General features: G+C 42.1%; 1 protein-coding gene across 1 annotated transcript; it reads right to left on the bottom strand.

The window, feature by feature from the left end:
- Window positions 1–16173: 16173 nt before the first annotated feature.
- LOC134582617 (serine/threonine-protein kinase N2-like) lies at window positions 16174–35550 on the bottom strand. The gene is made up of 17 exons (XM_063439282.1): window positions 35538–35550; window positions 33032–33159; window positions 32134–32293; window positions 31382–31410; window positions 31072–31300; window positions 29436–29545; window positions 28477–28620; window positions 27846–27921; window positions 26217–27048; window positions 25939–26070; window positions 23811–23996; window positions 22055–22117; window positions 21351–21427; window positions 19055–19197; window positions 17892–17996; window positions 17288–17368; window positions 16174–16377 (listed from the first exon to the last, which is right to left on the bottom strand). The coding sequence occupies exons 1-17, from the start codon at window positions 35548–35550 to the stop codon at window positions 16174–16176; spliced, it is 2712 nt and encodes a 903-aa protein (XP_063295352.1).
- Window positions 35551–72089: the final 36539 nt, after the last annotated feature.

Genomic DNA, 72089 nt, shown 5'->3' on the forward strand with positions numbered 1-72089 from the left:
ATTCGTAAGCGGAAACAGGCATAACATTCAAAGCATGGCATACGAATATACTGCACAATTTTTTTAAGTTTTGTTGAGAAAAAGCGTTTTTACAAGTATGACATTTGAGTATTGGCACATTTTTAAGATGAACCACAAAGTTTCCACAATAGTCATAGCAGCTTGCATCGACATATATCAGCATATAATGGAGTTTAAACAGTGGCATGCATAGTCACACAAGTTTCTCTCTATATTTATGCAGGGTACAACAGTTATCGGTTATTGTCTAGCTAAACAAAACATCCAACTTAACCTTTACGATAAGGCACTGTAATATTGTAACACGCTTGGTATGAGTTAGGTTTTATATTTGAGGAACCAACAGAGTAGTATGTGTGGCTTGGAAATATAATTTGAGATTAATGCTAGACAGTGCTGCTCGGTTGTCTCGAGTGTGTTAGGGAGGGGGATGAACAAGGGACGTATATTTCCTACGCTTCATGGAGGGAGAGGGGGGACAGGTTGTCATTAGCTGGAGAACATAAGGCAAACAAGCATCAAACTTAACCATGTCCCTAGTCAATAAGGCAATCGGGTCCGGCATATCGGGTACTTCTGGCGTGACCTGTGCAGCAGAAGGTACATTCGCGATCAGCCGACACCCATCAACGGGAAGTGCAGAGACCTTGGTAGGTGAGTTGCAAAGTCCCACAACGCCGTCCGAGAGATCTGCCATCGGTGTGGAGGCTTGCACATGTAAGCACTAGTCAGCTGTATTGTCCCTGATCCGGGCTGTAACGCAGGTTTGGTGTTAGCTGGGTGTGTGCCGGTTGGCCGTTCGCCCCTGCTCGTCAGTCTTGCCTTAGTGGAGCCGGCGGTGCGGTGAGCGGGAGATGACTTTGGGCTTCCGTTTTGATTGTGGTGCCATGTTGGTTGTGGGCATCTGTGGCCCTGAAGGGTGGTGGACGGTCCGCCGGAGCTTCCCGTGGGTGGCTGTGGTGCCTTTGCATGGCTTCCAACAGGCCGCTTCGTGCGGGTAATGCCCTTTTGTCGCTTCATCTGCTGAGTTCCAGCGCCCTGCACGCTCCTCCGCATCGGCAGCGCTGTGCATGGGTGTCCCGGCTGCTTTTTAGGGGGTGCGCTATGATTCTTTGCCGGTGAAGAAGGCATCGGTCTGGGATGTGAGCGCCTTGCCTCCATTCGTTCCCAGAAGCGCAGGTAGACAGCATCAAATTTAGCCTTGAAGGCAGTCGCCCATTCCTCAGCGGTTTGCTGCTGCAGGTCAGTAACCCCACCGTCGGCCATCTTGGCTGGGCCTCGTGGGCCAGACTGTGTGGTGTGGCGCTGAGTTGCGTCCCAAAGGTGGGTGCTCGCCATATGCTGGTGGACCGGGATAACCCCCACCTGTCCAGAGGGGGGGGGAACTGGGACCCTTCCATACCGAGGTCCTCACCCGTGGTGGGGGGAGAGCGGCCGCCTCTCCCGCTCCCACCGGTTGGGTAGGCCTCCTTCGCTTGTCCGGTATCTTTTGCTCATTTCGCCGCTTGAAGGGTATCATTGCCCTCCGCTTGATGTTCCCTGTCTATTGCTGGATCTTTTGACCCGATTAGTCTCCGTTTTGGACGGGAAAGGTGGCTTTATTTTCGGATTTGTGCCGGAGCTCCTGAGGTTGTCAACCACTCGGCTCTGCGGTCAGGCCCCGCCCTCGCAGTGCCTTGTTTTTGTAGGTAAAAGGAGTCAAAAAACCAAAAATAGTTGTTGGTTAAAATTATATTACTACCCCAATAACATCAACACTCATTTGAAAGAAAAATCCAAATTTTACCCTTCCTACTGCAAATCTGCACCCCTCATGTTCGAAAAACTTGTGTTAAAAGACTTTGAAAAAATTAAATATAACAAATATGACTCACACAACCTCACCCATGCCGAGCGCAACACACTGAAACAACTACAAGAAGACAAAGATATTGTCATAAAGCCGGCAGATAAAGGAGGTGGGATCGTTATCCTATCTAGCAAGATGTACATAGATGAGGCACATAGACAACTACACGATAAGGAAACATATAACCAACTACCCTCTGACCCCACCCCTACCATCCAAATTACCCTATCCACTTTTTTACAAAAAGGCTTGGATTCTGTCATCCTAACCAAAAACAAATACAACTATCTTAATATCAAATACCCTAAACTCCCTGTCATATATTTTTTTACCAAAGATACATAAAAATATTAATAACCCCCCTGGCAGACCCATTGTGTAAGGGATAAATTCCCTACTCTGCAATCTGTCAGAATACATTGACATACTCCTCCAACCATCCGTTAAATTAATGCGCTCTTACCTAAAAGACTATGTCACTACTACGTTTTTTAGACAAATTCAAATGGCAAACTAATTAAATTTTAGCTACTTGTGATGTCCAATCCCTATACACGATTATACCCCACCATATAGGATGCCAGGCAATCAGAGACATTTTAACTAAAGAAAACAGAATCCCCCCAGCCCAAATAGATTTTATTTTAGAGAGTATTAATATCATTTTAACCAACAACTATTTTTGGTTTTTTGACTCCTTTTACCTACAAAAACAAGGCAATGCGATGGGTACAAGGTTTGCGCCAAGCTACGCCAACCTCTTTATGGCCGACTGGGAATCCACGGCCATATGGGGAAGGCATGCTTGGTGTACGAACCTTGTAACATATTTTAGATATATAGACGATTCGTTTTTTATCTGGGATGGCACAGAAGCTCTTTTTACTCTTTTATCCACCACCTCAACATCAACAATAGAGGCATTACCCTAACCCACGAAACAAGTAAGGAATCTATACATTTTTTAGACCTCAACATCTTCATTACAGACAACACCATCTACACCAAAACATTCTTTAAAAAGGTCTGCGTCAACACAGCTATCGAAAGATCTAGCTGCCATTACAAACCTTGGTCGTCTCAGAAGGAATTGCTCCCAAATAGAAGATTTTAACAAACAATCAAATTATCTAAAAGAAAAATGTATTGAGAAAAATTACTCACCAACCCGCCTCAACACCACTATAAATACCATCACCAAAAAAGATAGAGCCTCCTAACTTACAATACCCAACCCACCACCAACCCCATGCCCCTTTCTGTTGTTTTCAATTTGAATAACAAAAGTGGCCATGTCAAAAAAAATTATCAAAAAACATTGGCACCTCTTAAAAGAAGACAAAGTACTTAAAAATATTATACCTGACAAACCTAATGTTGTCTTTAGAGGTGCCCCAAACTTCAAATCCATTTTAACCACCAATTTACAAAAGAAACCAAACCTACTTTTAATTATTTTATGCCCAATGCCAGTGGCTTTTATAAATGTAAAAGATGCATCGTATGCAAAAACACAGACCCCTCCGTCCCTTCCAAAACCACCAGTTTTAAATCTAATATCACTAACAAAACCTATAAAATTAAAGATTTTATCAGTTGCGATACCAAAAATGGCATCTACTTGTTGGAGTCCCCTTGTGGTCTCCAGTATGTAGGCATGACCAGAAGAAGTCTTAAAGTGAGACTGAGTGAACACTGTAGAAATATCAAATAAGGCTACCTGAATCACTCAGTCTCCAAACACTTTTATACACATAATAACGACATAAGACACCTTAAATGCATCGGCATAAAAAAATGTATAATACCATGGAGAGGTGGTAACATTAAGAACATATTAGGTACCCTATCTGGTTTAAATGTTGATTTTGACCTGTTCAATTTTATTTAAATTCCTATATACAACCCTTATCTACATGCTTTTATTCTTTATGTTTGGACCTAACCAACCCTCATAATAATAATTTTTAATTTTTCATCTATGCCTTTCCATTTATGTATCTTGTATTCTGTGTTATTTTTTATCTTATCTATTATTTTCATTTAACATCTGTAATTTATTATTACTCTGGGGTATAATTTAACACCTATTTAAATCATTATGTTTGTGATTATATTACCCCCTTTTCATGCATACTCCATTTACATATATCTCTGTATCTCTGTACCTTTAAACCATCTACTTATGTGTTATTTATTTTTTCGATATGTGACGTATTTTTTTTATTTATATTTGTTTTTTTATGAACTTTATAAAACAACTTTTTTTTTTTTACTTTTAAAAAACAACTTTCTCACCCTCGTTTTTACATTTAAATAATTTAAATGGACTCATCACCTTTATAACATCACTCCCATACTTTTGAATCCTAATTTTTAAAAGTGTTTTTAAAAATTGTCTCTGATTGGCCAATTACAATTTTGGCGCAATTTTCTAATTAACATAGCCCTATTTAAACAACCCCTGCCAGGTTACTACTTTTATCCCATTCTGAAGAAGCCACTTATGGTGAAACGCGTTTATGGGTATTAATTCTGTATTTTATTGTGTATTTTAGATCAATAAAAGTTTTTTGGCTACTTTATTGTACCAATCCTCTTTTTATTGCACTCTCTATGCACTTTAAACTTTTTTTTTACCTATTCCTGGCATTTTAACCTCTCCTGGTTACTTTTACTTCCACTGGCAATTTTAAAGTTCCAGTACTCCAAGAAATCCTAGGTGGGGATCATACCACCAGCGCCTATCCATAGAGCAGTACCTCTGCTCTATCTTTGTATTATTTTATTTCCTCTACTCTCTTAACCTATCACAATTGAGAGCACTATTGCTGCTTTTTATTCTTCTATATTGGAGCCTTGGATCAACAGACGGTGCTGACGGACGTATCGCCGCTACATATCCTATAAGCGGGGATTATACCGCTGTACGCTATCCACACCAGAGCTGGCCATAGCTCCCTCAAATGTGAGTTTTTTACCTCTACTTATCTGCACACTGAACCACATCAAAATTGAGAGCACTATTGTCGCTTTCTGTCTTTCTTTTCCGAGTTCTGGACTACCAGAAGTTCTGGACTACCCCCTCCCTACATATCCCATAAGTGGGGATTATACCGCTGTACGCAAACCACACCAGAGCTGGCCATAGCTCTCTTGAATGTGAGTTCTCTACATTTTGTTACCTATTACACCCTGAACTTTCCTACTATACCATTAGTCGCCTCTACCTCTCTTGTATTTACATATACCGAACGGTCTACACTAGACGCATCCACAGAGGAACTCTATCAAGTATCCTAGACCATCTATTGGCACCCTAGCAATACTTTACTTGACTATCTACCCTTATTTGGCGCAGCCCTTCCATATCTTTTTCTAATAGACAATCACAGTCTGCTTAAACTAATAACACACAAAGAATTACATGTTGCCATGTTTTTATTGAACACACCATGTAAACATTCACAGTGCAGGTGGAAAAAGTATGTGAACCCCTAGAGTAATGACATCTCCAAGAGCTAATTGGAGTGAGATGTCAGCCAACTGGAGTCCAATCAATGAGATGAGATTGAAGGCGTTGGTTACAGCTGCCCTGCCCTATAAAAAACACACACCAGTTCTGGGTTTGCTTTTCACAAGAAGCATTGCCTGATGTGAATGATGCCTCGCACAAAATACCTACGATTAAGAATTGTTGACTTGCATAAAGCTGGAAAGGGTTATAAAAGTATCTCCAAAAGCCTTGCTGTTCATCAGTCCACGGTAAGACAAATTGTCCATAAATGGAGAAAGTTCAGCACTGATGCTACTTTCCCTAGGAGTGGCTGTCCTGTAAAGATGACTGCAAGAGCACAGTGCAGACTGCTCAATGAGGTGAAGAAGAATCCTAGAGTGTCAGCTAAAGACTTACAAAAGTCACTGGCAAATGCTAACATCCCTGTTAGCAAATCTACAATACGTAAAACACTAAACAAGAATGGATTTCATGGGAGGATACCACAGAGGAAGCCACTGCAAACAAAACATTGCTGCATGTTTACAGTTTGCACAAGAGCACCTGGATGTTCCACAGCAGTACTGGCAAAATATTCTGTGGACAGATGAAACCAAAGTTGAGTTGTTTGGAAGAAACACACAACACTATGTGTGGCGAAAAAGAGGCAGAGCACAACAACATCAAAACCTCATCCCCCCAGCATACAGAGAGCCCGCGCGGGAGGAAGCATGGAGTCAGAGTGGGAACTCTGACTCCCATCAGGCTGAGCCACCACAGGACCCCAGAATTATGTACGGGGCGGGGCCTGACCGGGGAGCCGAGCAGACACGCTTTTCGTGAGCTCCCGAGACTGGACCCGATTTTCGGCGGAAAACCCACCCAATCTGGACCCTCAGCACACCTAAACTGGCACTGAGACAACTGGGGTACGGAGGGGCACATTTCAGACCCATTAACCCGCTGGGAATCCGGGCTGAGACTTTGGGGCCTACATCGCATGGTGGTGGGGAGAGACGGCCGCTCTCCCAGCCTACCAAATTAAGCAGCACCCGCAGCATCGGGCCCTTCTACCCCCCCCCCCTGGGACCATTGGGGGTTATCCTGGTCCATTTAAGCAAACACCTTAAGCTAAACTCGGCTGCAGCAGGAGTACACTGTTGAATGCACGAGACACTGCGACAAGCAGACGCACCTAAAATGGCGACTACAGGCCATGCGGCAGAGCACGCTCCCACTCAACCTCTACATGAGCGACTGGACGCATTGTTCCGCCGATTCTAGGAGAAGCTGTACAGCCGGACGGCACCTTTGACCCCGCAACACGGAGAGAAGGTGAGGCGGCCTCAGACAGAGAGACAGGGCGGGCTGACCCCGAGGAAAGCCCCTGTGCACGACAGACGGGCCAACCATCCAGGCAGGGGAACAGAAGGAGATCCCCTCCTATACACCGGCCACACCGCAGGAGAGCCGCCCGCCGCTGGCGGCGGTTTACCACCTGGGCCCTCCGTAGCGCCCGTCATGGGAATGACCCGGCCCCGAGTGGCAACCGAGTCCGTGGCCACATGGTGCGTACCCCACTTGCTGCCAGGAAAGAGGGAGAAGCCCCCCACCGCAATCACCTCCACTCCCTGATGACCCATCTGAAATCTCTGCCGGAATCCAGGACCAGAGAGATCCCGAACGGCCGACACGCGCCCGACCGCACTAAAAGAGCCTTCAGAACGGGCATGGGGTGAGGCAAGTTGGACTTATACAGGCCCCGGCCCACAACCAACAACCCAGCCTAAACCGCAGAGACTTACTTTATGCCGAACTGAATTAAAGAATTTCTTGCATGCCTCCTTTAGTGGTAATCAGACCAAGCCGCATGTATCACAAACCACATACCTACCAAGGGAACACACTCACCTGTCACAATCAGCAATTTGCAGGCACCACACAGACAGGTAACGCACCAGCTGGAACCCGAGAATGCCCTGCTCAGCAAACTCGGATAGTGTAACTCCACTCACAAGAACAGCGGTAAAGCCGCAGCATGCTCACACATAGTATAACACACATGCATTACTCTTTTTGTCACGCATTGTCGCAACCTGATCTAACGAATGCTTGTGCTCCATCACCTAGGCAGCGATTTAATTTAATTTAATTATCATAACGTAATAGCTAGTTATGCCCTTCTTCTTGTTACTAAGCCTGTTGTACAGTGTTAGCGAGCTTTAATCTATGCTATATCATAACAGTTACTCGCCTGTTGCTGTTGAGAACAGATGTTATTAAGCCATGTCTATCACATTGAATGTTCATCACCTTGACCTTTTTACTTTTTTATGTACTCTCTCTTAAGCGACAACTGTTTAAGCGACAACTGTTTAAGCGACAACTGTTTAAGCGACAAATGTCTAAGCGACAAATGTCTAAGCGACAAATGTCTATCATTCTAATTTTTTATTTTTTATTTTATTAACCACGCTTGTATAAACCTGTTTACATGACGTTCTAAAAAAACAAAAAATAGGGCAGTCTTTCTCAGAGGTGTATTGTCCACCACCTTGTTATACTAACCTGTGTTACCCCACAATGCTTCCTCTTTCTCTTCTGTACCCCATGACGCATATGCCATAATAAAAGAAAGATTTACAAAACCTCATCCCAACTGTGAAGTATGGTGGTGGGGGCATCATGGTTTGGGGCTGCTTTGCTGCGTCAGGGCCTGGACGGATTGCTATCATCGAAGGAAAAATGAATTCCCAAGTTTATCAAGACATTTTGCAGAAGAACTTAAGGCCATCTTTCTTCCAGCTGAAGCTCAACAGAAGATGGGTGTTGCAAAAAGACAATGACCCAAAGCATAGAAGTAAATCAACAACAGAATGGCTTAAACAGAAGATAATACACCTTCTGAAGTGGCCCAGTCAGAGTCCTGACCTCAACCCGATTGAGATGCTGTGGCAGGACCTCAAGAAACCAATTCACACCAGACATCCCAAGAATATTGCTGAACTGAAACAGTTCTGTAAAGAAGAATGGTCAATAATTACTCCTGACCGTTGTGCATGTCTGATCTGCAACTACAGGAAACGTTTGGTTGAAGTTATTGCTGCCAAAGGAGGTTCAACCAGTTATTAAATCCAAGGGTTCACATACTTTTTCCACCTGCTCTGCAAATGTTTACATGGTGTGTTCAATAAAAACATGGCAACATGTCATTCTTTGTGTGTTATTAGTTTAAGCAGACTGTGATTGTCTATTGTTGTGACTTAGATGATGATCAGAGAAAAGACTAAAGTGGAACAGTAGCACCACTACAGCTGAAACAGTAGGGCGTCTATTCCACTAGATGATATCTCAAAATTTAAAGTAAAAATAATTGTGGGATATACCCTTTATTTAGCCGCTTACGGACAAAACAAACACACAGTGATGGTGAAGCACTCGTGTAAACTAGAAGTGAATTAAAAACTGGGTGGATGCAATATTGGATATTGCCCAGTAGCAGTAAAGGTAGTAGAGAGGGATATCTGACAAAGCTCTTGACAAAGGCGTGTGAGCACGCCGAAACGCGCGTCGAGCGTTTTGCCGTATTTTGTTTTTAATACTGGCGGATGCATTTGGCTAACTTTATAATGGGGGAAGTCTGCTAGTGTTTTGGATTGGGTGACTGGGCTTCGACCAGAGTGATAAGCAATCTCTCAATCAGCAACAGCAATATCCAGTCCTGGCAGTGCATTGAAATAGGGGGCTTTGCAGTTTATGCCTTTATATATATAGTTAGACGACCTTTGAGGCAGTCTATACCTCCTTAGTCAGTTAGACAGTGGGGATTATTTAACGCTAGGCTGCCTCGAAGCAGCAGTCTATTTAAATCGAATATACTCATGAGTCAGACCGGAGGGTGATGATATCATAGTTAGCTGGAATACTTGTTTGCACAATTTAGCGGCAGGCTGCCTCGAAGCAGCAGTCTAACTAAGTGTATATAAGAACTGGACCGGCTGTGTTACATACTTTCCACCGATGTACATATGTATATATACTTATATTGCCAATGCTATCGCTGACCTCATTGGGGGAGACTGTATATAGATGTGCTTCATATAAGTTTTCCAGGCATACCCTGTAGTATCAGCTGCTCAGCAGGGTTCACAAACTGTGTTTCGATCTAAACAACTATAAAGGCTAGTGGGGACTAGGTTACTCCTCTATCATCCGGAGGCTACTAGACAAAATACTAAGTCTGCCTCTGAGATATTTTATACCTGGCCAAATTCGATACAAAGGCTCCTATTTTGTATCCATTAGAGATATATACAGATTAATGGATTCTGACTTCTGTCCCCATTGACTGAACAGTTCCGTACGTACTACCATACTGTTGTATACTTAGAGTAGCATTTCTGGACGGACACGTCCACACAGGGATTCTGTGTGTCCGTTCTCAACTATATGCATCTCTAAACAGAGTCTAAAAATAGGAACTGCAATTCTAAGTTTAAAAAGCCAAGATATTTACTAAACCCTATGTGCATGTAAGGGTGAGGGGGTTATAAATATCTGACTGAATATAGATTATACTGTATACCGCATTTACTTAATACTATATCTCAGATATCCCTCTCTACTACCTTTACTGCTACTGGGCAATATCCAATATTGCATCCACCCAGTTTTTAATTCACTTCTAGTTTACACGAGTGCTTCACCATCACTGTGTGTTTGTTTTGTCCGTAAGCGGCTAAATAAAGGGTATATCCCACAATTATTTTTACTTTAAATTTTGAGATATCATCTAGTGGAATAGACGCCCTACTGTTTCAGCTGTAGTGGTGCTACTGTTCCACTTTAGTCTTTACTCTCTCCTAGTGTTTGGGGTTCATGCCCCTTGATATCTCTGTAACCCCTCAGGAATCTAGGTGTGGATTTGACCCCCTCCATAGTATTCCTCTCTTTTCTCTAGATGATGATCAGATCACATTTTATGACCAATTTGTGCAGAAATCCATATCGTTCCAAAGGGTTCACATACTTTTTCTTGCAACTGTAGGCATTTTTTAATAGTCCTTAAGAAATTTCCTGTATAGAAATGAAATGTTGATCTTTTTATTGACTTATTTACATGAAATAAAGGAATACAAAGATGGCCTATCCTATTAAAATATATATTTTTCAGAGGAAAATGCTATTATTTTAATATCTTACTAAGTAAAACTCCCTTAAAATCGAAAAATAGATCCAATTTATTCCTTACTAGGGAAATATTCAGTGAGTATAAATGTCAAACTTTGTTCATTAATAAATAAAAAATAAAAATAGCGTCTGTACCATTTGATCAGGACAGTAGATAGAACGATACCTATTGCGCACTAAAACTGTAACAACGTAACCAGAACCTTTTCTACAACACTCGCCATCTTCTCCCATTACAGCCATCATCTCCACAGACATATCAACCCTAGAACCAGCAGCCACCAAATCCATCTTATTCTGTATTTCTAATGTATGCCAATACCCATCACTCTAAGCTTCTCAGACAGGTTATTCACTAAATTGAGAATTGTCAGAATTAAAGTCAATTAAAATGTTCACTTTAAAGTAGCTGAACTCAAAACAAAGCCGAAATGCAAAGTTTTTCCAGTTGAGTTATTTTTTTTTGTTGTCAATCTTTGTTTTTATTGAGACGTATGATGGTTCAGTACAGAAAGTAAAGTAATGGGTTAATGCATGTAAAACATACAGTTTGCATAAGTGATGTACACAATAGTTGCATGTATTCCCAAGAATAGCGGCCTCTCTTTTTTTTTTTTTTTTTATATTTTAACAGTAGAGTTGTCATTACAGGTTAAACAAACTAAGCAATTAAAACAATGAAGGTGTGCTGAACGAAGTTGAATGTGACCTCGTTGGTAGAACAGTAGCACTATTACTAGCAGCAACACTACCAGAAGTATCATTATTACAGGCTAAGCAAGCTAGACAATGACGGTTCGGTTAACTGAGTGGAATGTGACCTCGCTGGTAGGACAGTAATATTATTGCTAGTGGTGTCGTCACCATTAGTATCATTATTACAGACTAAAGCAAGCTAATCAAGCTAAACAATAAGGGTCCGTTTAATTAAGTTGAATGCGATCTCGTTTGTATAACATTAGTATTATTACTAACAGCATCATTACCAGACTTTGAGCTATGCGGAGGCTAAAGATTAAGTGGCTAGGAGGCAGAGAAGGAAAAACAGGGGGAGCATGCAGACATTATATACTGTGTATGATTTGCTGGGCACATGCTTAGATGTGAAGTGGTTAACATCACCCCTTAGGCCCTTATAGCTGCACCTAGAGGACAGTAGTAGGGCTGAAGCGTTAAGACAGGAACATTTTATATTGTACAGGCTAACCCTTGCTGAATCCTGCCTATCACAAGGGGTCATGAGAGGGACAACAGAATCAGCAAAATTAAGGTTTCGCCGTTTAGTGTGGGCTGAAGTATATTCACACTGAACTAATCACAATTAGAAAATGTATGCAGAAGTCCCAATATACACAGAAATTGCTTAGGTTAATTATGTCCCGCTTGGTGCTGCATGTTGCCCAGTGTAACATGCCCGCTACGTCCCGGTGAGCATAGGTCCTGCTAGCTGCGCCCCGTGGTGTGTGTGGTTAGTCAACCATGCTGATCAAAGTAGCTTACATAGATGTTTCGACCGGCTGTTTCAAAGGTACCACAGGGTACCGGCTGCAGGGTACCACAAGCAATTAGAACTGAAAGAGACAAAGCAACAATACCTAAATCGGACTCCAGATGCTTAAGAAGTATAAATATACACAGTCCTGTAAAAATACCCTGTGGTATTACACTTTGTATAAGTGAATAATAGGTTTCAACTCTCATCTCTGATTATTAAACGGTTAATTGAAATTGCTGCCTTTTCCTGGTCTTCATTAGCTAACACCCCCGTTTCAGTTTTTAGGCCGCCATTCGACAAACGAACATGTGGCGGCGACCATTTTAATTCAGCTGAAGTTTTACCTTCTCCAGACTTCAATGCATTCGACAATTTGAATGCCGTTCGACAATTCGAACACCATTCAACAGTTCATTCGACAATTCGAATGGTTGGCGTTCGTCTGTTTGAACTGACTTTAACATGGAAAATAGACCGGTGTTCTATCATTTCACTATAACTTGTCAGAATTCTATACCGGAAGTGACGTTTCCCAGCTGGAGGAGGAGGAGGAGGCGTAGAAGGTCAGGTAGGTGAAATTTTCAGCCACAGTACGGGGAGAAGAGGCCACCCATTGCGCATGTGAAAAACCAAGCAGTCGTCCACCGGGACACACTGTGCCTGGACCAACAAGAGGGGGTGTGCGGTAGGGGATGTAACGGGCCAGTGTGCACGCCGGCTAAGTACTCCCGTCATGCACACAGAGCGGGATACACCGCACGTGCGCACCAGCGTCCAGGGAGAGCCGAGCATTTATCCAATCTCCCTGCCCCACACTGCAGACGCGCCTACCCAGCAAGGACAGCCTCGCGCACAGACACCGCACATGCGCAGAATGGGGGTAGGGAGGTCTGATGGTCCCTTTCACTGTCAAATCTCTATACCCCATACTGCGCACGCGCGCACAAAATCAGCTGTGGCTTGCCTGCGGACACCGCGCGTGCGCACTTAGGGGTATAGATATCTGATGGCCATTTGTGCTTCTGAGAAATCTCCTACCCCTTAGTGCGCATGCGCTGTGTCCGATCCTCAAGTGCATCCTGACATCTATCAGGTCAGTCTCGCTCCCAACACTCAGCCATCCGGGGGAGGGGGGTCTGTGCAGTATGGGGGGGGGGGGGGGGTTGTGCAGTGTGAGGTGGTCTGTGTAGTATGGGGGGGTCTGTGCAGTATGGGGGGGTCTATGCAGTATTGGGGTGGTCTGTGTAGTATGGGGAGGGTTTGTGCTGTATGGGGGGGTCTGTGCAGTATGGGGTGGTCTGTGCAGTATGGGGGGGTTGTGCAGTATTGGGGGGTCTGTGTAGTATGGAGGGGTTGTGCGGTATGGCAGGGTTTGTGCAGTGTGGGGTGGTCTGTGCAGTGTGAGGTGGTCTTCTAATTCTAAAATTATGGGGGGTGGTCTGTGCTGTATATTGGGGGGTCTGTGCTGTATATTGTGGGGTCTGTGCTGTATATTGGGGCGGTCTGTGCTGTATAATGGGGCGGTCTGTGCTGTATATTGGGGGTGTCTGTGCTGTATACTGGGGGGGTCTGTGCAGTATATTGGGGGGGGTCTGTGCAGTACATGGTGGGCTTTGTATTAGGGGGCTGTGCGTTAGATGTAGGAGGCAGTCTATTAGGGTGCTGTGCGTTAGTTGTGGGGATGGGTGGTTGTGTGTTAGATGTAGGGGGGGGGGCAGTGTACTAAATAGGGGGCTGTGCAGTATGTGGGGCCTGTGTGTTAGATGTGTACAGCCCTAATTTGACTACAAAACATTTATTTCAGAGATCTCAGACGCCATGGCCTGCTTTTTGCTACAAAAGCCCAGTCATCTAGTCACTCAGCAGGGGTGGATGAGAAACTGCACCCCAGCCAGAGGGACTGTCCCACATCTGCAACCAAATCCGTCTGTCACTGAATTCTGTAATCTCCGTGTCTTTGTGCATTATGTATGTATAGTACTCCCAATTCTTATATTTAATACGGTGTGTCTCTCACAATCTTTGTGTCTGTCTGCTGTAAATATGTGGCACGCAAGTCTGCATGCACTGTGTCTGTTATGCCATTTTACTCTAACCATTATATTTTTGTGTATGTCACAACTTTGACAAGCATGTTCTCCTATGGGGCACGAAGTACATAAAGAGGAATTAAGAAGCCCATGTTTGAGGCTCGCTTCCAGGGTGGATTATTGAAGTGGCACCTGTCATGTGATAAGTTTCTCCTGTTTGCATGGCGATATCAACATTGTGCACTGTGATCAGAGGTAGGTAACCTTAGGCAGTCCAGATGCTGTAAATTACATCTTTGCCAGCATTATGGGAGGTGTATTCCAAAACATCTGGAATACTGAATGCGTATGAGGTATGAAGTTCGTTGCCTCACTGCGTGCCTCGTCGTTCTCCTACTATCCAGCCTTGTTAAAAACACAATATGACAAATAACATTTTCTATTTCGGGTAGTATGAGAGAGAATTCAGTAGCACAACTCTTTTGCTCAGACGTTGAAAGCCTATGATCTTCCCATCTGGCCCACTTGGGTAGGTAACCTTGTGTGCCACAGATAGCCAAATCTGACCTACTGCGTTGTCAAATGGCCAAGCAACAGTGTTCCTGGACAACGTAACGTTTTTGTCATGATGATTATTATTATTGTTAGAGGTACATAATAGAGAGAAGAAAAAGGTATGGGTCCCTTGATAATGGACCATCCAACTAAAAGGGCCTAAGCCTAATTATAATTACAGAAAGTTGTTCCCAAAGGATGTTGGATAGCCTTGATTAATTAAAGAGCTTACGTTTAATATAAGTTTACAAAAAAAAAAAAACAACAATTAAAAATGTAGGAACAACATATTGAAACAAGAACTTAAAGACAATGCCCTCTCATATTTCCAGTGCTAAATGATATAGGGAAAATCATTTATTAGTTGCTAGGGTATTAGTAGAGTGGCATGTCCACTAAAAGTATTAAAGTAGGAGCAAATTTGTCTCTACACAGGAGGTAGTTAATATAAGTCTACCTGTATCCACAGAGAACCACAAAATGTTGCAACTAGTGTTAACCTCTTGTGCCTCAGTGGCAACACTATATCGATAGTAGTGTTATAGAGGAGAGCTCAATATTATACAGTGAATGGAAGTATGAAAAGTGTAATTCAATCTGGATCGTGCACACAGCATGCACGTTTACCCCCGAGTTACCCAGACACCCTGAAGGATATGACTCCCGACTACACTCTAATGGAACTATGACATGCTGAAAAATATATAGCCGATGTGTAGTTATAAGGTACAAAATCCTACAGGTAGTAACCCAAAATCTGGAGGAGAAAACCACAAACCAAAGGGCGCACAGAGGGTTTGGAGGGGGTTAGAGGTGCACAGAGGGCTGGGAAAGGGGAAAAAGACACACAAAGTGTGTGGGGACGCGTCTCCGAAAAGGGGTTTCAGACGCTCGACAACCATGTACCACTGCCTGCGTTAGGGAGACAAAATGGCCATTCACTAGAGCACGTGTGTTCAGTTAAACAAATCGCAGCCACCAAGGGAAAGCACTTGAGCTAATTAGTTCTTTGAAGTTAACAAGCCAGGGGATGGTTGGGGGGTAAAAAAGAGAGAGACTCGTCATTATTCAGGAAACAGGGGGTGGGGGGAGATGGATAACCGAATGGAGAGGGGAACAAGTCAATTCAAGAACGGATTGCTGCCCAATAATTTCCACCCCTTGACAAAGTGCCATTTTAATGGTATAATCAATGTTATTCACTTCACCAGTCAGTGGTTTAATTGTTGTGGCTGATTAGTGTATAGTGAAATTGATCCAATTTTTGATTACTGTTCGCAATGTATGAGACTCATACAAACACCCTTTCCAGGAAGGCATGTTCCCTTTTAACATTTGCTGACTTTTTTCTATTTTCTTTCTAACTTTTTTTCCTCTATCTTTATTTCTATTAATCAATTGATCTTCATGCCATCTATTATGCACATTATCCACAATTATATACTGAATCAATTGGAAATAATAATACTTTTATTGGAATAAATAACAATGCTAATATGATGATTCCAGCGAAGTCCATCCATGTCTATCTCCAGCTTTAAATCCTATCGGAAACCCAGTCAAAATCTTTGAATAGCTCCAGCTCTACATCAGATAGTGACTCAGACTCGCCTGGCGGTGTCAGAATGGGGGCGCATGATGTGTACATTCTATTAAAGTAGCGGACGTCGTCTGGTCCCTCGATGGATGGTACGAATGGCGGCCTGACACTCTTAAACAATAATGCGAACCAGTCTATTTGCTGTTAAAAATTCAAAAAGTTTAAGGGAAAAGGATGAGGAAGATAAGTAGTGTGTACTCTTATACAATCAGTAAACTAAGAATATAGAATAATAGATATGAAAATAGGGGTGGCTTTTCCATAGGGACAAGGAGATGCTGGGTATAATTTTCCTATGATCCCTGAATGATTAAATATAAAATACCGTATTTATCGGCGTATAACACGCACCTTATTTTCAGAAGGAAATTCCAGGAAATTTCCCCCCCTTCATCCCATAGTGTCCCCCCCCCCTCCCATAGTGTTCCCCCCTCATCCCATAGTGTCCCCCCCCCTTTCCATAGTATTCTCCCCCCCTCCCATAGTATTCTCCACCCCCTCCCATAGTGTTCCCCCCCTCATCCCATAGTGTTCCCTCCCCTTTCCATAGTATTCTTCCCCCCCTCCCATAGTGTCCCCCCCCCTTTCCATATTATTCCCCCCCCCCCTCCCATAGTATCCCCTAGTGCACTTTCCCTCTTGTCCCATATTTACTTACCTGTCTTGAAGCGTGGGCCGGCTTCACAGCGTGCACCGCGGTACTGGAACTTCAATTTCAGGTACCGGTTTCCGGCGGGACTGAAAGGAAGTGTGCACACAATGTGCACACTTCCTTTCAGTCCCGCCGGAATCCGGAACCTGAAATTGAAGTTCCAGTACCGCGGTGCGCGCTGAACACCGGCCCACGCTTCAAGACAGGTAAGTAATTATGGGATATCGGCGTATAACACGCACCCACGATTTTCCCCCTATTTTCAGGGAGAAAAAGTGCGTGTTATACGCCGATAAATACGGTACATGAACTCCAGAAATATTTTATATTTGGTTAAAAATCTCAACTAAAACCTAATATTGATTTAGCTGCTAGAATGTGTCTTTCTATTTGACATACTTTAAAAAAAGGGTGGCTCTTCAGATCCCAGGCATCATTCTCGCTGGCTCCTAGACGGACTTTGGGATCTTTATGCAAAAGCTGTAAAAGAAAATTTAGAAAAAATGAAAATGTTATTTTAACTGAAAAAAACTGAGAATTAAAGGCATTTTCTTGCAGGTTCTGTAAAATCTTCTTTTATGAGCTCAGGCTGTATACGTTAGTACAGAGCTCAATGAACAGAAGGCACCATATCGCCATGGCATCGTGTTCTGGTGCCCGGACATAGCTCTGCCCTGATCGATGGTATTAGTCATGCTTATTATTTCATTCACCACATGGAATTCTAACCGGTTTTATTCTGTAACTAGATCCATGTGTTTGTGACTGCTTGTTGTTCTCTGTTACAATCTAACACACCGAATATTCACACAGGACCAGCTGTGTTTCCAGAGCCTTACAAATCAAACTGCCTGAGCCCACATTCACACACAATGGAATCATTATAGCATGATAAGCCATAAGAGTAGTACTGCTTAGAAGCAGGAACTTTAATCCTGGAGGGTCCAAGAACGAGCTAACTCAATCTATCTAAATTAGAAAGCACTATGTGTTGGCAACTTACACTTCTTAATATTGATCGTGCTTCTGCAGTCAGGAACCTCGGATAGTTCGGCGTTGAATAGACAATATTATACCTCACCTCTCTTCTGTTACCTGAGAAGGGATACTAATAGAAAAACTACAGTTAGAAAAAGTGCAGGGTTGGCATGGGATCTACGGTGGGTAATGTCTAATGTAAATGGTTTGCCAAAGCAGAACCAATAAATATAATATAAATAAACTGAGAGAGTATTATAGGGTTAAAATTAAACAAAGTGGACAGCACACTTGTGTGATATGAATCTAGAAAAAAAACATTCACCACAATAGTTAACATTCTAGTGGTGTGTGCGGATAAATAAATAAGGACATGGGCATGTCGGGGGACACAGAGAGGGGAGGAAGGTCAACAAAGCACTGGAGCCAGTGTTCGTACAAGCCCTGTCAGGGAGAGCGGGGAAGCAGGGCAAGAGCACAAGCAAGAGTGTTTGCTGAGAAAGTCACCCACCGATCGTCCAGACACCAGGTGAACCTGCAAGACAGTTGACTCCAGGGATATTTCCATCCCACATATGTTGAATTACCTGAGCCAGTTCCATATAGGCTCATTAAGTGTAATGCAACAATAACATTATTTTTTATATTTATTTTATGTTCAAACTGTATTACACTATTTGGAGTATTTCCCCTTACAGAGACATTTGGTATATCATATACATGGTATATTCCTTAATGTTTTACCCTTACACACCACTAGTGCTCACTATTGTGCTAAATGTTTATTTCATAGATTGATATCACACAAGTGCGTTGTCCACTTAGTTTAGTTTTTATGTCTGAATATATTTGTAAAATTTACTGATTGTTTTCACTGTGGAGATTAGCAGCACTTATCGTTACATCTACACAGCGCCTGTTTGTACCATACATCTGTTTTTTGTTTTTTTTTTCTATAGGGTTAAAATAAGTTTGGATAAAGTGAAGAGGGAGTTATTGGGTTCTGATATTTAGATACACAGTATAATGAGCTGTAGTAGTTATGGTGCTCAGGTTTCCCTTTAACCCCTACCAGTCTACAGTTTGAAATGCTATCACTATTATCAATGGACTGTTTGACATCACACAAGGTATTTTTGGTTTATAAACGAGGAATCCTACAAATTGGTAAAAATGAGCTATTCTTACCATTCCACACAGCATTATATAAATAACTGCACCGAGACTCCACCAGTCAATAGATGTTGTGTATGGTTTACCGCAAACCATTTCCGGTGCCATGTAATGCAGGGTGCCACAATATGTTCTGTCTTGTTCTCCATATCCCATCCCTCAGAAAAAGAGAAAAGATAAATGTGCATCGGTAAATATACTGATAGATGTTGACACTTCCTTTCAGTCCCGCCGGAAACCGGAACCTGAAATTCAAGTTCCAGTACCGCGGTGAGCCCTGTGCTGCCGGCCAACGCTACAAGACAGATCTGAGACTTTAACTTATAACAAAAGACTAAGACAACATCAGATGGTACAACATCAGATTCCCAGTAGACAGGAATAAGCCCTATGAAGTATTGGTAATTTTAAATATTTTAGAGTGCTCTCACCATTTTATATTTCACTTTGTTTCACTTGTATATGTGTTGAGTGGTGCACATAGGTGATAGCAGCACCAGATTTTCACTTTTCCCAACACTCTGTTTCTATTGTATGATACCGATAGATGTTGCTGATATACAGTATATGTTATAAGTGATATTAGAATATTGCTGCAAGGAGTTGGTGCATTGCAGCTGCAGATTCTCTCTGTAATTTTGTATAAAGTTTTACATGGTGTTTACGAATCTGTGGCTGACAAGCCAACCAATCAGAGTGCTCTAATGAGAATTCAATGTGTGGGAAAGCCTTTATAAAGGCAATTCCCACTTTAAAGCTTCATATTGCACTAGCCCTCGCAGGACAAAGAAAGATTTATTTAAGTTGTGTCAGGTTTATAATTTTGTGGGCAGGTTTTTGCAATTGGGATTTGTAAGTGTTACATTGCAGGATGATGGATACTAAAGTAGCCTTTTTGGGGCTGAAGATAAGATTTACAAGAAAAAAAGACTTCAGAAGAGAAGTATAATTTATTTTCTTTCAAAGATATTAGTTTTAATGCCTCCCTCCCAATTTTATTATAATGAAAGGGGTTGGTAGGTGTAATTCATTGTAAAAGAGGGAATTGGGGACCCAATAGTGACAATCAATTTTGGGGGAGGGTTGGACAATGGCATGTTCAACCCCCATTGTTTAAAGGGACACTATAGTCACCAGAACAACTACAGCTTATTGAATTTGTTCTGGTGAATAGAATCAATACCTTAAGGCTTTTTGCTGTAAATACTGTCTTTTCAGAGAAAATGCAGTGTTTGCATTACAGACTAATGATAACTTCACTGACCTCTCCTCCGATAGCTGTTAGAGATCATTTCTAGGTCATGGCTGCCTAAAATGCATCCAAACATTCAGTGTCTTCTCCCTCTACATGCAGACACTAAGCTTTCCTCATAGAAATGCATGGGTTCAATTAATCTCAATGAGGAGATGCTGATTGGCCAGGGCTGTGTTTGAATTGTGCTGGCTCTGCCCCAGATCTGCCTCCTTGACAGTCTCAACCAATCCTATTGTGAAGCATTGTGATTGGCTCTGGCAACAACTTCTGATGATGCCAGCAGGCAGCTTGCTAGTCTGAGACAAACAGCATATGCACAGCTACAGCTTCAGGCTTGAATACAAGTAAGATTGTGCTATATTTAGGGAGGCATGAGGGGCCCAGGGGGGCTAGATGGTGGTTTTAACACTATAGGGTCAGGAATACATGTTTGTGTTCCTGATCCTTTAGCGCTCCTTTAAATATTTAGAGCCCCTACCCAGCACTAATGAATGTGGTGGGGACATTAGGTTCTCCCAGTATAAAATGAGTAGCCTTCCACCAACTGTCGACCTGCATTATTGATTTTTAGCCCCCCACCAAATGCCTACAGGTGGGGATACAAGGGACTATGTGCTCCCAATTATTTACTATGGACATTGGCTGCCCAGTCGCTAGTTTTAAACAGTCCCTATGGCAGTTAAGGGAAGGGGGAGGTTTTAAACTTCCTTATAGTCATATGGGGATCTTAATGGTCCCCACAGGGTTTTTATTTATATATTTTGACCAACTGCAACATAATTAACCCTTGCAGTTGCCAAGGCTTTAACTATTTTCATTCTGGTTTCTATAAATGCCTAGGGGAAAGAATTTTGGAAAATTTCGCTGCATTTCTGACAAATTTCAGTCAGATGGGTTTGCCCCATTAAGTACGAAGCCAATCGGACTTTAGTGAGTAACGGTTTGTGTTTCATACATACTTTTAATTCGGTTTGCAGTTGGATGTTATCTGAAGGTAAAGTAAAATTCTGCAACTTTGTGAGAAATGACTTTTGTTTAATATAAACTAATTTTTACCTTGTTTACTAAGACCAAAGTCTGTAATTTTGGCAAATCCATCTATGTCAATTACAATGTTTTCCAATTTGAGATCTCTGGATTTAAAATACAGAAAAATAGTTTTTATTTTTTTCAATATCACTAGAGGCACTTGAATTACATGGTTTTTTTTTTAGCCTTTTTAAAGATTAGATTTAAAGACTTAACTATTATAAGACAAACAGTTAACATAATAACATAACTAATCAATCAAACCACAGACACAGCATTTTGATCACAATACATTAAAATAACACAGATAATATTTATGGGGACACTATGTATGTATACATTTGTTATACACCTACCCTTAGAAGGGTGACTTGATGCTGTCTTTACAAAAGTGTGTCCAATTCAGGTACATATACACATAAAAAATACAGAAGATATAAAATCTTTTACCTGAATTGGACGTACTACACGCAATTTTGTTAAGACAGCATCAAGTCACCCTTCTAAGGGTAGGTGTATAACAAATTTATTGAATGATCCACTCCTAAGGTGAACTGCTGTTAGCGTTTTTCCCTTTCTATTTTACTATACAAATTTGTGGTGGGTGAAAGGGACTCCCACCAGAGTGTTGTAGCGTTTTGCAATTTACCATAATCACTACCTAAGCGCCTGCAACACACAGCTCTTTGTTCACTATGTATGTTCAACTTTATTTTTTCCTGTACACTTACCTGTGAACAATATCGTTTTGATGCAAGAAATCCAGGCCGAGCACACAACACGCCGCATAAAACCTGTAGAAAAGAGAATAAGTTAGTTTCATTTTAGGGAAGGAAATGAAGTTTTTGTACCATTGAAAATTTTGATTCCACCAATCATGTGTCAATCTGTGCTCAGATATATTTCCTGCAATGTCTTGTATCTTCTGTATTAACAGTCAGCTTAAAGGACCACTCTAGTGCCAGGAAAACATACTCGTTTTCCTGGCACTAGAGTGCCCTGAGGGTGCCCCCACCCTCAGGGACCCACTCCCGCCGGGCTCTGGGGGGAGGAAGGGGTTAAACTTACCTCTTTCTCCAGCGCCGGGCGGGGAGCTCTACTCCTCCTCCTCTTCTTCCTCGCGACGTCATCGCGCTCGCATTCAGCCGGTCGCATAGGAAAGCATTCATAATGCTTTCCTATGGACGCTTGCGTGCTCTCACTGTGATTTTCACAGTGAGAAGCACGCAAGCGCCTCTAGCGGCTGTCAGTGAGACAGCCACTAGAGGCTCTGGAGGCTGGCTTAACCCTCAGAATAAACATAGCAGTTTCTCTGAAACTGCTATGTTTATAAAAAAAAGGGTAAAAGCTAGCTGGACCTAGCACCCAGACCACTTTATTAAGCTGAAGTGGTCTGGGTGCCTAGAGTGGTCCTTTAATCTGTTTTTGATTTTGTTTTCAAATTTCTAGTCCACCTTAAAGGAACACTATAGGGTCAGGAACACAACCCTGTATTCCTGACCCTATAGTGTTAAATCCACCATCTAGCCCCATGGTCTCTCTAAATAGAGTAACATCATACTTGTATTCAAGTCTGCAGCTGCCTCTGACCCTGATCTGCCTGCTTGGCTGACATAGTTTTCCCATAGGATTGGCTGAGACTGTCAAAGAGGCAGATCAGGGCCAGCACAAGCCAATCACAGCCCTGGTCAATCAGCATCTCTTCATAGAGATGCATTGAATCAATGCATCTCTATGAGGAAAGTTCATTGTCTCCATGCAGAGGCACTGTACACTGTACAGCACTTTCCCATGAAGCACTTCCAGCTGCCATCTTAGGAGTGGCCAGTGAAGTTATCACTAGGCTGTAATGTAAACACTGCATTTTCCATGAAAAGACCGTGTTTACTGCAAAAAGCCTGAAGGGAATGATTCTACTCACCAGAACAGATACAATAATCTGCAGTTGTTCTGGTGACTATAGTGTCCCTTTATTACATTTGGTTAGGATGTCTAGCTTGGTGTCACGAGTCCATGAATATTGGCTGGTTTTCTGATCTCTGCAGTTTGGTGCAGTACCTCATACTGCCAACACCTTTCTGTGGTGCTGTTGCAGGCTGCTGTCCTCAGACTGAAGAGATCTGACTGTCCCCAGCAGGCCTTTCCTTAGGATGATGTTCTCCCTATTTAGTGTAGCCCAGCCCTTTCTGTGTCAATTCATTGGATTTGTTCTGGAGTTGCTCCCTGTGTCCTGCTCCTGGAGATCCTGTGTCCAGAAGGTCAGAGACCCAGAGGCCTCCAGTTTCCTCAATTTCCCTTTTCTCTTGTTTTGCATTTGTGTTACCCACTTGTTTTCGTGTAGCTAACATACTTGTTATCTTTCCTCATTGCTTTGTATTTATATGGGTATTAATTTCCTACTTACAGTGATTGCTGCTGCAGTCAGCACCCTTTACCAACCAAACTGCGACAATCCGTTTCCATAATCCCAAAACTATTGTTACTTACACAGCTCTGGTTGTGGAAAATGGCTGAAAGTTGTTGTTCCTAATATCGGTCATTAAGTCCCCACCAGCGGCATACTCCATTAAAAAACAAAAATGACCCTGAGTCTGGAAACTTGCCAACATGTTAACAAGGAAAGGATGCTGTACTTCGCTCACAGTCTGTAGGATTTCCTTTTCACATATAAGCCTTGGAAATAAAAATGGAATAATTCAACTAATCACTTTTTTTTTTTGCTGTGCAAATAATAACATTCATACTTGTAGTGCCACGACAACATTTACAAGCCTAGCAATAAGAAATTGTATAAAGCTTCAGCATGGCATGTAGAGTAAACGCACATTTTTAGAATATAGTAATAACAAGCTAGAGTCATGTCTGGGTATATATTAAGATAGAGGCTTGCTAACGAGTAGCTTGTCCAGACACGGTGACAACTGATGAAGTAACATAGGGTAAGAATGCTAAATCACATGCTAAGCCATTACCCAGAGGAGTACTACTGCATCTAAAAGCTCTACCAGAGTGTCTCATCCACGCAACATAAATTATACGAAAAAAAAATACAAAAAAAATGTAAGACTAAAGTAAAGTCAATGATAAAATTTTTTGACTGAACAGCTGAAGGCAGAATGGGAGTTGGAGTCCTTCAGGAATCCCAGCAAAGCTCATACAGGAGGTGTAATGGCTATATGCTGTAGTGAGTCCCATGTTTAGCCAATTCCCAGTCTCTGGATATAAAGAATAGCTGTAATAGAACGGTGAGGCAAGGCAACTCCATAGCCCCAGGCCTTTGTGTAGGCCTGGATCCCTGATCCACGGGCTTGAGAAATGACAAAGTTGAAGTCCTTCCCATCTAAGGGACAGCAGAAGAGTGGTATGGTTTATCGCTGATTGCTGGTGTGGTTGATGCAAGGTGAGTAAGCCCTTATTGACCTTCAGCCCAGGAGTATCGTGGAAACGAGGAGCAGTTGCTTGCGGTTGAGTAATGCCCACAGGGTCCTGTCACCATCTCGCGTCTGTCGCCTCTGATCTCGAGATCGGGAATTCAGCCGGGACAGTTTTTCTCGGGCTGTTAGCTTAGGCCAGAAGTCGTTAAAGATAGCTTCCAATATTATCATAGAGTGCTCAACGGGGTCACTCCAGGGCTACTCTGTCATATTTACAGCATGCCCCTGATGGGAGAGTACCTCCACCATCCTGCATTCAGAGTTGCGTTCCAATACACTGCTGTACGATTCCAGACAGGTGACAGGTAGCGCAGTGGGGACCGGGATAACCCCCACCAGCCCAGGGGGGACACAGTAGGTCTTTGCAAGAGAGTTGTGCTTCACAGGTCAGAAGACTGGCCGCCTCTCCTGCCTGGTGCCTTCACTAAGCCTCATCGGCTCCGCCGGAGATAAAGGCATCGGCACCTCTAAAAACCGGACCGTACCATTCAGTGTTAGCAGCTGGTAGGGCACCGAATGTGTTGATTGTGAATGCAGATTGCCTCAAGAATAGGCTTAAAATAGGAGTATTGTGAGGAGCACTGTCAAGATGCAAATAGAAACATGGAATGTGACCAATAAGAACCATTCGGCCCATCTAGTCAGCCCAATTTTCTAAATACTTTTATTAGTCCCTGGCCTTATCGTATGGCTAGGATAGGATTATGCCTATCCCATGTATGCTTAAACTCCTTTACTGTGTTAACCTTTACCACCGCAGTTGGAAGGCTATTCCATGCATCCACTACTCTCTCAACAAAATAATACTTTCTGATTTTATTTTTAAACTTTTGTCGCTCTACTTTAAGACTAAGTCCTCTTGTTGTGGTAGTTTTTCTTATTTTAAATGGCAACCAGCTACCATGAGGCATAGGCCTTGCCCCCAATTAATCACTTTTTTAAAGGCAACTCTTGCACACAAATAAAAACTGACAAATAGTATCACCATCCAAAAAAATAATCAAAAAATTAGGATGATAAGTACCCTCCATTTACTGACCTTGGGACTCTTTTAGTTCCAGTTATGTCTTGTTTTTTTGGGGCTTTTAAAGGAAATTTGCTCTTTGTACGCTTGTACTCAACAAGCAGAACCTGAAATGCAAAATACATATATATATATATATATATATATATATTGTTACCTAGCATTTATCTTGACACCTTTTATATTGAAAGTGGAATTCACACCATAACCCACCTTTCCAAATGCTCCTCTTCCCAGCACACAGAGACAATCAAAATCCTGAATGCTCAGCCGAGCTCCTTGCTGAATACTGCAAAGAAAAGAACACGTTTTAAATATATTTAAAATTACATACAGTCCCCTCCCCCATGAAAAAACAAAGACCCAAAACAAAATTCTCCTATAACACACAGTATACGTTAACAGCATTGATGAGAAAGATGAATATCTCAATACCCAGCTGATGATGATGGATTTTCCACATCTGCTTCTGCCAATGGAACAGCGTCACGAACTAAACCCTTTGGTGGTCCAGTGGTTTCTTCTGCAATGTTATCAATATCAATAACTGCATCTTTCTCTGTTGATGTTTGGATGTTTTTTTCCATATCAGTAGCAGCACCAGGTGGTGATGATTCCACTTTCTTATTGTCCACTGCTGACACTTGAGGCGTGTCAATTACTACAGCCTGCTCTGGAGCTGGTTGGATTATCTTTTCTGTATCTTCATCGTCAGCTGGCAGCAATGGCTTCATGCTCTCAGAGTCCTCTACTGGTAGTGATTGAGGATTAATAGCTGCATCCTCCTCTGGAGGTGGTTGGATTGTCTTTTCTGTATCTTCATCGTCAGCTGGCAGCAATGGCTTCATGCTCTCAGAGTCCTCTACTGGTTGTGATTGAGGATTAATAGCTGCATCCTCCTCTGGAGCTGGTTGAATTGTCTTTTCTGTAATTTCATCAACAGCTGGCACCGATGGCTCCACGCTGTCCGTGTCCTTTACTGGCAATGGAGTAGGGTCAGTAACTAAATCAACTTCTAGAGCTGGTTGGATTGTCATTTCTAGCAAGCTTACAATAGCTGGTGGTAATGGTTCCATGCTCACAGAGTCCTCTACTGCTACTGGCAGTGGAGCATTGTCAAAAATTCTAGCTTCCACTGGAGGTGGTTGGATAGTTTCTGTACTAATGGTGTTGATAGCTGGTAGTGTTGAATCCACATTCTCAGTGTCCACTACTGGTACATTGTCAATAGTTGTAGCTTCCACTGGAGGTGGTTGGAAGGTCTCTTCTGTAATGGTATCAGCATCAGGTGTTAATGGACGCATGCTCTCAGTGGCTACTGGCAATATAGGATTGTCAGTAACAACATCTTCTTCTGGAGCTGGCTGGATGGTCTTTTCCGTTTCAGTATCCACAGCCGGCGCCGATTAATCCACGCTCTCAGTATCCGATTCTGGCAGCGAATGAGCATCAATAGCTGCATCCTCCAGTGGAGCTGGTTCGGTGGTCTCCTCTATAAAAGTAGCACAGAACATAACTTGAGTATTGTATATGATACACAGAGATCTATAATGGATTAATTGCTTACATCATAATCCAAAAACTCTAAAGTAAAAGCATAAGAAAAAAAAGAAGGAACACAATCTCCAAGCCTAGAACTTTATTTGAATGTATTAATTGTGAGTTATGGTTTATAATATTACAATAACCAATAATACCAATGTCGTTAATGGGAATGGCATCCAGTGAAAATGATGATCTTCAGGTAGGTATAAGTAATTTAATCTGTGTATACTGTATATGTTATAAGATGTACATCCTGCAGTATGGTTGTTAGAATGGATGTATATGTATCAGTTTCTCTACCTGTAAGATAATGAAATGTGAAACCCCACACTGGTTACTGAGTGCATTCACACTGCTTGACAAGCTTGATGTGTTCTATCACACTGGGGGCTAGTACTGGGGTACAAGGGTTCGCCGCTTGTCAGTAACCAATCAATAATCATTTCTGCCTGATAGATGCCTTTAAAGGCCCATGGGCAGTTTGCTATTTAATACGAGGCATGTTAAACATACACTTACCTTGTTTTGAGGAGATTAATTTCTTAATTGTTTGAAGCTTTGGCCTTTTCTGGGTGAAAGGACTGGAAAACGTCACCTATTCCAAAACAAGGTGAAAGAGTTAACTGCAGGAAGTAAATGATAATATCTTATTTTGCCAAACCAACATAAAAACAGACACACAAATGGAAAAGTAAACAGCTTCAAATCTGTTCTTCTACAGCTAATCACAATAAGTGAAGCCCTTTATTTAGACAGTCTATAACTTAATATAGTGTCCTTTATCTAAAAAAGTCAAAGATTGCTAAAGATGCTATAAGTGGTAATGTAGGTAATATGACGTATATACAAAGGTTTATTCAATAAATGGCAAATTGCATGAATTGAAAACAGAGTCCCTTTAAGCTAAAAATCCAAGTTACTACTATTGCTGACTTAAGGAATGCTTTCAAATCACCTATTGTTACCTAAGTTGTGCATTTCAGTTTACACTTCAGTACAGTTTGATTTATATTTATACACTTATTCACTAAGTGTGAAAATCCACTATCTTTTAATTGTAAAGTTGTGTAACGTAATCATTCTTTTGTTTTCTGTATTATTACATTAAAATATAACTATAAATTTATCGTGGCCAGAGATTGGTTCTCACCTTGATGAAAAGGGTGCCCTGTGGTTCCAGTTGTAGACACAGTTCCTGTTTGGGGTTCAACAGGAATTCTTCCAACTTCAGAGTCTTTGTGGCACACAGTGATCTCTGATCATGCCAATATAAGGATATTTCTAGCTCCCGAGACTATGTAAAAATTAAATGAACAATAGTTATTTAAACAAAAAAAGTTTTGGGCCAATCATGTTTTCGTAAGGAACCATTTCCACACATTTAAACCACATTTTACCATTTTCACATAAAAAAAAAAAAAAAAAAATATTTTTCAATATATTGAGGTTAGTAAATGAATAGATATAAATTTGTTTAAAGTGTTATATTCTTTGCCCTATTACTAGCCACACTACTAGTCTTCCATGTGTGTGCTTGACACAGCAGGACTTGCTCACTTTGAGAGATTAATCACAGTTCATTCCAGGTCAGGTGTACAGAGCATTAAGCAGACCCAGAAGTGGTGGGTATGTAAACATAAAATCAGTTTGCACCTATAAATTTTCTATCCACATGGCAAGCTTGTTTATTGGGGAAAATAAGCAATTAAACAACGTGGTTAGTTAATGCTTGACAGAATGCCTTTAACTAAAAAGTTATAAAAAGTCAAGGTGGCAAATGTTTTCTAAAATATGCAATATATCACAGATTGTTTAACCCCTTAAGGACCAAACTTCTGGAATAAAAGGGAATCATGACGTGTCTCAAACGTCATGTGTCCTTAAGGGGTTAAAAAATCCTTTAACAATATCTAGAGAAAGATAAACTAACCCAATGTTAAACAACTCTACATTTTAACTGTCTGACACATTAAGGTCCTAAAAGGTTTAGAAATAAGAGTTCAATTAGACAACTCTTTACAGGATTTGAAGATTTATAACGTATTAATTCTACCTGGGGCCAAAAATGAATTCAAGCTAAAAAAAATAATACACGCATGCCATATGTACCTTATCTAAATCCAGTTTAAATGTCTTATTCCAGGATGGGTTAGAAACAGTTTTCCAACTTGTTGAACCCACTGGAATATGATCGATCTTCAGCTGAGTACGGACTTCACCTGTAAGGAAATTTCAGGAACTCAACTTAAAAGGCTAAGAGTATTTTAATTTAAAGAACATTTCTACGTAGCTTTGGTCAATACACAGACAATATAAAGGCTCATCTATTAGCTTTACACAAAGCTCTAGAGGTTTGCTTTCATCAAAGGAGTCTAATCTCCTGTATTCTGTAGATTAAGGAGGTACAATCCTGCAGCCTTGTTTTGGCACACTAGATTAAGGAGGTCCCATCCTGCAGCCTTGTTTTGGCACACTAGATTAAGGAGGTACCATGCTGCAGCCTTGTTTTGGCACACTAGATTAAGGAGGTACCATCCTGCAGCCTTGTTTTGGCACACTAGATTAAGGAGGTACCATCCTGCAGCCTTGTTTTGGCACACTGGATTAAGGAGGTCCCATCCTGCAGCCTTGTTTTGGCACACTGGATTAAGGAGGCTTTCTTGCAGTTTATACTCCACATATATTGAAGTGCTACAGTTTCCTATGAGGTTTGCTACATAGACCCTCCTGTGTTATACACCCCTGGGTATGACATTATGTCAAGGATTTTACTGGTGATCTGAGAGGTGGGCCTATCTTATTTATATATTTTTTGTCACACTATTCCATGTTTTCTACTATACAGTAACGTTTGTGTATTATTGTATTTGTTTAATACTATTAGCATTTATTATGAATGTACAGGATTACATAATAATGTACTGTTATATATCACAATGTCATTGTTAGATACATGTAATAATAATATTTAATGGCAATTAAATGGATGAGAAAACTAACCCAAAACATTGCATTAACAAATAATCAGGAAAGTCCAGAGCATAAAATTGAAAGTCAGGCTGTGAGCTGTGTTCAAGTCTCAGAATGGTAAAGCCGCAATCCCAAAGAAACAATGAAATCATCAATGAGTAAAGTAGTCGAGATCTCGTCTACTGATTAGATAAGACGATAATGTAAGGGGTGTTGTGAGCCAGTATTCTCCCCATGGACCAGGAGGATGTTTCAAAAGGCAACTTGTAACTTGTTTAGAGGAGGATATAAAGTTGACAGATAGGATTCCCAGCTTGAAGAATCTTTGGTAAATGTTTCCTTCACTTTTAAAGTTTAGAGTCACTTCATTCAGAATTTGTAAAATAATTTGGTGGAAAAAGGCAATTGTGGAGGGATATCTGGAAATATGTTTTGTAAAACTGATCTCCTTGACAACACTTTCAGTATTGTGATTGATTGGCAGGGTCTTTGTGAAGGACGGAGAATCCTATTAGATAATAATATTTGTATTTCGCCTCCCTTCTCCCCAAACAGGAACATTGCAGAGTTAAAGGATCCAAGATTCCTATACAGACCTTGTCTAACCATGACCAGTCAAATGTTACTGGACTATGATTATAAATTCTGTCAGTAAATGGTGGGATATGTAGTTTAACAATTGTAGCAGGGAAAGGTTCGATACCCCAGATATTGAGCACTGTTATTGAGCGTCACTGTACACATAACGGGATTAATAAGATAAAAATCACTGTACTAGAAAAGTCAAAAGTCTCCTGGATGTTCTGATTGCTGCCACGGTTGTTTCTTCTGATCCGGTTCATTAATAAGAATCTTCCTCGACGTGGACTCCTGCCAGGGAGAACATCTGACGGGTCCTTTAGTCTGCCAGGTACATTCTCCAGAATAACGTGACAGCCCTTTACTCGCACTTTCAGAGTACCTGTCAAACAATCAGAATAAATATTGTAACAATGGCTATTACACTTTCACATTGATGTTAAAGAAAACTTTGTGTTTGGTCTAAGTAGCACACACAGAATATGAAATGATTAGGCAGCTTTTACATCTTTATCAGAATATAAATCAACCAAAACTGAACTTACAAACAGATAAAAACTCAGTAACTTCAGTTAGTCCCTGCTTGGTAGTCAGACAAGGTTTATCTCACTGGTGCCATTAGAGAGGAAACGTATACTATTTGCATTATTAGATATTTCTAAACACTCACAGGAGTAATTCAGAACCAAAATGCAACAAGTCCACGCTATACAAGTTGGAACCCCTCTATGCAAAGTGAACAAGGAGTCCACGTCTGGATTAACCTTTACACTTAGTGGGACTCTAAGATAATAAAAAAAAAAAAGTAAAACTGAATTCATGAGAATACCAAAAAAGTGCAAATTCTCAGTAACATGTCATTTTCACATATTCAGATGATTATAAACTGTGTCTTAGACAGTAAGTAAAGTCATTTATCTAATTTCCCATTAGTAAAATATTCCTCAAAGTGTAATGCTTAACTTGTTTACTTAGTTTATGCTATTAATTCACTCAATAAAAAGTTATGCAGAAAGCTAGCTCAGTACATTTGGAAGAATGATGCTAAGAGTTACATATTGTTATCATTTAAAATGTCACCGGTCACATTTAAACTTGCATACACGTCACATAGAAAAAATCCTGCTGGAATATCAGTAGGCTAACTGTGAGTTTCCTCCAGTCAGACTTCACACAGATGGAAACATGCTCGGATATTTCAATGTTAAATATTCTTGTTTCGTTTATTCCCAGATCTTTCAGAGACAAAACAACTTACCGGTTAGTGCTATGGACTTGGATTTGACTGAACCAAGGGACAGTTCCTCGGTGGTTATACTCTTCCTATGGTGGCCATCAGGAAGTTCTTTCACTCGTTCCTGCAAGGAATATTTAAGGAGGTCCAGCTTTTCATTTGACGCCTGTAGTATTGATTGTGCCTGTTAAAAAGTGAAAAAAAAAGATAAAGGATCAACAGAACGACAGACATTATCTGCTGGCAAAAATATCTGGAAGCTTCTGTCTAACATGAGCTGATGTTCAAGGTTAGACACACAAGTCCTACAAGTGTGGCTCATACTTTCACTGTATTTATAAAGGGTGTTATAATTCCACATCATGTTCAATGTATAAAACTCAGGATTAATCACTAAAGTCTAAAATCTGAACTGCAAATATTTAAACTAAAAATAGTGATCTGGAGAAATTCCATCTCGGCTTTAGTCGGAGCTTATCTAGGTTTGTCTCAGTTTGGTAATTCAGATTTTTATTTCCTACAAATCAGTTTATTGAAAAAAACCCGTATTTAACTTAAATGCTGAATGGAAAAGAAAAAACTAGTTAGCATAGATTTCCATAGATTGATATTATGCTATTGGCTTTTAATAAAACTAAATGGGAATTAAACAATTGGGAGAATTGTAAATAAAGCACCATAGAGACAGAATAAAATACAGAACAAATGGTCCAATAAAGACTTCAAACAATTAAGGTCTCAGAAGAGAGAATATAAATTATTCATGAAGCAGATTCTGTTGGCGCTTTATAAGTCATAATACTATACCATGGCTACTTGGCTAATGCCAATAAACTGCAACTTCCAACCCCTTGACAGACATTGGAGGCCCATTATTCATTCTGGGGATGAAATGGTTAAGAGAATACACTTTGTAACTGACCTCAACAAGCGGCTTTCCATCCAATTTCTGGGTGGCATGTTTGGCTCCTTCAGCCACGGCACGCTCGATCGCAAATCGGTGGCTCAACTCCTCAATGCGTTTCTCCAATGGACTTATTGTAGGTGTTTCTAGGACACAAATTATTAAATTTTATTATATTAATGGTAAAAAGGAAATCGACATGGTAGTTTCAGGTGTCACAGTATTAAACGGGTAATTTCTATAAGGTTTCTCTACATATTTCTATATGTCTCAGTGCACTGTTTCAAACACAAAACATTTTAACCGCTTTCCGACCACAGACAGAAATTTCCCATCAAGCTTGTCATTGCCTAAAGGAACCTTGATGGAAAAGTTCTGTCATTTATTAAAGTTAACCCTGGATCACCGCAATCGCGGGGTTAACGCTCCTCTGGTCTGTCTCGGTATTCAACGCAGACTGGGAGCCCCCGATCGCACTGTCCCTGCAGCTGTGATCGCTCTGACAGCCTCTGACTCTTCCGCGGCCAGTGTGAAGTGCATGGAGACGGATCAGTGATGATCTGCTTCTCCCTGTAAATAAAAGTTTTTAAGTTAAATCCCACCCCCTTTCACCTGCTTTAATATAATTAACCCCTTTCATGCCAATTGATCACTGACTACAGTTGCCAATTGGCAGGGACTACATTTTACAGTCATCAGCTTTGTATTTTTTTAAACCCTGAGGGTTAATTTTTATTTTTTTGAATCCTCAGGGGTTATATTTATTCTATTAATTCATTAAAATATTTTAAAATTATATATTTAGCTAGCTGGGGTGGGCGGAAAATAGTGGGGAATTGGTGAATTCGGTGTTAGGCTAGCTTGCCTGCTAAAGAGCTCCAAAGTGGGACACGGACACATCAAAACACCATGAAAATTCACACTTAAAAACCTGAACTTGTCACGTCTCGTTTACAGCACTGTAACATCACAAAATAGTGTCTAGGTCATACATTGGGCATATTGGTTTACTCAGAAGATGTAACTGAGCATACTTTTGGGGATATTATGACAGTGACACATATCAAGTGTAAGAAATATTTTTTTTCCTTTCACCACAAACATTGGCATAAATTCGTAAAAAAATGGTGACAAGTTAGGGCACAATATACGCCATATAAAATACCCTGGGGTATCTGCTTTATCAAATGAAAGCCCTTTGTGGGGTTATTTAAACAGTCAAACTGCTATAATACTCCAAAATGAGACATAGGCCCGTCAAATCATTATATGAAAATTCTAATTATAGAAACTGAAATAGCCTTGTCTCTTATATGGCATTGTAGATTCACAGAATAGTGCCAAAGGCATACAATGGGGGTATCGTTATACTCAGCAGATGTAGCTGAACACAATAGCACACACTAGCTTTACGAAATACACATTACAAAACCGTTGTTATTGGTGTATATGCCAAAATAGAGAAAAAAAACACTTTTACTCCAATATTTAGCAGAGATTGGCGATGAAATCGCTACGTTAAAAGTGTCAAAATAATCTTGGGTAAATAGCCTGTTATAATAAAACACAGTAAAAAAGGAGGAATATTGGTAAAAGGTGCTCAAATCACCAAGTGTGAGTCACTCCAAATCACACAGAAAGTGTATAAAGCAATATCGTAAATAGTATAGTGAGAGCAAGTAATTATACACCAAATATAAAATAGATAAAATATATTAAACAGGCAATATTACCATATGTCTTGGATGTCCTAAAAATATAAAATAAAGGACATAGTATAGCCTGTATAAAATGAATGAAATGAAATAAATATAAAATTGACCACTCACGTGGTGCTGAGCCTTAAATAGCGGCTCAGACTATAAGCGCCTTTTTATAATTTCCTGCAGACCGCAATGCTGGAAAGGCAGGTTAAGTTGATCTCTGTCAGAATCCCCTTGTGTCAATTGATGAAAACCAAGTCAGGAAGTACAGGAACAAACTTTATTTGCATAGCATAGCATATAATGGAATCTCCCAAGAATATTGCACTAACGCGTTTCGACCGTTATAGTCTTTATCAAAGTGCTGTAGTGTGAAACAAATTTAGCGTTTAAATACATTAAAAAAGGCGCGCATTGTGATTTCTTCGCCGGTTTACTTCCGGTTTCCGGCTGTTACTCCTCGTCATTTAATTTCCGGCTTCCGGTCACGTTGCGTGTCACAGGGCATTTCCGGGTCAGCGGTCATGTTCCCTTTGCGTTCCAGCGAAACTCCGGTTCCGGTCAGCATCAATGAGTTTTTCTCAAATATCTTTAGTACCATGTCCATAATGTAAATAAACAGTGTAAAGAACATCCATTTTATACATATTTATCCATGCTTTGTACTGCTATTCGGAACTTTGGTGGGGAAGCTTATTGGAATAAAATATTTTACTAATTTTAACACAGTAAAAATTATTGAAAAGGGGGCGTGGCCTAGCAGCCGACAGAGATGGCAGCTTAATCAGAGAGCTCCCGCGCATCCACGCTGAATCCAGCACCAGTAAACCGCATCGCAACCGCAAACCGGCACCTACATGCCCCACAAGGGTCCCAGTGCCACCCCACGCAGGAAAAAAAGAGGGGAACTGCTCAATTCCTCCCCTACAGTGGCAGACATGTTCGCGGCCTCCAAATCCACACAGGCCGCACAAGATGGCCGCCGGACGTGCACACAAGGCTCCCAATCCCCAACTGCAGACACAGACAGGGGACTACCCGGACAGACTGGGGATACCACCGCACAAATCCTACAGCAATTAACAGAGGTAAAAACGTTCCTGGCGGGAGAGATCACACGCAGTGCCCTAGATATTAAGGCAGAGATCCAGGCCCTAGGCGCCCGCACAGCAGAACTCGAGCAGCGCATGGAAACACTAGTACAAGGCCACAACACAGTAATACAACACTCCACATCCCTAAATCAACACCTCAGCGAACTAGAGAGGCAAGTAGAGGACCTCTCCAACCGCACCCGGCGGAACAACCTCCGAGTCAGGGGCTGGCCAGAAACAACACAGGAAGGCCCCCTGGCACCCATCATGGAGGCATACTTCAGCAACTTATTGCCAGACATACCCAAGGCTCAGTGGGCAATGGAACGGGCACACAGGGCTCTGCGTGCTCGGCGCCCGAACACAGATGCGCCGCGAGACATCATAATATGCTTCCACTATTTTACAACTAAGGAAGCCCTCCTGAGACACAATAGACACCATGAATTCACCTACAAGGGTAAATCCATAGCCCTATATCAGGATCTGGACCCGAGCACATTGCAAAGAAGGAGGGAGTGGAGGCCGTTGACAGATATACTACGGCAGAATGAAATCCGCTTCACCTGGGGCCACCCATTTAAAATTGTGGCCTTCAAAGCTGGGAAGACATTCGCCTACCAACCGGGAGGAGACCCGAGAAAATTCCTCAAGGACCTCGACATCGCAGCACAGCGAGACTTCGCCCTGCCAGGACCTGCTCGACCGACTCTCACACCCCTCCCAAGGGACTGGTACACGGTCGCAGCACAAGCGGATAAAGAACACTGAAACCTGAAGCATGACCGCACGACCACAATGTTCGAAGCAGCAAGCTCTACACTCCGGACAGTTAAGTTCTTCCAGATGCTGACCCCACGACATGTCGCACCATACTCTATTTTGCTTTTACTTGACTTTCCCATCATTCCTTTTTCTCTTGTACGCTTAATGGACAAGGATGGAACTGTCGTTGGCATAGTACTACGCCCTGTAAACTGCACACAAACCTAGACGGTACAGTACCAAAGTCGTGGGCTGGGCCCTGAAAAGGCCCTTCACACAGGGACGCAGCACGCTATACCAAACCGAACTTTATTTCACTTTTATTGGCTCAGCCTTTGTTTTCTACATGCCTATTACATGCTGTGTAACTACAGCAGAAAATGGCGGTAGCACGTTATTAGGGGGAGGTGGGGGGGGGGGGAAGGGCTAGATGACACACTGCATGGTACCCAAAAAAAAAAAAAAAAAATTATTACAAACATAAAAAAATATGACAGCACGGTACCAAGGACGCACGATGGCCCCTGGGGGACTAAAACACATGGAGACCGCACACACTGAGGGAAACACTTTTTCGCCATTATCCGTCACAACTCTGCTAGACTGGGTAACCAACGCTGGAAACGTTATTAATGTGACGGGGGGGGGACGGGGGTGGGGGTGGGGGTGAAGGACAGGCTGACATACTGCAAAAAGCATAAACACTTAGACAGCGGACGAGGGGCTTGGGCTCTGACCCACCACATCCAATGACAGCACAGTGGAGGCCATAAGTCACTCCCCCACACTCCATCAAAACATACACACTATAGACAAAAATGGAAACCACACCAAGGCGAACACCCAGTAGACATGAAACAATAGAAACCCAGGAAAGACAACATAACAGGTAATAATACCCTCGGTCACATCGCAAGACCCTAGTACAAGGGCCATAACACACAGCGGGTTGCCACCCACACTACAGTGGACAGGCGCGGGGCACTCACCAACTCTGAGGGGTGACCTTTCACACGCCACTCGGAGGGGGTGCACACCCCCACTCTAATCTGGCACAGGTTAAGACCAGATGGTTATCAACTGTTTATTTTCTATGTATATGTAAATGTTTATTGACAATGTTTTTTGATACTCAACTTTTCTTTCTTTCTCTTACACTATATTTTAAGACAAGTACTACCTCACAGTCACGCCTCCCTGCCTGGATGCTGTCCGCGCCGCCGGGGAAGGGTCCCACGACCGATCCCGCACACACTGCCATCTGCGGTTCCCGGAGGACTGGGGACCACACCACACCCATTGCACCGATTGCGCCATCACATGGCACTTAAGGTACTATCTTTCAATGTCAAGGGCCTCAACTCGCCCAACAAGCGTAGGTTACTGGTGAGGGACCTAAAGACCAAGAAAGTAGACATTGCACTAATACAGGAGACACACCTCCCCAGGTCGGCGACCACCAGACTAACGGACAGAACTTACACGACAGTGTACGAAGCACGCTCACAACGTAAGCGGGCAGGAGTGGCGATACTCCTGCGTAGGAGTTGCCCACTGCACGTTACGACCATTCACACCGACCCAGAGGGGAGATTCGTGTACATAGGGGGCACCCTCTACACCACCAAGGTGCATATCATTAATGTATATGCCCCCAACGAACCAGACCAACTGTTCTGGGCAAATCTGGAGATGTTGGTGGCCGGGGTGGGAGGGGGAGTCCTTCTTGTTGGAGGCGACTTCAACGCAGTGCCAAGCCCGGCAGTCGACAGGAGCTCAAAACCAGGCACAGTGCGATCGCAGGGCAGAGGGAGCCAAGACAAGCAACTACACACATTCCTAACACACACAGGCCTCCTAGACGCCTGGCGGCTACAACACCCAACCACAATAGACTACACTTTTTACTCTGCACCACACAACACCTACTCCAGAATAGATAACATGTTTCTCAATGGAGCAGGGATGGCCAAGGTTCTACACACAGACATAAACAGCATCACATGGTCAGATCACGCAGACATAACACTTACATTAGGCAACCTATGCTACAAAGCCAACTGGTCATGGAGGCTTAATACTAGCCTCTTAAATGACGACATAACACAAGCAACGACCCGACAAGCCATCACAGAATACTTTGAGTTAAACACAACCCCCGAAACTAGCCCTACCACGACCTGGGCAGCGCATAAAGCAGTCATACGCGGCCATTTTATAAAACTAGCCACCCAGAAAAAACGAGCCAAAACAAAACAGCTACTCGACCTACAGTCCACCCTGCGTAAAAAAGAACAACAACACAAAACGAATCCGACAGACACGAACCTTAGGGAACTCAACAACCTCAGACACTCTATCAGAGACCTCACCCTGGAGGCGGTATCACGCTCCATACTTTGGTCCAAACGACTGTTCTATGAGAAGGCAAACAAGACAGATACACTCTTGGCCAGGGCGCTTCGCCCAAGACCGCAAGGCAAAACCATAACAAAAATACGCACAACAGCAAACACACTAGCCAGAACACCTGAAACGATCAACGAAGTATTCACATCTTACTTCTCAGATCTATACAATCACTCCCCCCAACTCCGGACCACCAACGCGACATATATGTCAGACATACGCCAATTTCTCTCCGAGCTCGCAATTCCAAAAGTGAACGGAGCAGAGGCCGACGCACTGCAAGAACCAATTACACAAATCGAGGTAGAGGCAGCCATAGCATCCCTGAAAGGCAATAAGGCACCAGGACCAGATGGCTATGACATCAGTTATTACAAACAATTCAAGGACGTATTAGCCCCCCCACTCACGACCCTTAGTAACCACTTTCTGCAGGGCGGGACACCTGATAGCGACATGGCAACGGCTAACATTATCCTTCTACCAAAACCAGGGAAAGACGACACACTAGCCCCGAGCTACAGGCCAATCTCACTTATCAATACTGACCTTAAAATATTTGCTAAAATATTGGCGTCCAGACTCACCCCCTTACTCCCGCGATTGGTCCACCCGGACCAGGTGGGCTTTATGCCAGGCCGCCAATTATACGAAAACACACGACGAGGGGTCAGCACAGTCTGGCACATGGGAGCATCCGGGGCGCCTTCTCTGGCACTCTCACTGGATGCGGAGAAGGCGTTCGACAGGGTGTTATGGCCTTACTTATTCGAGCTACTCCGATTCCAAGGGTTCCCAGAGACCTTTGTAACAGCAATACAAGCATTATACACCGACCTGAGGGCACAAATACTCATCACAGGGGCACAAAAAACACCCTTCACCATGGGAAACGGCACCAGACAGGGATGCCCATTATCCCCCCTACTCTTCGCATTAACCTTAGAGCCACTATTACAAGCCATTAGGCAGCACCCGCACATCCAGGGCATCGAGATAGGGGGCACCCCATTCACGGTCTCGGCATATGCCGATGACGTCATGCTGACACTCCGAGAACCGATGCACTCTCTCCACCATTTAACGTTCGTACTAGAGCGATTTGGAAATATAGCAGGGTATAAAATCAACTACACCAAATCCGTGGCAATGCCCTTCCACCTAGAGCCCCCGGCACTTACTCACATACGCGACACGTATCACTTTAAAATAACCACTGACGAACTCATGTATTTAGGGGTACGATTAACAGCGAACACATCCTCCTTATTTGCCCGCAACTATACACCCCTGTTCCAAACCCTTCTCACAGAACTAGAGCAGTGGACAGACAGGCCCATCTCCTGGATGGGGCGGGTAAACTCTATAAAAATGAATGTGCTACCGAGGATACTGTTCCTCTTTCAAGCACTCCCCATAAGAGTAACCCGGGGGGACCTGACAGGCATACAAAGAGCAATAGATGCCTTCATCTGGCACAACAAACGCCCAAGAATAGCACGCACCCTCATGTACAGACCGAAACCCAGGGGGGGACTGGGACTACCCAACATATACGCCTATTATCTAGCCGCACAGCTGACACAGGTGATACAGTGGCACACACCTCCAGGCAAGAGGCGATGGGTAGATCTGGAGTCATTGATGACAGGTCAGGATCTCCCACAATTTTTCATATGGGCACCCAGAACACAAAGAGCCATATTACGAACAGCGAATCCAGCCATACTCAACTCCATACAGATATGGGACCAAACCAAAACGAAGTACGCCCTCAGCCCCCAATCATCCCCCATGACACCAGTTCTTCGGAACAGGGCTTTCCCCCCCGGAATGCAGGCAAGAGACTATAAGGGGATAGAGGCCACGGGGCTCCAAAGATACGTCCACCTATACGTGAACCAAAACGTAGTCACTTACGAACACCTAACCACCAAAGCCACCTTACACACGAGAGATTACTTTAGGTACATACAGATCCGAGACTTCGCACAAAAACCAGAAATACGAAAGGCGGCCCTGACACCACTGACCTTCTTTGAAAAACTATGTTACAACGAGACAACACAAACCAAACTTATCACACTACTATACGACCACCTAAACGGGACTCCGGACAGGGAGGGCGTACTACGATACACCGACCAATGGGAAGCCGACCTGGGGGAGGTACTAGAGGGAACGGAGTGGCAGGATATATGGGAAGCATGCAGCAAAACCACAATATGTGTAACACTCCAAGAACAATCTTATAAAACATTATTTCGTTGGTACATGACCCCAGTGAAACAGAAACACATGAGATTGAGCCCCACAGACGATTGCTGGCACGGGTGCGGGGGTCGAGGCACGTATATACACATGTGGTGGGGATGCCCGAAGGTCACAGAATACTGGCGCAACATTGTAGAACTCAGCTCCCAAATCCTACAAAAGCGAATGGGTTTAGACCCATGGGCGTGCTTACTCTCAAGACCCACAGAGGGCCTCACCAGACACGAACAAAGACTCCTTAACATGCTCTATTTAGCGGCCCGAAGGTCCCTAGCGCAACAGTGGTCATGTCCAGACCTCCCACAGATATCCCTGGTTAAGACGAAAATGAGGGACAATTATATAATGGATAAATTGACCTCCCAAGTACGAAGCACAATGACTAAGTTCCAAAAAGTCTGGGCCCTGTGGGAGCAGTATGATACTTAGAACGATGACTCGGGGCGCAGGGCAGCATCCACGCGATCCGAAACAGGCGGAATTGAGGCACACCACACACCAAATACCACACCAACACTCGGACAGGTGGTAGCGGCACCACTACCGGACGAGTGAAGGGAGAAAACCCGGAACATAAAAGAGCAACTCGAGGGGACTGGCAACCCCCATCCTTAATTCACCCGGACACCATACCAAACTGATAATTACACACAGGTACTTGTCTCTAACTCTCTACTTTTCCTTTCTATCTATCTACTGAAGGCAAGCACTCTAGACCTGCAAGTGGGCAGGAGGGGAAGGCGGATTACAACATGCTAACATTCCGCGGAATACAGAGGGGAGCGGGTGCGCAGTCGCACGGCCCAAGAGGCGGGGGACTGACACTCTACTCCCTAAGCCTAACTCTCCACATCAATGCTATTGTATATAGTTAATATAGCTTGCCACCAAATTAGAAAATTTCAGACGAAGACACCAACAAAACATATGATGTATATAACATGCCTAAACTAACAACTGTCATCTGCATTCTGTAAACCATTATATGACACTGCGCTGTCACTTGCATAAATGTAACCACTTACAATGTTTACCATCTGCTTCGTCAAACCAAAAATAAAGAATTTAAAAAAAAAAAATTATTGAAAAGGATTACATATATAAGAATATGTCATATCACGGAATATATAAAAACAGGCGAAGAAATCACAATGCGCGCCTTTTTTAATGTATTTAAACGCTAAATTTGTTTCACACTACAGCACTTTGATAAAGACCAAAACGGTCGAAACGCGTTAGTGCAATATTCTTGGGAGATTCCATTATTTGCAAATAATACAAGAAATAACATTTGAATCATAGCTGAATTCCCTTTGTCTGACACTTCCAAGAGCTGTATGTTTCCCCATAAACCTAGCTTTCTATAAGAGAGCAGAACACAAACCACATTCACAATACACAGAACATATGACATCACTGAACCTTTACCTTTATGTTGGAGAATCAACATGCGCAAAATTTCTATTTTTCTTTTGCTGTCATGGAGTATTTTCTGAGCATCACTGAGATGTTTCTGATCCTGTAAGCAGAAAAATCAAATGGATAATTAAGATAAACAAAGACTGGACGTTTAGGTTTATTACCCCACACCACCATGTATACATGAGCTAAGTTTAATTTTCACTGTCCCTTAAAACCCTTTTGAAGAGACAATGAAGTCACCAAGGCGCTTAATCTCAGTGAAATGGCCTGGGTGCAGAGTTCCTTTCCCTTTTAATCCTGCAATGTAAAACAGTGCAGGTTTTTTTAGAAGTTATTGCTAGGTTAAGTTCACCTTTAAAGGCTGTCATACTGACAATGATTAGAGGTGCTTCCACAGCAACAAGTAAAAAACAGTCATGTGTCGTGGAAGCTCATAGAAAAGCATCAGATCTCCAATGCAACCCAGGAGGAACATTGGATTGGACCATCAAGAATGATGCCACGTTTCCTCACTGATGTTGCGGGATGTAGAGAGGTGGAAAAGGTAAGCAAAACTTTACTATTATTTTGTATTGCACATGAGGGGAGGGGGACGATGACATGTATTTGACTAAGATCCAGCGCACTCATCCATTCACCAAATAGCAATCTCAAGGCTCATATAATGTAGTCGCTTTATTTAAAAACACCTAACCTGGGCAAAAATAATGGGAATTTAGTTACAGTATATGATCATACATTGCATAAGCCTGCCACAACGTCAATGTACCCCATTCTTGGCTGGTCCTAATCTAGCAACCTAATGTATGCTCTTATGAGATTAATCCACCTCAACTAGGCAAAAACATTGGAGTTGTGGCAGGCTTATGCAACGTATGATCATATAATGTAACTAATCCCCCATTATTTTTGACTAGGTAAGGTGATTTTAAATAAAACGGCTACATGTTAATACTTAAATTATTGTTTAGTGAGTGCGCTGGATCTTGTATGTTGTATGAATTGGCCCCAGCAGCACCCTTATAAGTATGCATGTTTAGATGAGTGCCTCCCTCTTGGTTTCTTGTATTTGACTAGGGACAGGGGCACCTCAGCATTAGGGATACAGGTTTGTATTTCTAACACTGTAATGTTCCTTGCATTTCTCCTCTATTGTTGGTCTTCACCTAGAGATTTAATATATTTCCCTCTTTACCACCAAATTACTTCACATTTTCAGAACGGACACACTATTTACAACAACGGCAAAAGGAAAGCTAACAAAAAGGATTTTGCAAATGTGGAAACTATACATCAACATATTGTACCCCTCCGCTATTAACAAACTATTTTAAGACAACATCATGGTAGATGGAGAGGATGTTAGGGAATACTCGTTTACCAATCTTTACCTTGATCCCTACCTTATCTGAAATGCCAGCCCCTTCTAATTAGACAGAATGTGCTCTCTGGGACGTTTCAATTTATCCTGTATTTTACTTTCATTCACTCTTATGGTATTTACTTATGGCTGCCTATTCCTTGTACATCCTTTATATCCTTTGCTATCATGTCTTTCCACGTTTTTTTTCTCACCCACGGTTTTGTTTCTTATTTCTCTTTCACCATCTATCCACCCCCCAATATGTCTTGTAAATACATCAAATCAAAATAACTAAAGAAAACGAGAGTTGTGTATATCTTTGTACTTAAAAAAGTGGAAGGAAGAGCCTTGTACTATTCAGCTGAGAGAGAGCCGTAGGCGAACTCCACAAAATGATGTATTTTAATTTCAGTCCGATCCAGGAGCAGAAAGAGTCCATTAGCTTCTGGATCCCCAGCCTGCTATCAACTAAAATTAGCTAGGATCCCATCACGAGTGGGAAAAAGTCACACATTGCAGAAAGTGGAAGGAGTTTTCTAAAATGCAAATAAATAAAGATATAGTTTATCTTTAAGATAAAATAAAATATGCCAAACATACTTTGGAGCGGTCGGTAGAATACGCCTTTATCAGCTTTTCTGCTTCGCTCTTAACTTTGTACTCATCTTCGAGTTGTTTCTCAAAAGTGGCTAACTTGTCCTCATCTGGTGAGGAGAATGAATCACTATCAGAAGCAACTGGAATCTGGGGACCATCTGCAAATTAATAATAAGACAAAATAAGAATTACAAATGGCAGCAGACAGTATCACTCAATCGAGGTTAATGAAAGACAGACATCGAAAAGTAAAACCACGATAGCTGAAGCCAGTCATGATAGCAGCATCTAGTCTACAGTAAGTCACAAAGTGGATATAAAAATGGTGTAAGCAGGTTAATGATGGGTAGTTTGGTTACTTTAATGGGATATGTGATATGTATCCAATATATATTTATATATTTACAACACACACACACACACACAAAGTGTTTTAATGTACCTGGGTGTGCCCCTGCTCCTTGCTCGATAACATCGATTACTTGTGTTCCGCTGACCTGAAAAGGCAGAAATTAAAAGAATCAGAAAAAGTCTCTTTGCCAGACGAACAGGATCACAAGTTATTTGTGGCTCTCAGCGTGGTTACTATGTGCTGGATTGTCTGCGAGGAATCTCTGGTCCTGTCTGGTGTGGTAGACTCTGCTTCTATTGATCTGGTGCCGATTGCCTGTTCCTGTGCTGCTAGTATTAGTGTCTCAGTGCTGTCTTTCAGTCCGGATATATTTATTATATACATATACAGGATATATGTGTGTATAAGCATCCTAATAACAATACTCTATAGTACTTTCACTTGACATACCACTAACTGAAATGAATAAGGGTCAAGGAATTCATACCACAAAAACCGATACAGTAACCATATGCTGTCACTGTGCTTTGGACATTAAAACTGGAGCCATGAAAGGGTTAAATATTGAAGAAAGAATAAAATGATAGACCTGAGTGTAACCTCCCCAGTGTTCACCATTACTAATCAGATAACATGTGCAATCTGTATTCTCTTTATCCCCCATCCTGGACTACACTGGGGATTTGGTTAACATAATAAAACTCAGTTAATTATATGTAGAACTGGAATCTTATACAGAAAATCAAGTCTTTTACTTACATCACAGCATACACATGGAAAACAGGAAAAAATTGTTCTACTATTTGCCATCTTTAGCCACGTGATCACCACAGCAGCTAAGCAGTGACTACTGTTTAAGCAGTGTGTACTGACTGAACTGTGCTCAGCAAGGATGATGTCACAGTGATGTCACAGCGAACAATCAGACCAGCTGTAGCTATCTCTGCCTTTCAATACTCCGTATAGGAGGAAATGCCCTAAATACCTAAAAATATAAATAAAATGCATTCCCCAGTGGAAATTAACGGTATATATATATATACACACACGCACACATATACACATACACACACACAGTGAGGGAAAAAAGTATTTAATCCTATGTTGATTTTGAACGTTTGTCCACTGACAAAGAAATGATCAGTCTTTAATTCTAATGGTATGTGTATTTTAACAGTGAGAGACAGAACAGAACAAAACAAAATTGCAGAAAAACGCATGTCAACAAAAGTTATAAATTGATTTGCATGTCAATGAGTGAATTAAGTATTTGATCCCCTATCAATCAGCAAGATTTATGGCTCCCAGGTGTCTTTTATACAGGTAAAGAGCTGAGATTAGGAGCACTCTCTTAAAGGGAGTGCTCCTAATCTCAGCTCGTTACCCGTATAAAAGACACCTGTCCACAGAATCAATCAATCAGATTCCAAACTCTCCACCATGGCCAAGACCAAAGAGCAGTCCAAGGATGTCAGGGACAAGATTGTGCACCTACACATGGCTGGAATGGGCTACAAGACCATCGCTAAGCAGCTTGGTGGTGCGATTATTTGCAAATGGAGGAAACACAAAATTACTGTCAGTCTTCCTCTGTCTGGTGCTCCATGCAAGACCGCAAAAACACAAAGCCAAGGCAACAAAGGAGTGGTTCAGTCTCCAGACGTTAATCCCATAGAAAATCTGTGGAGGGAGCCGAAGGTTCGAGTTGCGAAATGTCAGCCTCGAAACCTTAATGAATTAGAGAGAATCTGCAAAGAGGAGTGCGACAAAATCCCTCCTGAGATGTGTACAAACCTGGTGACCAACTACAAGAAATGTCTGGCCTCTGTGACTGCCAACAAGGGTTTTGCCACCAAGTACTAATTCGAAGAGGTCAAATATTTAGCAAAACATACAAAAAGATGGGGTAGACCGCCAACTCCAAAAGAGGAGGTGGGATCTACTCCAATCCACAGATACCTCCAAATGTAAGTATAGCTAAAAAAATGGTGGGGACCTTTATTGACAATCAAAAAAAAAATATATAAATTCAATTAAAGTAAAGGCAAAATTGCTAGATACCCAAATGAACTCCAAAAAACAACGTGTAGCAATCATGAGAAAAGTGAAAACTTCACCTAGTTAAAATACCCGGTAACTAATGGCATGAAGACAAAACACAGGTAATTAGGGGCTAAACGTAGCTCATACTATATGGGCCTTAATAGATCCCCAAGTAACGTCACGTTAACCCCAGACACCTGATGGTACTGTTGGAAACACCTCTAAAGATAGTGAGGACCCAACCCAATAGCCAAACACAAAAATCCCAGTAACTGTAAAGGAGGTAGAAGTCACTGGATAGGTTCCTATGGGTACTGGTCTACTAATTTAAATCAGTCGCAGAGGCGGTAGCTAGTGGACCTTACTAAGTATAAGTGGTAAACAGCCGGTATACTGAAGTGGCTGCTAGTAGCTGGGTGCAGAACTCAGTTGATCCATAGAAGTGAACGAAATTGGAAAAAGAGGACGGACTTCCCCCCTAGTACATACCAAATTGCACCAGTGAAACCCATATACGGTAAAACGCCCTGAATGAAATAGCCTAGAGACACTGCACCCTAGTATGCCCTAGCCAGCTCACTAACTGAACTTAAAAATGGCAAATCTACCTGCTGCTTCGAGGCATCCTCAAGCTATCCCTCATAAGTAGAACAGAGGAGCACAGTCCACTAACTTCGTTAGGTACACATAAGTACAGGCATCATGGCAACCCAGTTAAAGATAAAAATAAAGAAAAAAGAAATAGTTCTAGCAAATAATATGCATCGGCATGGTACAGCTCGAGGCGCGTTTCGGCGTTTACATACACCTTTGTCAAGAGCAAGCCGGTAATTGAGAGGAAGACTCCTTATAAAGGGACGGAGGGAGACCCCTCCCCTTGTCAGCGTCCAATACGGACTGGTGGGTGGATCAGGAGGCAAGACTGGGCGTGTGAAAATTCCCTCTCCCCGCCCATACTACCAATCAAATGGCGGTAATTTTCCAGTTTTTCCAGTTGAGCTATTTTTTTGTGATACTTTTAATTCACTATAACTGAATTATACATAACAGTGTAGAATCTGCATTTGGCCACAGCAATAGGCAACATGCACAACATCATCTAGAGCACCAAATTGCTCCCACATCATCATATTGCACCCACAGCACTTTCCACATCACAGCACCAGGTTGCACTCACAAAACCTCCCACAGCACTTTATAAATGCCAGCAATAATAATAATAATATTATTATTATTATTATTATTATTGCCATTTATATAGCGCCAACAGATTCCGTAGCGCTTTACAATATTTTGAGAGGGGGGGGATGTAACAATAAATAAGACAATTACAAGAAAACTTACAGGAATAATAGGTTGAAGAGGACCCTGCTCAAATGAGCTTACAGTCTATAGGAGGTGGGGTATTAGAAACATTAGGATAGGAAATATCAAGTAGGAGTGAAGCAGAGCTGGAGGAGAGAGCAAAGCACTATCCCATAGGGACAGGTATGTAAGGGAGAGATTACTCTGGGAGGCCATACGCTTTCCTGAAGAGATGGGATTTAAGGCCCTTCTTAAATGATTGAAGACTAGGGGAGAGTCTGATGGCAGTAGGCAAGTTATTCCATAGGAGAGGAGCCGCCCGTGAGAAGTCCTGCAAGCGTGAGTTGGCCGTACGGGTGCGAGCAGCGGTCAGGAGGTGGTCGCGGGCAGAGCGGAGGGTACGAGGAGGGGCATACCTCTGGATCAGTGAAGAGATATAAGAGGGGCTGGAATTGTTCAGTGCTTTAAATGTATGGGTTAGCACTTTGAATTGACTCCTATAGGATACAGGGAGCCAATGTAAGGACTGGCAGAGGGGCGAGGTGTGAGAGGACCGACTGGATAGGAAAATCAGTCTAGCTGCAGCATTCATTACAGACTGTAGCGGGGCAGTACGGCTTTTGGGGAGACCAATCAGGAGAGGGTTACAGTAATCCATGCGGGAAATTACTAGAGCATGGACAAGCTCCTTGGTAGCATCTTGCGTAAGAAAGGGGCGGATGCGGGCTATGTTTTTGAGTTGGAACCTACAGGACTTGGCAACAAACTGGATGTGAGACTCAAAGGTGAGACCAGAGTCAAGTATGACGCCAAGACAGCGCGCTTGTAGGGATGGACTTATGTGGATATCACTGACTTGAAGGGAGAGTGAGAGAGGAGGATCAGTATTAGGAGGAGGAAAGACAAGGAGTTCAGTTTTAGAGAGGTTAAGTTTGAGAAAGCGTGACGACATCCAGTCAGAGATGGAAGAGAGGCAAGCAGTGACACGTTGCAGGACGGCCGGGGAGAGGTCCGGTGAGGAGAGGTATATCTGAGTGTCATCAGCGTACAGGTGGTAGTTGAATCCAAAAGAGGCAATAAGTTTTCCAAGAGAGGCAGTATAAAGAGAAAATAGAAGGGGACCAAGGACAGAGCCTTGGGGAACTCCAACCGAGACAGGGCGAGGGGAGGAGGTATCCTTGGAAAAGGAGACACTAAATGAGCGTTGGGAGAGATAGGAAGAAAACCAAGAGAGGACAGAGTCACAGAGACCGAGTGATTGAAGAGTTTGAAGGAGGAGAGAATGATCAACTGTGTCAAAGGCAGCAGAGAGGTCAAGGAGAATTAATATGGAGTAGTGACCTTTGGATTTAGCGGAGATTAGGTCATTAGTCACTTTGATAAGAGCGGTCTCAGTAGAGTGGAGAGGGCGGAAGCCAGACTGAAGAGGGTCAAGGAGAGAGTTGGAATTAAGGAAGTGAGACACACGGGTAAAGACAAGTCTTTCCAAAAGCTTTGATGAGTAAGGGAGCAGGGATATGGGACGATAGTTCGAGGGGGAGGACGGGTCAAGAGATGGTTTTTTCAGGATAGGTATTACAGTGGCATGTTTAAGGTCAGCAGGAACAGTGCCAGAAGAGAGAGAGCAGTTAAAGATGTGTGTTAGGATAGGCACAAGACAAGGGGAGAGAGATCTGATGAGGTGAGATGGGACAGGATCAAGTGGGCAAGTGGTGGGGCGAGAGGAATGGAGAAGTGCAGCCACCTCTTGTTCAGTAGCTGGGGAGAAAGTCTGAAGGGTAGGGAAAGCATGATTTATGTGTGGTTGAGAAAGAGAACGGCAAGGAGGGGAGAATTGTTTCCTTAGCTGTTCAATCTTGTCAGTAAAGTAATATGCAAAGCTATCAGCTGTAAGGTTAGTTTGGGGGGTGGCCACAGCAGGGCGGAGAAGGGAATTAAAAGTGTCAAAGAGACGTCTGGGATTGCGGGAGCATGAACTAATGAGAGAGGAAAAGTAGGACTGTTTGGCGAGGGCAAGGGCTGCGCTGTACGAAAGCAACATGAATCTATAATGAAGATAGTCTGCCTGGGTGCGGGACTTCCTCCAGGAGCGTTCAGCACAGCGGGAGCAACTCTGCAGATAGCGTGTTGATTTATTATGCCAAGGTTGGGGTCGTGTTCTCCTCGTGGTGCATGTTTGGAGTGGGGCTGCAGTGTTCAAGGCAGATGTGAGGGTAGTGTTATATGTGGAGATGGCCAGTGAGGGACAGGAGAGGGAAGGGATGGATAGCAGTTGTGAATCAATGTCAGCCGACAGCTGCTGGAGGTCAATAGAGTTAAGGTTCCTCCTGAGCTGAGGGGGGTTAGGCTGAGGTTGTTGGGTGAGGGGGTAATTGAGAGCAAACGATAAGAGGTGGTGATCAGAGAGAGGAAATGGAGTATTGCAGATATTAGATAATGTACATGAATAGGAGAAAATAAGGTCGAGGGTATTGCCAGCTACATGAGTGGGAGAATTAGCCCACTGCAATAGTCCAAGGGAGGAAGTAATTGAAAGTAGTTTAGAGGCTGCTGGGGTTAAAGGTGGGTTAATGGGAATATTGAAGTCTCCAAGAATTAGGGATGGAATGTTGGAAGAGAGGAAGTAGGGTAGCCAGGCAGCAAAGTGGTCAAGGAAGAGGAGAGGGGAACCAGGGGGACGATAGATGACGGCAATGTTAGCAGAGAAGGGTTTGAAAAGGCGAATTGAATGAATTTCGAATGATGGGAAAGAGAGGGAAGGGGGGGTGGGCAGGGTTTTAAAGGAGCAGTGGGGTGAGAGAAGAAAACCTACACCGCCACCTTTAATCTCCGCTTGTCTTGGATTGTGGGTAAAGTGAAGACCACCAAAGGACAGTGAGGCAGGGGTAGCAGTATCCGAGGGAGAGAGCCATGTTTCTGTTAGTGCAAGTAGGTTTAGGGAGTGTGAGATAAATAGGTCATGGATGGAAGTAGATTTAAAGGTGCTGCACACAGAGCGTGCATTCCAGAGGGCAGCTTTAAAAGAGGAATTATAGTGAGAATTACATGGAATGGGTATTAGGTTGTAGTGGTTTCTGGTGTTTGAACCAGGTGGCTGAGTAGTGGAGGGACCAGGGTTTGGAGAGACATCACCTGCTGCTAGGAGTAGTAGGATGGAAAGGAAGAGAAGGTGCGAGTAAGATTTAAATGTTGGGGATGAGAGCTTGTATTTAAGGGATTTAGGAGGGGTGTGTGGAGAAAGGCTGGATAAATATGAGTAAAGTGCATGTGATGAATACAGAGATGAGGGGAGCAGAGAGGGAGCAATGAAGATGGTGTTAGCAGGAACAGGTAAGTGAAATGATAGAGAGATTTTAATGATGAGGGAAGTGAGAGAGAAAGTGAAAAATAGAAGTGAGAACATTAGTAGGAGAGTAGGTGCTGTGTTTTTAAGAGCTGTGGTTAGGAGGGTTAAGGGTTAAAGAGGTATTGTGTGAGTATAGCTATTTTGAGTGTGGGGGGGCTTGGTGGACATAATTGGTTTAACAGGAAAGCTAGGTAATTTGAGCTATCTATAAATGTAATGATTACCATGGGGGGTTTGGGGTGTGGGGTAGGGTGGGTGGGAAGTGATCATCCAGAAATGCTACCTCTGCTTATGGCAAGTCCTGCAGGGTTGTGTGCTGTGAGTCCTGGGTGTAGCTGGTTCTGCAATTTTATGAGGCCCAGGCTATAAAGGAGAGAATCTGGGGTTAGATACAGCAGATTGTGGGTGGAGAATCATTGGGCTGTTAAAAACAAAAATCAAGGAAAAGCAAATGAAAGGGAATTTGAATTTAAGGATATATGAGGGATAATAGAGAGACCCCTCTCCAGGGCACATTAACAGAGGCCATCTCAGTATTAGAGCAGAGCTTTCCAAACTTTTTACGTTGGTGGCACACTTTTCAGACACGCATCCTTTTCCGACACGCAGTTCTGTGCTCTCAGTGAGCGATTCCTGTCAGACCAGGTAGGGGAAACAGAAGCTCGACAATGCTACACGAAGTGATAGCAGGAGGGTAACGTTGTGCAATGTGCTCCCCTTCCTGTCGGACACCTCTATGCGACACACTCAAATTGTGTGGCCGACACACTAATGTGTTGCACCACAAAGTTTGGTAAGCTGTGCATTAGATAGTCTCTTTTAGAAAAAAAAAATCTATCTATCTTCACCTGTGTGTCTCTTAACACCACTTTTGTGTTTCTTATCCCATCTTTAGTCTTAACTCGTTTTGTGTATCGTACCACCCGTTTATTGTGTTATCCTCCATTTTTTCCCCATTCTGCCCAAAACCTCCTCCATATTCACCCCACACCTTTTGTCCCTTTTCTCATAATCTGCCCTCAAACCTTCACCTTTTTCTATATTCTCCAAACTTTGTGTCTCCTTTCTCAGTCCCCCGTCCCCCAACTTCTCTTATATAATCAGACATTCAACAGTATTTTAATCGTATTAGCTGACTTTTCATTAGACACACGCCTTCCACTTTCTTCATATCCCACCAACCTCTGCCCCTTTTCTCATATCCCCTCCACACACACACACACCTTTAACTTGCTCCATATTTTGCCCCACACCATAAATTTCTCCATATGAACTTCACCTTTTGTCCATTTTCTAATTCCTCCTCTAGAGGATTCAAGGAGGACTGAAAGGAGGAGCTAGCAGTGGCGTCGCTAGGGTGGGGCATCCCTACATCATGCTGTGCCCCCCCAAAAGGGCAACTTGCTGGCCATGTGTTTAAATTCTATTCCCTCGGACTGTAACAGTCTATTACAGTCCGAGGGAATGCAGTGCTGGGTATTGTCTGTGGAAAGATGCTGGGGCACTGAAAGCTCCGCCCTCAAACCAAGCCCCGCCTACTGCACATAAGCCCCACCCCCGCAGTTAAGCAACACCCCTTGCTGCTGTGTGTGTGTGTCTGTCTGTCTGCTAGTGAGAAAGGTTGTGTGTTTGTGTGTGTGGACTCAGCAATCTGTGTCTGTGTGTGTCTGTGGATGGACACCGCAGTCTGTCTGTGTGTGTGTGTGTGTGTGTCTGTGGATGGACTCCGCAGTCTGTGTGTATGTACTCAGCAGTATGTGTTTGTGTGTGTGTGTGTGTATATGTATGGACTCAGCAGAATGTGTTTGTGTGTGTGTGTGTGTGTATGTATGGACTCAGCAGTCTGTGTGTGTGTGTATGTACTCAGCAGTCTGTGTGTGTGTGTGTGTGTATGGACTCAGCAGTGTGTGTGTGTGTGTGTGTGTGTGTGTGTATGGACTCAGCAGTGTGTGTGTGTGTGTGTGTGTATGGACTCAGCAGTCTGTGTTTGTGTGTGTGTATGTGTGTATGGACTCAGCAGTCTGTGTTTGTGTGTGTGTGTGTGTGTGTGTGTGTGTATGGACTCAGCAGTCTGTCTGTGTATGGACTCAGCAGTCTGTCTGTGTATGGACTCAGCAGTATGTGTGTCTGTGTATGGACTCAGCAGTCTGTGTGTCAGTTTATGGACCCAGCAGTCTGTGTGTCTGTGTATGGACTCAGCAGTCTGTGTGTCTGTGTATGGACTCAGCAGTCTGTGTGTCTGTGTATGGACTCAGCAGTCTGTGTGTGTGTCTGCCTGCTAGTGAGGAAGCTTTTGTGTGTGTATGGACTCCGCAGTCTGTGTGTGTATATGGATACAGTGCCAACTATGGCACTGTATCAAGGGAAATGTGTTTGTTTTTTTAATAATCCCTGGTGGAAAATAATAAATCCTCCACCAGGGATTATTAAAAAAACAACAACACATTGTGTCGGGGGTGGGGCTTAACAAGCGGCAGGGGCGGGGTTACACTGCGGTGAGGGCGGGGTTAAATGTGCCCCCCTACTTTTGTCCCTGGACCACCATGTGCCCCCCATAAAAATGAATCCTAGAGACTCCACTGGGAGCTAGACATGATAGCAGGAGTATGGGGAAGGATGAGACATGCAGGACAGCAGGATAATGGGGAAGGAGGAGCCAGGCAGGACAGCAGGATAATGGGGAAAGGAGGAGCCAGGCAGGACAGCAGGAGAATGAGAAAGGAGGAGCCAGACAGGACAGCAGGAGGATGGGGAAGCAGGAGCCAGACAAGACAGCAGGAGGATCTAGAAGGAGGAGCCAGGCATGACAGCAGGAGGATCCAAAAGAAGGAGCCAGGCAGGACAATGGGAAAGGAGGAGCCAGGCAAGACAGCAGGAGAATGGGAAAGGAGGAGCCAGGCAAGACAGTAGGAGAATGGGAAAGGAGGAGCCAGGCAAGACAGCAGGAGGATGGGGAAAAAGGATTCAGGCAAGACAGCAGGAGGATGGGGAAAAAGGAGCCAGGCAGGACAGCAGGAGGATGGGGAAAAAGGATTCAGGCAAGACAGCAGGAGGATGGCGAAAAAAGAGACAGCAGGAGGATGAGGAAAAAGGAGCCAGGCAGGACAGCAGGAGGATGGAAAAGGAGGAGCCAGGCAGGACAGCAGGAAGATGGGAAAGGAGGAGCCAGGCAGGAAAGCAAGAGAATGGGTAAGGAGGAGCCAGGCAGGAAAGCAGAAGGATGGGGAAGGAGGAGCCAGGTAGCACAACAGGGAGATGGAGAAAAAGTTGTCAGGCAGGACAGCAGGAGGATCCTATGTGAATACGTTTTCCCCTCAGGATGTACTGCAAATCGGCAATAAAGTATTACATGCATTTACAGTAAAATAAACACTGGTACCTAGTATGGATACCTGGATGGACAGGGTGCACTTCTCTTGCTGCTACCCCACTGGATCCACATCACCTGAGAACAGAGCACAGCACAGAAAAAAAATAGCGGCCTTTGCATTGCTGGCATTTTTGCAAATCGGCACCGGCCATACTGTGGCGAAAGTAACCTTGCCACTGGTTTTTGGAGGGGCCGGTTTGCCAGCCTCCTGCCCTGCGACTATGGCCCTGGGATGTATTGCGCTTTACAAACTATATTTGGGCATAATGGATTTTTGTATGCTGTTCCTGGCCCTTTAAATACTTTGGAGTAGTGTTACAACTTTTAAACTGGCACTTCGAATGCAGTCGAAGTGCCGAAGTCGTCGACAAGGCCGCCATTCGACAAACGAACACGTGGCGGCGGCCATTTTAACTTATACTTACGCGGTCAGGTGACCCATACCTACTTCGACACCGCGGCTGGAGACTAAGTCCCGTTCGAAGATGCGAACGCTCGTTCGAATGGGACTTAGTCATTTTCTCGTTGTAAAATAGACCGACCACACAGCCCAAATCCATGGAACTGTTTTGGGCATGAAAATGTGCCTGCGGTCGGTCACAAAGGACTTGCGACTAACTTTTGAACTAATGGAAGGATTTGCATGATTTTTGAGTATGTTCATATTTCAAGTATGCTGATTTTTAATATGTGAAGATGAATGTATAGTTTTAAAGTTATAAAATGTATAAGTTTTAGCTTGGAGATAATTGAGTAGATACAGTAAGAAACTCAGAGAAGAGGAAGGAGACGTCTGTCACTCAACAAGGTAGGTATATCTATACAAACCAAGGTAGGAGAGTAGTCGAAAAATAATAATACTTTATTAATAACACAAAAACATAGTGTAAAAACTAGAGCACAAACAGAAGAATAATCACTCCACCCTATCCATAACTACTAGTCTAGTCCAATATGACAGACCGTAGTGGTTGGAAGGGAGGAGAAGGGTATCAGGGGAAGGGGAGGGGGAGTGGGTAAGAGGAGACTAGGCTAAATAAAGTGTAGGGTGCCTAGAAAAAAGTAAAGCTAATTCCAATTCCTACAGTGTAATAATAGCAATATCGTAGATGACCAGTCAGGATCACTAATAATTGAAAATAAGATCTGTTGACTGGATCATTAGGCGTAATGTGACACTATAGTTGTTGGCCACTAGGGGTCACTAGAGAAATAAATCCTAGACCTATTGGTTTACTTCATTCACAAAATAATATCAAGTGTCAATGTGTAAACAGATATAAACATTACAGTATCGGAAGATTGAACAAAGTGTAACATATCTGTCAGTATTGCAATTTGCTGGTACTGACAGAGCACTACAACTGAATAAAACCGTTGCGTGCTTGGTTACTCCTGTGCTGGAGTTTGGTTTACTTCATTCGCAAAATTGTATCAAGTGTCAATGTGTAATCAGATAGAAACATTACAGTATCGGAAGGTTAAACAAAGTGTAACATATCTGTCAGTATTGCAATTAGCTAGTACTGACAGGGCACTACAACTGGTTAAAACCGTTGCGTGCTTGGTTACTCCTGTGCTGGAAGGGTGTTAAGTGCATATACGATCGTGCGGTATTAACACCTGGCAAGGACAGTTATTTATTAGGTCTACTGCGTGGTCTCTTACTCACCGTGCTTGATAAGATTATATGTATCAGATTGTACAATATAATCACAGTATCTAGTTTGCAACGGTAGTATACTCGATACGTGATGTTATCTGTTACTCCTGTGTGACATACAATTTAAGCGTACGATCTGTCAGTGCGCTAACAGTGCTTAAATTTGCAAGTATAGCTCATATGACACAATAAATAGATTTCGAAAGACATAGAATAGGAATAGTGCCTTCATGGGCACTGGTTATAGTAAAGAGAGTATGCCAATAGAGCGGCACAATAGTAAATAGGTAAAAGATATTGCATATACTGTGGAATAGTTTAGATGAATCAGTACCCAGATCGGTATGATAATTACTTTCCAATTCATATACTGTGGAATAGTTTAGATGAATCAGTACCGGTATGATAGTTACTTTCCAATTTAACTTGGTCGATATGTTAGATTCCCAAACTTTAAGTTCTGAAAGGATTATTAAGTATGATCGGTAGGTAGTATCCTCAGCTAACACACTCGGTCTATTATCTGCCTATAGGGCTGTTAAACAGCCAAGATAAACTTTAGTAAGGCAACTGCTGAGACCAGATCGTCAGATACTTGGAGGAATAGAGTCTAAGTGGGGAATGACGGAAAGTAGACGACGATGTCAAGATGATGTCGGTGTAAACCCGACGCGCGTTTCGCCTGGATTAGAGGCTCGTCAGGGGGAACTTGCTCCCCAGGCAAGTAAAGTTTAAAAAGCCCGCCCTTAGTTCTCATTGGTTGTCTCGGAGCACAGGGGGGAGGGGGCTTGATGAGCTGGTACGGTGGCCAGGAGTGCTCAAAACGGATATATCAAACTTCTATAGATCCCTTAGTGGAGGAAAAGTTCCATAATTAAGGGTTTCTAGCAGTACCCAAATAGGGCATATGTAACACTATGTAGTGAATGCTAGTAGTACACTAGCCAGTCTGCAGACTAGATGTATAAGGTCTAGCAAGATAATGAGCCCATAGATATAAAATGTATAGATAGGCATGCTAGGCTCATGCTATAGTAAAGACTGCATACTAGAAAAAATAGTATACTGGTGCCAATCTTGAGGATGATGTAATACATATTCTGATAACTGAAAACATGGACATTAAGGCAATAACTAAAAAATGATCGTCATCATTAATGATAGTGGACTTAAGCCCGATGTTTAAAGCTACTTAATTTATGAATGGTGTAAAATTGATTTCCTCATTTAGACCGAGAAGAGCCAAGGTCTTAAATAAAAAAATCCATTGCGATTCTTTTTGCAGTAGAACTTTATTAAAGTTGCCCTTTCTAGGATTGGGAAAGAGTTTTTCAATTGCTTGAAATTTCAGAAATTCGGATTTGCCAGCATGGAAGTTCTGGATGTGTCTTGCCACTGGGGATGGACGCCACGTGTTGTAAAATTCTGCGTCTGAACTGCTGAAACGTTTTTCCAATGTATTGGATTCCACAGTTGCATGTGATTAGATAAATAACCCTAGTGGTGCTGTAGTTCATGGTGATATGGGTTTGTGTAGACGTAGTTGATTTTGAAGGTAATATGAATTGGCAGGCCTTGCAATGGCCGCATTTGTAGGTTCCCAATTCGTGGCTGGTGAGGGAGATGATAAATGGCTGCGAACCAATTGATCTTGTAAATTGCGAGGTCTGCGTGCTGTTACAGAAGGGTAGTCAGGTAGCATGTTGGATAATTCAGGGTTATGTAATAATATGGGCCAGTTCTTTCTAAGAATCTTGGACATAGGTGCCCAGCCCTGATCGAAAGTCGCGATACAGCGTGGGGCCTTTTGTTCCACTTTGGGCTTGGTGGAATGAAGACTTAAGTTCCTATCCACATCACATACCCGCTGGAATGCCCTTTTTAAAACTCGGTTCGGGTAACCAAGTTCCTTAAAGCGCGATCTTAATATTTTGCATTCATCGTAAAAGGTTTGGTCAACCGAGCAGTTGCGCCATGCTCGTAGATACTGTCCATAAGGAATGGAAGCTTTTAATTTATATGGATGGTGACTATCCCAGTGTAACAGACTATTAGTCGAGGTGGCTTTCCTAAATAGTTCTGTTTGGATAGTCCCGTCTTGTTGTAGCAAAATCTTAAGATCTAAAAAAACTAATTCATGCTCATCAATAACATGAGTTAGTTTCAGATTGATGTTGTTGTCATTGAGAGCCTTCACAAATTCTTCAAAAGCAGGAACAGAACCTGACCACATGAGTAACAGATCATCTATATATCTGTGCCAGCTTATAATGTATTGATGAAAGTGGTTAAAACGGGATGTCAAAACAATGCACTGTTCCCACCACCCCAAAAATAAGTTGGCGTAAGTATGGCGGTCCCGGAGATCTGTAGATAATACTGGCTATTGAAAACAAAATAATTATGTTTGAGAATAAACTCCAGGGTGGCTAGAATGAATGTGATTTGGGGCTCGCTATATGCAGCGTTATCCAAAAAGAATCTGCATGCTCGTAGGCCTGCCTCATGTGGAATGTTTGTGTACAATGCGACCACGTCCAGACTTGCCAGCTGGGTATAAGGTGGAACTGTCATGTCCTGTAGTTTTCGAAGTGTGGATTTGGTGTCTTGTAAGTAGGATGGTAGTTTAAGCACCATAGGATGAAGAATTTTCTCAATAAATTTACTGAGGGCTTCGGTAAGGCAGTTATTCCCAGATACAATGGGTCTGCCAGGAGGGGGACGAATGCCATTGTGTAACTTTGGCAGACAATAAAATGTTGCGATGGTAGGATTTTTGTGCGTTAACAAGTACCGGAATTTGTCTTGATTAATAACCTGTTTGACCAAAGCGTAATTTAGGAGTGTCTCTAGTTCACCTATAAACAGACTCGTGGGGTCAGAGGGAAGGGTTTTATAGTGAGTAGAGTCACTCAGATGTGCCATGCACATGGTGACATATTCAGACCTGTTCATAAGAACTATATTGCCCCCCTTGTCGGCTGGTTTGATAATAACCTCTGTTAGTTGTTGTAAGTTTATTAAGGCCTTGCATCCATATAGCTTAAATTGCTTCCAGTTGAGACTTGGTCAGTAACTATAATACCGATCTGGGTACTGATTCATCTAAACTATTCCACAGTATATGCAATATCTTTTACCTATTTACTATTGTGCGGCTCTATTGGCATACTTTCTTTACTATAACCAGTGCCCATGAAGGCACTATTCCTATTCTATGTCTTTCTAAATCTATTTATTGTGTCATATGAGCTATACTTGCTAATTTAAGCACTGTTAGCGCACTGATAGATCGTACGCTTAAATTGTATGTCACACAGGAGTAACAGATAACATCACGTATCGAGTATACTACCGTTGCAAACTAGATACTGTGATTATATTGTACAATCTGATACATATAATCTTATCAAGCACGGTGAGTAAGAGACCACGCAGTAGACCTAATAAATAACTGTCCTTGCCAGGTGTTAATACCGCACGATCGTATATGCACTTAACACCCTTCCAGCACAGGAGTAACCAAGCACGCAACGGTTTTAACCAGTTGTAGTGCCCTGTCAGTACTATCTAATTGCAATACTGACAGATATGTTACACTTTGTTCAATCTTCCGATACTGTAATGTTTCTATCTGTTTACACATTGACACTTGATATTATTTTGTGAATGAAGTAAACCAATAGGTCTAGGATTTATTTCTCTAGTGACCCCTAGTGGACAACAACTATAGTGTCACATTACGCCTAATGATCCAGTCAACAGATCTTATTTTCAATTATTAGTGATCCTGACTGGTCATCTACGATATTGCTATTATTACACTGTAGGAATTGGAATTAGCTTTACTTTTTTCGAGGCACCCTACACTTTATTTAGCCTAGTCTCCTCTTACCCACTCCCCCTCCCCTTCCCCTGATACCCTTCTCCTCCCTTCCAACCACTTCGGTCTGTCATATTGGACTAGACTAGTAGTTATGGATAGGGTGGAGTGATTATCCTTCTGTTTGTGCTCTAGTTTTTACACTATGTTTTTGTGTTATTATTAAAGTATTATTATTTTTCGACTTCTCTCCTACCTTGATTTGTATAGATATACCTACCTTGTTGAGTGACAGACGTCTCCTTCCTCTTCTCTGCTAATTCAATTAGGGTTACCCCCTTGTCTGTCCTCTTGTAAATATTATTATCTGGACACTTTTTTCTGTTTATACAGTAAGAAACTCAATTATCTCCCAAGCAGAGGGGAGGGAATATGTGGGATGCAACCGATATTTGATTGGTTAATGCCTAATTGCTGTGGGTGTCTCCCTTGCAGGGGAGCACTGCATAAAAGCAGAGTACCTGCCATTAAACATCAGAGTTCTTCTTCACCCTCAATCTAGAGTCCTGTCTCTTATTAAGGGAATTGCTATATCACTACAAGGGATTGCTATGCTCTGCATGCTCCCTTGGATAATCACTTCTAGGCTCTTTTAAAGAGCCTGTTCCTGCTTCACTCTCTTGGGAGGAGAGGTTCACCCACTGGAACCTGGAGCCTTGTCGTAGGTCCAGGGTGGGTAGGAGACGGCAAGACCCCAACTAAGCTGTGGCGGTTCGTGGGGTCTGCGGTGGTTGCGGTGTCTGCGGAGCGCTTGGAGCCCTCTGTAAGCGCTAGGAGCATCCTTCAACGGAGGTACCCAGTCGGGGTGCCAGTTGATCCGTTACACATACAACCTAAATACCGGCTGTGCTAGTAAAATACCAGTCAAGTGGCAACCCTACATGTGAGAGAGTTATCAAAGTGTCTGTTCTAAACAGTGGTACAAAAATGTAAAAAGGGAGGAATAACCATTAGAATATGCCTGCTGGTTCCAGTGGTTTCATGAGGATTGCCCCAATTCTAGTTCTTTCGACCACTCTTTATAACAGAACACTATGATATATGTTTTCTCCACCAATGCAATGTGTGTCCTGTCTGCACCTGAACTGGATTGTGACGGTATCTGATAAATCCTAAATATAATGGATCATCCACTATGATAGGATGCTTTAGTGTCTTAGTTCTCGAGTACTTGAAGATACAAGTTCCTAAAAATCCACTTATCCATCTTTCTATATAGCTAGCTAAATATGCTTTACAGCTTTGGCTATATAAAATTATATAGATATCTGTTGCTACAGTCAAAATAAAATATAGTTAAAATACTATATACCGTATATACTCGAGTATAAGCAGAGTTTTTCAGCACATTTTTTGTGCTGAAAAACCGGAACTCGGCTTATACTCGAGTCATAGTCTGTATTATGGCAATTTGCATTGCCATAATACAGACTGGGGGGAGAGGGGGGCTGGCAGAGCTGTAACTTACCTTTCTTGCAGCTCCTGTCAGCTTCCTCCTCCTCCGCGCCGTCCGTTCAGCACCTCTGTCAGCTCCCAGTGTAAGTCTCGCGAGAGCCGGCTCTCGCGAGACTTACAGTGTGAGCTGACAGAGGGAGCTGCACGGACGGCGCGGAGGAGGAGAGAGCTGACAGGAGCTGCAAGAAAGGTAAGTTACAGCTCTGCCAGCCCCCATCTCCCCCCACTGAACTGCCAATGCCACTAGACCACCAGGGAAGGAGCCCCCCTCCCTGGCCAGCTAGCAAGCAGGGAGGGGGGACGAAAATAATAATACAAATATTATTAATAATAATAATGAAAAAATATTAAAACAATAATAAAAAAAAATAATAATTAAAAAAAATTTATATAACAAAAAAAAAAACAATTAGTATTAAAATAATAAAAAAAATAATAAAAATGGCCACCCCCACCAAGGCTCTGCACACAGCATCACACACACAAGCACACTGCACTCATACACACACACTGCATTCATACACACACTGCATCACACACACAAGCACACTGCACTCATGCACACTGCACTCATACACACACACACTGCACTCATACACACACACACTGCACTCATACACACACACACTGCACTCATACACACACACACACACACACACACACACTGCATTCATACACACACTGCATTCATACACACACTGCAAATAAATATTTAATGAATATAATTTTTTTAGGATCTAATTTTATTTAGAGATTTACCAGTAGCTGCTGCATTTCCCACCCTAGTCTTATACTCGAGTCAATAAGTTTTCCCAGTTTTTTGGGGTAAAATTAGGGGTCTCGGCTTATATTCGGGTCGGCTTATACTCGAGTATATACGGTAACTCATTATAGAAAGGCTCTGCACTCACATAACATTAAAAACAAGTTGCGGGGATATTTATGGGATAATAATAGTAAACAGTGCCCACTATTTCAATTCTCAGATTCCAAAGATCGTTATCGTGTAAGTGAAATGTATTTCATATAAATAAAATCACAATTTGTTATTAAAATAGATACAATTTATTGTGACATTTTAAATAATAATAATGAATAACATGCGTGACAATAATCAATTAAATTTTCAGTATAACATGAATATGCAATACAAATGGTAATATATTTTCCAACGGTTAACACAGCTTAGAATCTACAACATTAGTTGTAAAGAAGATTTATGATGGGCTTCACAGAGAAAAAGTTTCACACAGAAAACAGAATTCCTCAGAGTGCAGCGTAAGGTCGTAACAACTTTAGCTGATAGTTAGAATAACCCTTTCAATGCTGGCTAGACCTCCTAGGTAATTAAGATCTATTCTTATGTAATTTTAGATAAAATAACATTTAACACAGTTCATTAGTCACTTCCTGGAACCATCCAATAAAAGAAATCTATCAAATTCTACAAGCTGAATTTTAATTTGCCTAAACAGATACTCTATCTTCTTTTAAAATAAATCAATACGCCTGGATAAATATCACGACATGCTATCATGTGATAATAATCACATTAATATATATAATTATTATTAATCCCATCTGCAGATTGGGATGCTATAACCATATATATTCTTTAGTAACTAAGATGTCTGAATATCGAAATCTGATCGTGATTTATCTAGTCATATATCATGCTATTAGAAAATTTCAATTAATTTAAATTAATTAAATGAAGCCAGTATAATTACCAGTTAAGTAGAAATTCTCACCAGATGTTCTCAGGTAGTTAAGTGTCAAGGAATGTTTCTTTCTCGCTCTGACTCTGCTTGCTACTTACTGCTTGCTTCCGACTTTCTTGATTACCTCTCTCTTCCTTTTGTCTTAACTTTTAAAGGAACAGATTCTCTGTTCGTCACTAGGTGGTAGACCAATAGAAACATTGGAGGTGTGATTATCTTCTAAATAACAATTTTAGTATTTGGTCTATAGAGGGCAGTCTCGTCCCACTAAACATACCTATCCAGGAAAGAGTTAACTTTTCCTGGTGGCTATTTTGACGTCATTTTCCTTATCTTTATGGTTATTCATAATTTAAGTTTTCTGTCAGATCAAACCGTTTTCTTGAATTTTCTTCAGACTATGTGTCTGCAATTCCTACTGTAATTTCTAATATGACCGTTCGTAAACTATTTCTGACCCCTTCAATACAATGGGATCTTGTTAGATATAGAAAGTAAAATTTAATTATTTAATCTTCTCTGTCACAAATGTCTGGGTTTTAGAATTATTCTATTCCATTAGCATTTTAGACAGTCTCTTATCACTTGGTTTGTTTATACTATACATTCCTTTAGCTCTGGCAAGTGGTTAGTTACAGAAGGGATAGAAATTTCGTGTAATATAATATAAAATATAAGGATAAAATAAAATAAAATAAAGGGTATATGGCAAATGTATGGTGAAAAAAGCCAATATTCCTTTATTAGTACAAGTATAAAAAATATATATAAAATTAGCCAAAACGCGTTTCGCCACACAGGGCTTTATCAACTGGCAATAATATACAATAACCTGGTAAAAGTGAAGCTTATATAGGTTTGAAGAATACTTAAACCTATATAAGCTTCACTTTTACCAGGTTATTGTATATTATTGCCAGTTGATAAAGCCCTGTGTGGCGAAACGCGTTTTGGCTAATTTTATATATATATTTTATACTTGTACTAATAAAGGAATATTGGCTTTTTTCACCATACATTTGCCATATACCCTTTATTTTATTTTATTTTATCCTTATATTTTATATTATATTACTTTTTTTCTCTTTTAACCTGGTTACACGTCATTTTGGAGCTGACTATTGTCTAAAGAATCCTAGGTGGGGATTATACCACCCACGCCATCATAGTGAGCAGTATATCCTGCTCATTCAAATGTGAGTACGTTCTCTATTTTTTAAGCCTTACTCTTATATTTTATATACAGTGAGCACTATATTTTATTTTCTTTACTTCGAGGAATTACCCACATCTATGTCCCGCCAGTGGGGGATAAACGCCACTGAATGCTGATTACACTTGAGCAAGTACATGCTCTTGCATAGGTGAGTGAAATACCTCCCCTACACCTATTTTATTTTATTTTATCTATGCCAATACAGTCTGCACTATTGGAGTCTCCCTGTCTTTCTATTTTGCATGCCCATCATTGAGCCAAGATTGCCTATACCATAGAAGACCCAGCGTTCTATTTGACTACAGTATCAAGTTTCCATCAGCCTATTGGAATCCACTGCATATTGGGACTATTACGTTTTTTCTTATATTTATTTTAGTGTATTTCTATATGTGAGTAAAATTTCTATCTATTTTATATTTCTCATTTTACCTTTATATTGTACTATTTCTGTACAGCGCGACCTATTATTTTGTTTTTTCCATATTCTTGATTGAGGACATTAGAGGGAACCTCATACCCATAGGTTGCAGCTTCTCTCTTTTCTCTTCTCCTTTAGACCACCTAGCGCTGAGCCTATACCCCCTTTTCCGAGTTCTAATATGTACCAGAGCCTGTTTCATATTTTATGTTGCCCTAAAGGCACATTATACTATGGGTTACCATTTTGTTTATTGTACTGCGCTCTATATTATGTGTTTAACTTATTGACGTACTACAAAACGAATGACGATGTTATGAATGTACCGAAAACCGGTCAATTATGTCGACAAAGTAATACCTGCTTTATAAATTCAATTTTCCCATTTCTTTTCTGTACCCCATACACTTTTACAAAAAACAATAAAAAATTGTTTCTGACTGTCCTGGGACAGCAGGGAGCGGTGGCCATCTTTGATGTGGCGAATCATGGCAGTACCCCAGTTTTGTTCTCGCAGAACCCTAGGGTTCCGCGGAACACCAATTGAAAAACGCTGCATTAGAATGAAATAAATGTAATGTTAAATGAAAACCACATTCATTTATCACATTTTCTTTTTGCCCCCCCACAATATTATTTTAAAGGCGCCAACAATTTCAGCTGCATTGTACAACAGATTCACAAGATATATAAATAAATTAAAGGGACACTCCCCTGCCCAAATACAAAATAAATAAAAATCGCTGTTTTGTAGATATAGCCCATATGCAAAAATGCATATGTTTAATTAAGCATTTTTGCTTGCGGTATATCAAAAATCAGCTGTAGATCCTTTGTCGTTCTCTATGTTGTTCTCACGCCAAAAAAAAAATATATAAATAAAATACAAGTTGAAAAAAAAAATGAAAACAGTTTGCTAAACCTGCAGACCTCTTGTCAGCATCCTTTGCAAGCTCCATCCCCCTCCCCCCCCCTTCTAACCCCGCCAGACTTTCTGTGTCTGTCCAATCACAGACTTCCCAATGCAGCTCGATGAGAAGTCTTTGCAAGGCAGGTGTTCTAGGCAATTGCTGCTTGGCTTGGCTGACAGAGGGTGATAGGACTGGAAGAGAGTGATGGAGGTGGCTGGACTGGCAGAGAGTGATGGAGGTGGCTGGACTGGCAGAGGGTGATGGGATATAATAATGAAAAGAGGAGCACAACCAATAAAAATGCAAAAAACTTTATTGTACAGGCACACATATAACAAGTATCAACAAGGACATCATAGAGTGTCAATATACTTAAACATATCTACCCAATATGTAAGCAATGACTAGGACCAAAGAAAAAAAGATCAAAAAGAAGAAAATTCTGATCTAAATAAATCAACAATACGTGGTGTAACCACTGATGCAACAGAGCAAGGTTATGATACCTGTATAAGATAGTGAACCAAAAAATACATAACAAACACAGACCCTATCAAGGAACATGAGAAGAGGGTGAAATAGCCCGCAATGTTTCGGCACTATCAGCCTTTATCAAGGGAGCATGCTTCGCCCTCTTCTCATTAAGCTTTTTGAATTTTTATTGGTTGTGCTCCTCCTTTCATTATTAAATGATTATATTAGTAGCTCTTTGGAAATGGAGCTTTTGGAGTGAGCACCCTTTTTGTGTATTAGTTTTCTTAGTCCACCGTTAATGGCTATTAATCGGGTGTGCCTATCTTTCTTTTGTTAATACAGATGGTGATAGGGATGGCAGAAAGTGGATGGCAGAGGGTGATGGGGTGGCAGAGGGTGGATAGCAGAGGGTGATAGGACTGGCAGAGGGTGGATGGCAGAGGGTGATGGGGTGGCTGGGCTGGCAGAGGGTGGAACAGACGGTTACTCACCAGACTCTCCGGCCGCCTCTCACAGAGAGGCAGTGAGTGAGAGTATGTATGTCAGAGAGTGTGTGTCTCAGTCAGTCAGTGAGCGAGTGTGTGTCTCAGTCAGTCAGCCAGCGAGTGTGTGTGTGTGTGTGTGTCTGTCAGCCAGCGAGTGTGTGTGTGTGTGTCAGCCAGCGAGTGTGTGTGTGTCTGTCAGCCAGCGAGTGTGTGTGTGTGTCTGTCAGCCAGCGAGTGTGTGTGTGTGTCTGTCAGCCAGCGAGTGTGTGTGTGTGTCTGTCAGCCAGCGAGTGTGTGTGTGTCTGTCAGCCAGCGAGTGTGTGTGTGTCTGTCAGCCAGCGAGTGTGTGTGTGTGTGTCTGTCAGCCAGCGAGTGTGTGTGTGTGTCTGTCAGCCAGCGAGTGTGTGTGTGTGTGTCAACGAGTAAGTGACATGAGAGGGCGGCAAAATGGATCTTTGTCTAGGATGTCAGAAATCATTGCACCGGCCCTGCATGTAGGCTCTAAAACTTACCTTTAATCCAATGCCTGGTCAGTCTCTTGGGACCAGACACTCCGCCCTAGAAAAGATGACTGTTGTCCAATCCAGTGGTTCCCATAGAAGAGTAGTGGGGAGAGGGGCACAAGGGAAAACTGGAAAATTCTCCAACTATTCAGCTCTTTTTGATATTCTAGTTAACATTTGCAATTTTCTTATCATTTCTCTAATATTCCTGTATAGCGAATTAACCCATGAATATTTACAATATATAAGGCAAACTTACTAATACAATGTCCTTTCCATTTCCGCTGGGAGTTCAGATTACTGAGTTACTTACGGCAAATCGTCCTTGATCAGCTTATGAAAGGATTGTTGAGGCAGTGGAGTTCCTTCCAAGATAACTTTCCTAGTGTAAAGAGCAAGACATGTCAATGAAGGTTTTTAATGATTTAAAAAGGTTTTACTAAATAAATAGTTTCATTAATCACCACAAAAACGGTTGCACCCGTGTATCACTTTCATACTGAAGTCTTCACATTCTATTTATTATAATCAGTAGCTTACACACAAAGGAGGAAATCTTGGCACAAGGATTTACACTGCTGGAGTCTGCAAGTCCATACTGAATTATAAAAACAACCGAGACGTAACAACACATTGGTTGGGACTATAATAACTCTTAAAGCTGCACTGTCATGCCATTCCCCAATCGCTCCTCTTCTCTTCCTCGCTCAGGATCTGTTCTTTTTTCCCAAACTGATCTAGTTTTCTTTAAAGGAACACTATAGTCACCTAAATTACTTTAGCTAAATAAAGCAGTTTTAGTGTATAGATCATTCCCCTGCAATTTCACTGCTCAATTCACTGTCATTTAGGAGTTAAATCACTTTGTTTCTGTTTATGCAGCCCTAGCCACACCTCCCCTGGCTATGATTGACAGAGCCTGCATGAAAAGAAAACTGGTTTCACCTTCAAACAGATGTAATTTACCTTAAATAATTGTATCTCAATCTCTAAAGTGAACTTTAAATCACATACAGGAGGATCTTGCAGGGTCTAGCAAGCTATTAACATAGCAGGGGCTAAGAAAATCTTAATTAAACAGAACTTGCAATAAAGAAAGCCTAAATAGGGCTCTCTTTACAGGAAGTGTTTATGGAAGGCTGTGCAAGTCACATGCAGGGAGGTGTGACTAGGGTTCATAAACAAAGGGATTTAACTCCTAAATGGCAGAGGATTGAGCAGTGAGGCTGCAGGGGCATGTTCTATACACCAAAACTGCTTCATTAAGCTAAAGTTGTTCAGGTGACTATAGTGTCCCTTTAAAACATAATTAAACATAGTTATAAGAGCTTCCAAATCACACACAGAAGAGAAAATAGCAGAGTCAGTAAAAAAAATTAATAAAAAAAAAAAAAAGGGACAAAACTTTTTTTAGATACATACATGATAAAAGGAAAGTAAAACAAGGTTTAGTTAGATTTAAAACAAAAGAAGGAAGGTATGTAGAAGAGGATAAAGGTCTAGCTGACTGCCTCAATGAATATTTTTGTTCAGTATTTACAGATGAAAATGAAGGAAATGGGCCTCATTTAGGGAAAGGACAAATGAGTCATATGTTACATGTGAGTTTACAGAGGAAGAGGTTCTATTTCAACTGCCAAAAGTAAAGACAAATAAGTCAATGGGACCTGATGGAATACACCCAAAGTTATTAAAAAAGCTTAGTGGTGTACTAGCAAAACCATTAACAGATTTATTTAACCAATCATTGTTAACAGAAGTAGTCCTAGAAGATTGGAAGTTTGCGAATGTTGTGCCCATTCACAAGAAAGGTAGTAGGGAGGAGTCGGGCAACTATAGGCCAGTAAGCCTTACTTCAGTAGTGGGGAAAGTTATGGAAACCATGTTAAAGGATCAGATTGTTGAACATCTAAAAACACATGGATTTCAAGATCAGAGACAACATGGGTTTACTTCAAGGAGACCATGCCAAACTAATCTTATTGATTTATTTGATTGGGTAACTAAAATAATAGATCAGGGTCTTGCAGTAGACATTGCTTACCTAGATTTCAGTAAGGCTTTTGACACTTGCACATAGAAGGCTTATCAATAAACTGCAATCTTTGGATTCCAATATTGTTGAATGGGTAAGGCAGTGGCTGAGTGACAGGCAACAGAGGGTTGTAGTCAATAGAGTATATTCAAAGCATGGGCTTGTCATCAGTGGATCGCCGGCGGGGGATACCCACCGAACAGGCAAGTCCCTTGTATGGTGGGGACGTACTACGCCGCCCGTCGGCGATTAGAGCCAGGTCCCCAAGGATGGCATAGTACGCCAGCCGTCCTTAAGGGGTTAAATGAATGAGCTTACTATCCTGAAATCTGTCTAAAGACACAAGCAGGATATGAATTCATTTTCCATTTCCCATTAACCTTTTTAAATATAACCAATACCTGCATAACTTGATTTTAACCATCAGTCACGTTCAGCCATGCCTTTAACGTGGAATATTTCAAACTGTGTGCAAATCAGAAACATTACAAAAAACAAAACAAAAAACTAGCAAAGAGAAATACAGACCTAGGAGAATTGTTTTATTATTGAAAATGATATCAAGCCATATCATCTTCACCTTTATTTCAATAAAAAAAAAAAAAAGGAGGACAACACATAACAGTATAAAGTAATCTGCACACAGGGGATACGTTTCCTACGTTCGCTGTTTAGAAGTGACTGGAGAAAGAAGGGATTGGGGGCAGGGCCGGACTGGGGACACGAAGCAGCCCTGGAAAAAAAAAATCTATGGCAGCCCCATAAGTCATTGTGCACACACATATCTATATACACACACCGGTATATATATATATATATTATTGGAATATTTATTTTTCAATTCAAAATATTAGTCCTTTTAGGGTAATTACAGTTGCAAGAAAAAGTATGTGAACCCTTTGGAATGATATGGATTTCTGCACAAATTGGTCATAAAATGTGATCTGATCATCATCTAAGTCACAACAATAGACAATCACAGTCTGCTTAAACTAATAACACACAAAGCATGAAATGTTGCCATGTTTTTATTGAACACACCATGTAAACATTCACAGTGCAGGTGGAAAAAGTATGTGATCCCCTAGACAAATTACATCTCCAAGAGCTAATTGGAGTGAGATGTCAGCCAACTGGAGTCCAATCAATGAGATGGGATTGGTCACAGCTGCCCTGCCCTATAAAAAACACACACCAGTTCTGGGTTTGCTTTTCACTAGAAGCATTGCCTGATGTGAATGATGCCCTGCGCAAAAGAGCTCTCAGAAGACCTACGATTAAGAATTGTTGACTTGAAAAAGCTGGAAAGGGTTATAAAAGTATCTCCAAATGCCTTGCTGTTCATCAGTCCACGGTAAGACAAATTGTCTATAAATGGAGAAAGTTCAGCACTGCTGCTACTCTCCCTAGGAGTGGCCGTCCTGTAAAGATGACTGCAAGAGCACAGCGCAGACTGCTCAATGAGGTGAAGTAGAATCCTAGAGTGTCAGCTAAAGACTTACAAAAGTCACTAGCAAATGCCAACATCCCTGTTAGCGAATCTACAATACGTAAAACACTAAACAAGAATGGATTTCATGGGAGGATACCACAGAGGAAGTCACTGATGTCCAAACAAAACATTGCTGCACATTTACAGTTTGCACAAGAGCACCTGGATGTTCCACAGCAGTACTGGCAAAATATTCTGTGGACAGATGAAACCAAAATTCAGTTGTTTGGAAGAAACACACAACACTATGTGTGGCGAAAAAGACACCAACATCAAAACCTCATCCTAACTGTGAAGTATGGTGGTGGGGGTATCATGGTTTGGGGCTCCTTTGCTGCGTCAGGGCCTGGACGGATTGCTATCATCGAAGGAAAAATTAATTCCCAAGTTTATCAAGACATTTTGCAGGAGAACTTAAGGCCATCTGTCTACCAGCTGAAGCTCAACAGAAGATGGGTGTTGCAAAAGTACAATGACCCAAATCATAGAAGTAAATCAACAACCGAATGGCTTAAACAGAAGAAAATACGCCTTCTGAAGTGGTCCAGTCAGAGTCCTGACCTCAACCCGATTGAGATGCTGTGACATGACCTCAAGAAAGCGATTCACACCAGACATCCCAAGAATATTGCTGAACTGAAACAGTTCTGTAAAGAAGAATGGTCAAGACTTACTCCTGACCGTTGTGCACGTCTGATCTGCAACTACAGAAAACGTTTGGTTTAAGTTATTGCTGCCAAAGTCAACCAGTTATTAAAGCCAAGGGTTCACATA

The sequence above is a fragment of the Pelobates fuscus genome, chromosome 13 (assembly GCF_036172605.1).
Source record: "Pelobates fuscus isolate aPelFus1 chromosome 13, aPelFus1.pri, whole genome shotgun sequence".
Classification (NCBI taxonomy): domain Eukaryota; kingdom Metazoa; phylum Chordata; class Amphibia; order Anura; family Pelobatidae; genus Pelobates; species Pelobates fuscus.

Excerpts from the sequence above, each read along its gene's own strand:
- LOC134582617 (XM_063439282.1), bottom strand. Across the intron at positions 27,049-27,845 it reads ATTAATCTCCTCAAAACAAG|AAGAGACCTTCCAACCACCT; the intron begins GTAAGTGTATGT and ends ATACCATTACAG. Across the intron at positions 17,997-19,054 it reads ATATAATGCTGTGTGGAATG|TATCCCTTCTCAGGTAACAG; the intron begins GTAAGAATAGCT and ends TTTTTCTATTAG.